At 32.6% G+C, this 72,089-nt stretch overlaps 2 protein-coding genes and 1 long non-coding RNA gene across 7 annotated transcripts; 2 read left to right on the plus strand and 1 right to left on the minus strand.

The window, feature by feature from the left end:
- Positions 1 to 13,038: 13,038 nt before the first annotated feature.
- Positions 13,039 to 13,983, minus strand: LOC113760598. The gene is made up of 2 exons (XR_003467079.1): positions 13,924 to 13,983; positions 13,039 to 13,236 (listed from the first exon to the last, which is right to left on the minus strand). It is a non-coding gene; the product is annotated as an uncharacterized LOC113760598 (long non-coding RNA).
- A 15,692-nt stretch (positions 13,984 to 29,675) lies between these two features.
- LOC113761268 (cysteine synthase-like) lies at positions 29,676 to 38,008 on the plus strand. Of its 5 annotated transcripts, none has more exons than XM_027304171.1 (12): positions 29,676 to 29,883; positions 30,905 to 30,990; positions 31,387 to 31,442; positions 31,540 to 31,649; positions 31,800 to 31,857; positions 32,175 to 32,438; positions 32,508 to 32,645; positions 32,736 to 32,787; positions 34,075 to 34,154; positions 36,124 to 36,183; positions 36,289 to 36,369; positions 37,534 to 38,008. In XM_027304171.1, exons 3-12 carry the CDS (start codon positions 31,404 to 31,406, stop codon positions 37,621 to 37,623), a joined length of 972 nt encoding a protein of 323 aa, XP_027159972.1. In that variant the 5' UTR covers positions 29,676 to 29,883; positions 30,905 to 30,990; positions 31,387 to 31,403; the 3' UTR covers positions 37,624 to 38,008. The 5 variants fall into 5 exon arrangements, with proteins under 5 accessions (XP_027159972.1, XP_027159975.1, XP_027159974.1 ...); XM_027304174.1 differs by lacking the exon at positions 29,676 to 29,883 and adding an exon at positions 30,094 to 30,149; XM_027304173.1 differs by lacking the exon at positions 29,676 to 29,883 and adding an exon at positions 30,529 to 30,595.
- A 17,471-nt stretch (positions 38,009 to 55,479) lies between these two features.
- Positions 55,480 to 63,520, plus strand: LOC113761264 (cysteine synthase-like). The gene is made up of 12 exons (XM_027304164.1): positions 55,480 to 55,524; positions 56,534 to 56,619; positions 57,015 to 57,070; positions 57,168 to 57,277; positions 57,428 to 57,485; positions 57,803 to 58,066; positions 58,136 to 58,273; positions 58,364 to 58,415; positions 59,770 to 59,849; positions 61,817 to 61,876; positions 61,982 to 62,062; positions 63,227 to 63,520. Exons 3-12 carry the CDS (start codon positions 57,032 to 57,034, stop codon positions 63,314 to 63,316), a joined length of 972 nt encoding a protein of 323 aa, XP_027159965.1. The 5' UTR covers positions 55,480 to 55,524; positions 56,534 to 56,619; positions 57,015 to 57,031; the 3' UTR covers positions 63,317 to 63,520.
- Positions 63,521 to 72,089: the final 8,569 nt, after the last annotated feature.

Here is a 72,089-nt window from a genome sequence, read left to right on the forward strand (position 1 = left end):
ATAACATTAAAACTACACGTAAACCATTAAAAAGTTCATTAAAAGCAGTCAACAATTTTTCAACAACAATTGTATCTAATTCTTTTAAAATACATGAAAAATAATAACAAAACATGATCAACTGCCAATTATTCATTACATGTTTAACGAACCTAATTCTTTTTTTGCTAATTACTAATCGTCTAATTATACATTACATATTTAAAAATAATACATTTATAGTTATATATATTAGGGTGCATATATATAGATTAATATAAATCAAAATATAAATATTACATATGTATATAATAATGGGTTGAACTTTAATTGGACTGGGCCAATGGAGGTCCAAGTTCGGTCCACATTTTAATTGAGTTTCAAATCTACACCCAAACTCTACCTGACTCAAAATTACAATAGCCTCGGCTCATTTTCTTTCAAACATAATGAGTCAAACTCGTGCCAGTCCAACTCTATTGATAGCCCTATGTCTTCCTTAAGCACCATCCACTTATAACATTCATTTTTGTATAAAAATGAAAATAATAAATTTTTGTTGAACAAAGTGAGAGACCCATTTAACTTGTCGAAGAAGTGCTATGTGAGGAAAAACACTACTAAATCTCTCTATCTAATTGAAGCAACAAAGATTTAGTTAAGTGGAGAACCTAAAGATTTAGTTTTCCTTATCGAAAAACTTGTTTTTATATGAGAATAACTACGTTCCAATTGAAAGTAATAAGACGTCTTTTTTTTTTAAAACCTTTTTATTTGTGTAAGTGAAAGGATTTGGACCAACATTTACTTATAACCCTTTCCACCATATTACCCAACTCAACCTTCGCCCAATAAAGCACCATTTTTTTAAAATTTTTTTTAAGAGGTCTTGGGCATTTGGGAACCCAAAACCTTTTATTTACAATCCGTCTCATCTTACCACCCAATCCAACCTTTCCTAATAAGATACCTAGAACAAGCATATCTCTTCAACGTTAAGATTATAGTGCTAGACAAAGAATGGACAAATCAGATATGAAAAAGGTGTGCACTTTTGTTTTTTGACATAACTTTGTAATCCTTAAATATATTTGGATAGTAGATTATTTGAGATAATTTTTGAAAAAAATAGTGTAGCACTTTTATGATGTGTTGTATAACAATGTGGTTGGAAAAAGTATTGATGATGCAAGTAAATAAATTTTGACAAATAATTCACTATCCAAACAACTTGTTCCTTAGTACAATTTCTAATTCTAATTCTTTGGTATAACTTCCAATTAGAAACTCCAGTTAAATAACATTTCTCTTACAATCTAACTATAGACACCGATGTTGTGTCATTTTAATTTTGTTAGAAAAGGGAGGGTAAGCGACTAATCTTAAATTACAAAAAATTCACCTTTTTATTTTATATTTTGGGCACCAAGTTTCAATTTTCCAATTTTGAGAAAAAATGAAAAAAGAATAGAATAATAATAGTGAGTTTTTAGGAAATTTCCTAGCACCTACTTCGCTATAGATCCATTTTCCACCCTAATCACTCAATGATAAATCTATATTCCGCCCTAATCACTCAAGGTTGAGTACTTGATCAAAACTAGCATAATTCCAAAACCTTCACAATCAATCAAACTCTACTAGACCATTATAGACAAGAACCCACCCCACTTCTTTATCCTAATCACTCAATGATAGATCATATTCCACCATAATCACTCATTTTTGAGTACTTGATCAAAGCTAGCATGATTTCAAAACCTTCCCAATCCACAGATTAGATCATAGTCTATACTTGACCCTTGCACACTAATGCACCTCACTCTCACTTATTTATCCTTCACCACCAATCAATGGGATTAGATTGTAGTCTTCCACACCAATGCAAGAACACACTAGACCCTTACACACATTAATACACGTAGCTTTGAGAGAACTAGGAAGCTTCGAGTGTGTTGGGATAGAATATCATTCGAAATAATTATTATAATACTTTTTATGATATGATATATGTGAAATAAAAAGATATGTAATAATATAAAAAGTGAGTTGAGAAATGTATTTATGGTACAAACGAAATACTATTTATTTATTTTTTTACTTTTCTAGACCCAAGAGAACTAGAACTTTAGTCTCTGCTTTTAAACTAAGCATTCAAGAATCAAGAACGAGAACCCACCGCCTCTCGATGATCATCTCCAAATCATTATTGCTTTTCTTCATGAGCTCCTAAAATTTTCTTCAAAATCTTTCCAATGCCTTAGTTCTAGGATTCCAAGCCCTATGCAAACGAAGAAAAAGCAGGGAAAAAGAAAAGGGTGCAAAAACAGAGAAGAAAAAGGAGGGAAAAAAGAGGACAGTAAGAAACAGCTAAGGTGCCGAGGAGCAGGGGAGTTAGCCTCCGGTACCGTTTCCTCTGCCGCCGCTGGAGCCCACCACCATTGAAGTTCACCGAGATTAGCACTGTAAGCTCTCTTTTTCTTCCTTAATTTTCGAGTTTCAGCTTCAGATTTTTGAAGCTCTTATTGCTCATTTTTCTGATATTGTTCTTTCTTAGTTGCCTATAGCTTTATATGTGATTTCGTGATTGTGTATGCTTTTAATGTTGATTGGACTGAAAATTGTTGAGATAAAAAAAAAAATTCTGGGCCCTTATCTAACAAAAAGAAGGAGGAATTTCCTTCAACTTTCGGATGCGTATCACCTGTTTGACAAAATGCCCAAACAAAATTTGAAAAAAAAAGGACAAATGATCTACGTTTGTGCGTGTGAGGAAAGTGAAATCCCAGCAAGTACAATGCTTGCCGGAAGATAATCGTTAATTTTCCGGGTAGAAGGGAGACTTTTGAGAGATTTTGACGCGCGGGTTTTCTTTTTTGTACTTTTTCTGTTTGTATGAATTCGAGTTTTATTATGTGAAAGAAGCAGCAGCTGTCTGGAGTTCTCATCGATTGGGGAAGACGACCCAATTCCGGAAATCGCAATTCTAGTCCTTCAATTTTTATTTTGTAATTTATTCCCCAAAGTTTTAAGACTTTGTAATTTGACCCCGAAAACCTTGCTTTTATACCTTCTATTAGGTCCTAGGAGATTAGTTCAATTAGCTTTTTCATTTGTCAAGTTAAGTTGTAATTAATTTTATTTTCTTTTTTTAGAAGTGATGTAACCCATATGGGACATAGGAGCATTCCAATTTTGTAATGTTTTTCATTTTTATTTTCCTAATTAATTTTTATTTTGTCTCGTGAGATCGAGTGAGCCTTGAGCACGTTGTTTCATGGCTTTTCCAACGGAAAGCCTTGGAATTAATCATTTTATTTTATTTCACTCTTTATGTGTTATGTATAATTCTTATTTGTTTAGATAATTTGTGTTAATTAATTACATGTTATGTGTTTAGCAATAGATTAACTCATTTTAACCTTAAAATTAAGAGAATAAATTAAACTCGCAATCTGTTTTATTGAGGGTGGTGGGTGCTTGAGAGTAAAAGCTTGACCTTTCCCTTTCATAATTGTAGCTTCCTAATTCATTTCTGTAATTTTAAAAGACCTGGAGTTATATAGTTAAGGGTTTTAATTTGTGTTTCGAAAATAAAAATTACTCTTTTTGGGTGACTCAGTATATCTAAATTCTAACAAGTGGTGATTCCAAAATTTTCAAAAATCCTTTTTTTAGATTCTAGTGGGTTCAAATCCGTCGCTTTTGTCAAGTTCTATTGTAGGCTCTTTGTACTTTTCTTTTTATATTTTGGCAAAAACCCAATAACAACAAACTTCATTTTTTATTTTTATTATTATTTCTATTTTGAAAAAATGGGGTGCAACACTAATAGTAGCTATCCCTAACTTAATTTGTGCAGTGAGAATTAAAACAAATCTCAATATTTTCATGCATGAAGAGAGATATCTTTTGACGTAAAATTTTTCTTTAGCGTAAATAAATCGTTTGTTCTAACTAAATCAAAATGGCTATATAGCTTAACCTATTAAATAAGAAATACCGCCAAATCAAATTATATAGGGAAATATTATTTGCACTCGCTTGACTCCAGTTTCATCTTGATGAGATCATATTATTCTTGTTCTAATTTCTTTTCATATCCTATCTTGTGTTCACATGCAGGGAAGTTGGATACAATTGTCATACGCATCCAAAAGGTAAAAAAAAAAAAAAAAAAAACTTTTACTTCTCTTTTTCTAAATCTATATAACTATTTTTAATTAATTTTTTATATTCTTATTTCAATTTCAATTTTGCAAATTTTTTATTTCAATTGAGGTTCTATTGCATTATCTGGATACTAGATATTGTTATAATTTTGTTGAAATATACTACTCCCTCCATCCCATATATTTAGTTATGTTTGAGGATACATATTTTTTATGTATAATACATTCTACCAAAGAGTTTTTCCTTTTGTTTCACTTTTGCACTTAATTATGTGCTGGTCAAAGTAAAAAGTACAAAGCAATTCCATTATATTTGTCTTTATGCATCATTAATGAAAGGCATAAAGGAAATTTTAGAGTATAAAGTAGTTAGAAATGTCAAACATGACAAATATTTTGGGACAGCCAAAAAAAGAAAATATGGCACTTTCAATGGGGTAGGGGGAGTAAAAGTTTCACTCCCTCTATGGTGGCTATATGAGTTATTCTTAGTAGATTTTTTGAAGTATTAGTGTCCTATATATGAGACATTGTAGTTATACTCAGTTTTGGTTATCTTTGATGCTGGGGATTTATTTATTTATTTTGGTCTTGAAATTTGGAGTTTGCTTATATTACATTGTTAGATTGATCGTGAAATTTTGTAGAAAAAACAAACATATTAGTGACAATTTTAAATTAATTATTTTAATGTGTAATGGAATGATTAATTGGTTTTAGAATGTAAGAGAAAATCTAATAAAGTTAACTCATAAGCAAAGAGATGAAATTAGGGAGGGGGTAATATGGTCTCATCAAAATAAAATAGGATAGTGGGAGTGCAAATAATATATGAGGAATGTAAATAACATTACCCATTATATATTACATTAAGATTTTGACATTACTAGTTTGCCACTATTACCAACTATTCATTCCATCCTAAATTCATAATCATACACAAAAATACACCTAAATTTTTGCAAATGAGCACTAATGAATAATTTGTGAATTTCATTCAGAGTGCAAACTCATTCTCTTGATTTACAACTATTCACTAGCAATGTTTTACTCAAAACTTTCAATACTTACATCTGCTTATTAGAATTTTTTTGTTATCTTTTAAATCTTTAAGGGCCTTGTTTGGCGGACAAGTTTGTTTACTACAAGTTTTTTAAAAACTTTAGTTACAGTAATTTCAAAAAAAATTTTAAAGTTTTTAAACTATACACTTCAAAATATTCAAAAAAAAAAAAAACACACACTTCAAAAAGTTTGATTGTTAGATAAAAGGTAGTTTTCTTATTGCTAGTGGCATTAGCCTATTGTACCAAGGGGTTTGATCCCATTCCCAATGACACCGATTTTATCTTCTTTGGAAGAGGCTTAGTCAACATACATAATAATGATGGTGCCATCAATCAATATTTGTTTATATTTTGGGGATAGAATTCAATATTTTTTTAGGGTGCGTTTGGTTCAACAGAATTGGAATTGAATTGGAATTGAAATTCTATAGAATTAGAATTCTATGAATTGGAATTCCAAAACATTGAAATTCTTTTGTTTGGGAAATACATAGAATTGATATAGAATTCATTTGGAATTCCAAATTCTTTGTTTGGATGGGAGAAGAATTTATTAAGAATTAGAATTGTTTCCAACTAACATTTCCTTACATAAAAAAATTCTTCTTTTTTACTATATAATAATTTTTTAACATTTAGCTAATTGTTACTAAAGCTTTAAGGAAAAAGCCAATTAGTGCCTTTAATAATTTATTTTTTTTCTTGCATTTAACTAATTGTTACTAATGCTTTAGAGAAAAAAAAACAAATTAGTTCCTTTTCTACAAAAAAAAAAAAAAAATTGATCAGAAAGCCAGCAAATCAGCAATAAACAGCCAATCTAGCACTAATCAATATTCAGAGTGCCAATTTCTTATCGCACAGGTACAAATATACCAATATGATTGTGCTGGTAGTAAGATTTCCATAATAACCAAAAAGGACTGGGCAAGTACATGATCCAAACAACAGGCATCATTTGGTTTAGGTAGCTTTATACCTTGTGAAACTGAAAACCATGAACTGAGCCAATTCCAGTCTGGAGAGTGAACGTCAATGAGCAATACAAAGAGACCTCCTAATTCCTTTCCCACCTAATATGCTTCCAAACCCAAACACAAACCCACCCCCCCAAACAACAACAAAAAAAAAACCCACACCACTTCCCACCCAATGCACGGCATCCATCTGACCTTGTTTGGCCATGCTGAGATGCATAAAGAACAGTAGAATTTTAAAACTTCCACCCCCTGCATGCTAGTCAAAAGGCCCCTCTAATACCATCCAGGCTCTCTACTAAAGATACTCTGCCAAAAAAAGAAACAAACTTCTGATAAACAGCAGCAACATTGCTATGAATAGACAAAATATCCAATGTTCCATTCTTATAATCTCAAAAATCAGATAGAAAATAGCTGAAATACTCCCTAGAATCTTTCTATAATCTTGTTTTGATCCATTACATAAAAAACAAAGAACTCATCAGAATTTAAAAAGTCATGGATACACGATGGAGTAGTAACAACTTCTACTTTCTCTACTTGGGCGTCCAGCAATCAGCTCAACTTCTTCTACAAAAACAACTTCAACTGAAGCTTACCAAAAAAAAAAAAAAATCAATTACCAATGTGCATCAATAGCCAATCCTTTTTTAAGTCATCTCCGAGACCAGAAAAAGTGTCATACTTTGTCCTGTCATTCATAAGTAAGTCAATACCCTTCAACAATTGAAATCTATCCAATTCAATTTTAGATAACTCATCTTCCACCATTTTTGTTGTAACTTTTGAGCATTCTGAATTTAAGTACTTATCCAGTGAATCTGCCATTCGTCCCAACACTTTGTAAAGTACTTGAGAGCTCGTTAGTTTTCTCTTTGTGCCACGATCATTTGTTGAAGATGAAGCTTTTGATTTTGACCGTTGTCGAGCTAGCAGTGCATTCATAACTTCATCTTCTAAAGATCGTGAATCAGTCTCAAATGATTCCTCTACATTAGCAGACTCTTCAACTTCAGTTTCAACATTAGCCTCAAAAACAGTTTGGGCACCCTCTCCATTTGCACGATCTTGTGAAAACAGTGTACAGATATCCTCCCAATTTTCGACCACAATTTTTGAATGAGATAATTTTTCTGCCTGTAATGTGAATGTAGATCCTATAAATTATCTCTTGAATATTCAATCTACAAAGAACCATGAACAATGTATTACAAAGCCACAAACAAAAGGGGGAAAAAAACTGGATACTAGTAGTGTTTTTTTTTATGTCAAATTCAGGAAATGTTATGTAAATACAGCATCAGGAGCAAGCTTAAAAGTTCAAATACAGAGGCAAATAACTACTTTAATCATTCAGAGCCCCCTGTATGCAGAATGTCTGTAAATAATGCAATCCAGGATCAGAATCATCAGAATCCCAAAACACTCACTTTTTGCAATTGAAAGCAAGAGAAGCCTTCGCAAGCTTCTGTTTCTACCGTGAGAGTAAGCGGTAAGCCACTCACTCAATCCTCATCAACTCATCCTTCAAAAAGCCTCTACTATTCCATTTGCTATTATTATTATTTAATTAATTTCACGAATATTAGGGGAGCAAATGCGATTCATAAGTAGCAGCAGTAAATTTATTTTTTCTTTAAATAAAAAAACAAATATCGATCATAATCCAAATCCCACAACACAATTCAAATCGTCGGATGTCCAGAACCATCATGTGACTCTGTCTGCTCACCAGCCGCCGAAAACTGACTCTTAAAACATATCCAATCCTCTTACTTCACTCACCCTGTTGCCCCTGAAAATCCCCTAAGATGTCCAATTCCCTATTAATTAACCAAACTCTCTTGAAGAAAGACATCAAATCACTCTCTTGTACAAAGATTTTGCCAGTCAAAGAAATTCAGAATTCAATATTCAATGCTGCAAAGTTAAAAATCGAAGGCAAAGGAGAGCTTTTAGTTGTTACCTTCCGGACTGAAGAACCCAGTTCGGAGCAGTCTTGCGATTGCTGAAGTGATGGGTAGATGCGTGGCAGAGCGATGCCGGAGACGGTGGTGGAAGAGACAAAATGTTAGGGTGGCGGTGAAGGGGATGACGCACAGAAGAAGCACTTGCAGTTGAGGAAAAGTGACTAATTAGATCGCGAGAGAGGGCTGCTCACATAGTTGACCCGATTTTAATTTTTTACCCATTAGGATCCGCGTACTAACCCGAATAGAAGGTGAAATTATGGAATTGGAATTGTAATTCTTAGGTCTTACCAAAGAATTGAATTTGTGGAATTGATGGCTCGTAGAATTCAAATTGAATTCTAATTCTCTGGCATTGCCGGTGTCCAAACTGAAGAATTGGAATTGGGACCCCAATTCCAATTCTAAACCCCAATTCTATGGGGAACCAAACGAACCCTTAGTGTATTCATATTTTAGGCTTATATATTGAATTTATCATTATAAACTTTGTTCAATGCTCTAAAACATAATAGCTTCCCTATGGAATGCAAAGAACGGGTTGTAGCTACCACGACTGGATATCAAACAACAAAGGCCTTCTATCATTCTGCTTCATTCAGAGCTGCAAGTTAAGCTGCTATAAGTTTACCTTCCATGGTAAAATGAGCAACGAAAAAGATTCCATTTAAGAACTTCTCTTTCCCGTTATGTAGGCCTGATACCTCGTTTTCAAAAAAAAAAAAAAAAGGATTTGTAATTTGATTTAAATCAGTTAAAGTCCAATTTTCTTATAATTGACTTTTTCATATATTTCATTTGGTATCCTTCTTTAGAAAGGCGATCACTAAAGTACAATTTAAAAAGATCGAATTCCCGATCCATGGAAATAGAATGAGTACATTAACATTTTTATAATTTGAACGGAAAAAATCAATGGAGGTAGAGCTTCAGTTCCTCTCAATTCCATCCATCAAGATTTAAAAGAAAATAATATCACTGGAATGGACTAGGGGCAGGTACATTGGAATTTTGATGCAGCTGTCTAATTGTTATACTTTTTACATAATGTGATGTACTGTTGTTACATTCACAAATTATGTTGTATGTATTTATTTGGAAGAATTGTGAGGAGAGGGATGAGTTGAGTGGTATTGGAAAAGAATATAAGTGAAAAGTGTCGAGTTCAAAACATACCACTTACGCCAAAAAAAAAAAACTGGAAGAATTGAAAATAAACAAGTGGGAGGTATCTAAAATTTTGGAAACTCTAAGCCCATAAAATAGTTTTGATGGACCCAAATTGATAATCAATCACAAACCCATAGAAAAATATTCAAGATAAATGATCAAACAGGCAAGGGAAATTTTTTTTTTAATCAAGCAAGACTCTTGACTACACACAATGAAAAGTACGACGGAAATTACTACTTACAAAAAGTCAAAACACAAATAGAGATGCCACTGATTTGTACTACTTCAACTCATGTATTGCGACTCTCAGCCCTTACACACACACACACATATATCATGACCTGACTACGAGTAGTACTAGTACAACTTGGAATTGAATTCTACTTGGCCCCACCATATTAACCAAACAAAATTCCTAATACTAGTAACCAATTGCACTAGATTGGTTTAAAATTTCCTACATAGCTTTTTTTAAAACAAGTTCCTCTAATTTAGACATATTCAACATCTTTTTTAACTTGACAAAAGTTTCCGTCTTCAATGCCTTAGTGAAAATGTCAGCCACTTGCTTTTCAGTTCTGCAATAATCAATTTCAATCTCCCTCCCTTGAACCAACTCACGTATGAAGTAAAATTTAATATCAATATGTTTGCTACGCCCATGGAGTACTGGATTCTTGGATAATTCAATCGTTGACTTACTATCACAATAAATTTTCGTAAGATCAATCTGCTTGCGTTGTAAAACACCAAATATGCGATGCAACCACAAAACTTGAGTAGCACTATTAACCGCTGTAATATACTCCGCTTTTTGCAGTAGACAATGCAATCACGTGCTACTTCTTAGAACTCCAAGAAAATACTTCTGAACCAATGAAAAATGCATAACCTAATGTACCCATCTTTTCAACTGTATCACCTATCCAATCACTATCTGTGTAGGCAAATAACTCAATTGGATCATTTCTTAAATAAAAATGTCATCACTGTGAGTACATTTGACTGACGGAAATTTTAACCGCCTGCAGCAAATATGAAATTTTTAACCGCCTGCATCAAATATGAAATGACGTAAATAACTCAAAATCCTTTTAACCGCCTGCAAATGTGACTGACGTAAATTTTTCATGAACTTGCTAATCAAACCAATAGCAAAATTGATATCTGGTCTCGTAGGCATCAAATATCTCAAATTCACTATCAAACTTTTAAAGTAGTTGTGCTCATATAGACACCTCTGAAAATCATGAGCCAGAAATTTAAATCAATTCAGGTATACCAGGCTCTCGGGGCTCGTTTCAATCCATATAAAAGCTCTCTTTAATCTATACACTTTATTTTTTTGACCTCTTCTAATATATACTGCAACCAGCTCTACATATGCTTCTTTATTAAGAACACCATTTACAAAAGTTGACTTGATATCCATTTGATAAATTCTCTTGTTATTTTGGATAGTTAAAAAAATTATCATATAGACTGTGTCAAACCTGGCAACGGGTGCAAATATTTCAAAATAGTCAATCCCAAGTTTCTGCTTGTATCCCTTTACCACTAATTTCACCTTGTATCTATCAACTTTTTCACTGAATTTAAATTTTGTCTTGTATACCTACTTCACTCCAATGAAATTTTTTATTAGTTGGAAGAGAAGTATGCTCCTAGGTGCTATTCTTCTCTATTGCACGAATTTCTTCCTCCATTGCTTTCACCCAACGATCATTACCAGCTGCTCCTCATACACAATAGGGTCACAATCTACAAACAAAAGCTAAATTAATAATATTTTTGTCAGAAAAAACATCATCCACTATAATAATATAATCCTGAAGATGAGTTGGCATCTGTCGCTGACGCTATGGACATCCAGTTAACCCAGTCTGTGGATCCTGAGTAACTGATGATGGCTGACTATAATAATTATCCTCATTTTGCTGATAATTTAGAGTCACCTCTACTATTTTAGGATTTTCAGTAGACCAATCCCAAACACCTCTTTCATCAAAGGTCATATCTCTACTCATTATCACTTTCTCTGTCACAAGATTATACAATCTCTAAATTTGAAAAACTTCACTATAACCAATAAATATACACTTCTCACCCTTATCATCAAGTTTTTTTCTTAACCGAACAGGAATATGGGAATAGGTAATGCACCTAAAAACTTTGAGATGCCCAATAAATGGTCTTCTACCACTCCAAATTTTTTCAAAAGTTTTTTCAGGAACACTTCTAATGAGACACCTGTTCAACAAATAAATTGCAGAGAAAATTGTCACCGTCTAAAAAGATTTTGGCATATTTTTTAATTTTAACATACAGCTTACCATATCCATAACTGCCCTATTCTTCCTCTCTGTCACTCCATTTTATTGTGGAGTGTACCTAGTAGTCAACTGATACTATATTTCATTTTTCTTAAGAAAATAATCACAAATCAAACATTTCTGACCCCTATTCGTTCTCAAAATTTTAATCTGACAGCCATTTTGTCTCTCAACAAAAATTTTAAAAGTGTCACAAGTATCGAATTTTTGCTTCAAAAAATTCACCAAGGCTTTTTTACTAAAGTTATCAATAAAGGTACCTGTAACCGCCATTAGAAGGAACTTTCATAGTGCATAAATTTGAATAAATAATTTCTAATGGCATTCCGACCCTCCATGATTTATCAGTTTGAAAAACATCAGCATCCCTGTGTTGCTTTTTCAAAATACACATATTACAGATTCTACCAAAATTTCTAATACTGGGCAGCCCACCAACCATTCTTTTACTGGCCAAAAAACTCAAATTATCAAAATTCAAATCATCAAATCACATATACCATAACCAAGTACTGTCATCTATCATCATACTCAAATAGAAAAAATTGGCAGTACTCAAATTCAATGTAAATAAGTGATTTGAAATCATTGACACACTAGCAATCATTCCAACATTTTTATAAATAATGGTACCAATATAATTAGAGATACGAATATTATATTTTTTCGCAAACAACTGTCGCATACTCAACAAATTATGATGCAGCCCAAGAACATAGAAAACATCAGAAATAAAATCAGTAAATCCACATCTGTCATCAGGTTAATGAAAAATTTTTTTCTTGCCAAATATTGATAAAACAGTGTTATTTTCAAATTTAATTTCACCCCGGATAGATTCATCAAATTCAATAAATAATTCTTTTTTGTCAAACATATGATTACTGCAACCCGTATCCAAGCACTACTTATTTTTATTAACCACATCAATAGCATTATAGGCTAATAATAAAGTCTCAAAATTTTTATTATTATCCTGCACTAGATTGTCAGCAATATTAGGCTGAAAATTCCTTTCTACATTTTTTTCAAATCTACATTCAAATTGTCTATGACTCAATTTTCACAAATATAACTATAAATTCTCTGTTCAAAATTATTCTGAAAATTATTTTGATTAAAATTATTTTCTCTACCAAAATTACAATTTCTGCCTCCATCAGGACCACCTCTAAAATTAAAATTATTACCTCTATCACATCCAGGATTTGATCTGACGACCCTACCTTCTCCTAGGGCCTACCCTAGAAGTTAGCGGATCGCCTGCCTGGCTCTCGCCAGGACTCACTCACTTGCATTAACTTCAGAGATAACATTATCATTGAACAACTAAACATTCACTCTTAAGTACCACTCCAATCAGCTTGAAACATAGATTTGTCCACTAAAAGAAACAAAATACACGTTCTAAACATCCATTCTTAATATTACATCAACTCAAAACAGAAGATTCAACCATCTTAAAATACAAAAGAAAACGTGACTCCAATATATACACATAGTGATGAAATTTCCCAAAACAACTTTCCAATTCCATCCAATCACTTTTCAATCTCCAACTCCTGTAAGGAAAACAGAGCTAAAAGGGTGAGCTTACGCCCGTGAGGTTTCCATGCAAGCAACAATCAATAAGCACTTAAATCAGTACAATTAAGCAAGTAGTGCACATTTCATTGTACAATCACTTTCATTAAGCAATTGAGGAAACACATCACCAAACAATCACTTTTAAAAGGATACGGTGCTCGCATTAGAGCCACTTCAATGCACTACACGCTCCACCGAACTCTTCCTTATAACCTCCAAAATAATAAACACTTCTCTCACTTGGATGGCCATATCAATATCAGTAATCTGCTACTCCGTGGTAATACTCGAGCATATCGAAACACTTACCCAAAGCTACCGTCCTACCCGACCAAGCCCTTTGCTGGCTCGAATAGTCCGTTGAACAGAGGGTTTTGGGGCCCAGTTCAGCCGGTGTGACAAAGTACACACACGGCTTACAGTCATGCACACTTACAAGATCACTTGATCAATTATCAACCTTCAATCTCAACTAAGCCAAGTGCGATAAAGTACATCCTCGACTTAGAAGACGAGGGACAATTGAGATACACTTTCCAATGAATCACTTAGCAATATATCATAATAAACACATTTGTCACATATTCATAATAAGCACATTTTGTCACATATTCATAATAAGTACACATAAAAAGTTAACACATAATTCGAAAAACACTCACCAAAGATTCAAATGACTACTCTTGAGTCTCAAATTGGTTTCCTGGTTCACGGCTACTTCCTGGTACAAGTTAATAATTTTAAAGTGAATATTCATTTTATATACAACCACTCATCTTACATAATTTAAGGTTTAAGTAACTAAAACCCAAGTTCCTAAGCTTATAAAACGAATCACCAAAATCTACCAACCTTCCTTACGTTTGTCTTCAAGATTATTAAGTTTGGTAGCTTTAAAACAAGGTTAATGTACATATACACCAAATTTTAATATCATATAAAACACTTGAGCTAAGATTAACTCATTTCCAATCTAATGTGCAAGGATTAAGACAAGCAAACGTTTCATTTCTTCCGTCTAGGCTAAAACAGATTCTAGTTTGACCTTAAAGTACAAATATAATATATTCAATATTCATTTATCATTTTATTTTGAAACTCATTGACTTTATTGTTTTAATCAAGAATTATACCTGTTTTCCCAAGTTAATAATTTATAAGATATTTGTTTTAGGATTAAATCATTTTCCACTCAAGATTCTAAGATTACGGTTTAGGAGTACTTCATTGGTCCCCTTTTTAATTAATTAAACTCTAGGTTATTTGTAAGTTAAATTTTATTCCACTACACCAGTCCCTCAAATTTTATAGTCTTTAAAATATTTGTGAAGACACTATTAAGTAATTAGAAGCCAATTTAGGTACATAATTATCATGAGTTTTCCTCTCATTTGCTTTAGTTTAACTCTACTTGTGGAGCTGTATATAGCCATTAAATCTCAGGGTAACCGTAGCTATCATTTATGAAAGCTTACAAAGTTGGAAATTAGAGGAAATGCTGGTTCAAAGTTGGTTCCTCACGGCCATTATCAAAGCAAAGTGCATCCGGGAACAAAAGGAAAGCAACAAGAAAGGCAGTTTTGCCACCCTCTGATGTTTTGATCACAACTGGAGTTACGCTTATCGGATTGAGGCGAATTTTATAGCGTTTCGAAGCTAAGACATAGACCTACATTTCTTCTGAAGACATCAACATCCAGTTATCGCGTTTTCAAGGCCAAAAAGGGATGGTCAGAAGCACAATCTGTTTCATTTTCTCGGTCAGCAACCAAAACTAGTAACGTTACTTTAAGATTTCGACGAAAACTCTATTCTTTCACTTGCTTAAAGCTCTAAATATTTAAAGTACATTCAGTCCAGCATATACCAAGGCAAATAACATCTAGTTTCAACAAATTATTCAACCCAAAAGCTCCGCACAACAATCTGTCATCAACTAATTACAATTTGCAGCAGTAGTTTAACATGTGGTGTTTTCTCATAATTTTCTTTTCAGTTTCATGCTCCAACTAGACATGCAGGGGATGATCATTCAACTACAGACCATCTTAAGCAAAACATAGAAATTTATAGCCAAAAATCCAAGAGAAAAGCTGAACCAAGATTTATATCCTCTCTCGGCTATAAAGCTGGTTCGTAGCAGCAAGTAATGCCTAAAGACGAGTTTCTTCTACTAGATCCCTCCATTTTATGCTCAAACCTCTCATGCATGAAGAAATAAAGATGTTATACAACATATTACAGATTAACACAGAATTTTAGAGTCATTATTCACCAAAGACAGCTGAAACTTTTCCATTTCCCCCCCACTTGGATGAAGCTGGAAAAATTCCAGCAAGGATCTTCCATCGGTCCTCCAAATTTCCAACTTTTTCCAAATTTCTTCAACTAAACTTCTTATAATACCTGAGATAACCATATTACATGCTTTTCTTATATTATATTTTCCATTTTTACACTGCTAATGAGCTGAAATTCATGTAATTAACTCCCGGTTGCTACAACTTCAGTCGAGCAACAATTTTAATCCTAACCAGAACTTTTCTTTAGTCAAAACTCATTTTCCCTTGCTAAAACTTAACATGCAACTTATATATTCGTTTATACTCAATAAATAAGGGATGATTACCGAAAATCTTACCTCTTTCCTTTAAGATTTCAACAGTTGCAAACTGGTCCAGATTTCTTAGCTTCGGTTCCTCAAGGTTTGCACCAGCCCTCCCTTTTCTCACAATTGCAGCTGATAAGTGAAGAAACTAACAGAGTTCCTCTTCCTATCTGTCACTTTAGCTCTCAGTTTTTTAGTGTTTGGAAAAGAAAAGAGTTGTTGGTCAGTTCCATTTCCTCACTCGGTGGCAGCTTCTCTTAATTTCCTCTCGGTTCTTATTCTGGAAAGTCGTTCAGCTCTTAGTTGCATGGTGATTAGATCAAATACTAGGGTTATAAGGGTCTTTTGGCTTTGGTTTATTTACTAGTTAAGGAGTTGTAGTTTTTATTACCTTCTTGTATTACCTCAAACTTTATTTGTTCAAATTTGTATATCCCTTTAAGAATTTTTTCTTACATTAACTTAGGATATTTCCATGCTCCTAATTTATAAGAAATCAATTAGACATTTAATTTAATCAATTTTATGGTATATGCAATGTTTTTAGTAACACAAGAAAATAAGATAAATTCAAAATATATATAATTTCTCGAGTTCTCACATTTGATGTACCTCCTTTGTCTCTATTATTGTTACCACGACTGCCTCTGTTATTGTAGTCACCTCTATTATTGTAGCTTGGGTTTCTCTGACTGGATTCACCTTGTTCCTTGACATCACTGTTACTTACACCTCTATTATTGTAGCTTGGATTTCTCTGACTGGATTCACCTTGTTCCTTGACATCGCTGTTACTTCTCAAATTTAATTGCGTCTGCAGTGCCTTCTCTACTGTATCTTTTTCCGGAGTATCTTCCAACTTTCCAATAATTCTTTGTTCATGTAGAATTAATAATCCATGCAAATCTTCAAGACTCAAATGCTCCAAATCTTTTGTTTGTTGGATAATAGCAATCACATGATCAAATTTTATGGGTGGGGTATTGAGAATTTTCTCAACAAATGTTCTGTCAGGAAAGCCATACTGATTGAGTTTCATCTTGTTTTTAATATCTCACAAATGTGAAAAATATGAAGAAATATGATTCAATAGATTCCGACTTCTCCATCGTAACAAGTTCAAATTTTCACTTCAATATCATCAAATTATTTCGCAAGACCCTTTCAATTCCTTTGTATGTTTTATCCAATATAATCCAAACCTCGTTTGCCATATTAGCCGTAACAATTTTTTCAAAAATTGATATGTCAATTGCCTGATGAATCTGTGACAAAGCTAAGTTATCTTTCGCCTTATCATCCTCATTAACATCCTGAGCAAGTGTAGATTCAATATGTCGATGTAATTTACATGTCTTAAGATGAGTTATTAACTCAATCTGTGGATCTTGAGTAACTGATGATGGCTGAATATAATAATTATCCTCATTCTGCTGATAATTTAGAGTCACCTCTACTATTTTAGGATTTTCAGTAGACCAGTCCCAAACACCTCTTTCATCGAAGGTCACATCTCTACTCATTATCACTTTCTCTGTCACAAGATTATACAACCTCTAAATTTGAAAATTTTCACTATAACCAATAAATATACACTTCTCTCCCTTATCATCAAGTTTTTTTCTTAACCGAACAGGAATATGGGAATAGGCAATGCACCTAGAAACTTTGAGATGCCCAATAAACGGTCTTCTACCACTCCAAATTTTTTCAAAAGTTTTTTCAGGAACACTTCTAATGGGACCCCTGTTCAACAAGGAAATTGCACAGAAAATTGTCTCTGTCCAAAAAGATTTTGGCATACTTTTTAATTTTAACATACAGATTACCATATCCATAACTGTCTTATTCTTCCTCTCCGTCACTCAATTTTATTGTGGAGTATAGCTAGTAGTCAACTGATGCTATATTTCATTTTTCTTGGGAAAATAAACACAAATCAAATATTTCTGACCCCTATCTGTTCTCAAAATTTTAATCTGACAGCCATTTTGTCTCTCAACAAAAATTTTAAAAGTGTCACAAGTATCGAATTTTTGCTTCAAAAAATTCACCAAGGCTTTTCTATTAAAATTATCAATAAAGGTACCTGTAACCACCATTAGTTGGAACTTTCATAGTGCATAAATGCGAATAAATAATTTCTAATGGCATTCCGACCCTCCATGATATATCAGTTTGAAAAACATAAGTATCCCTGTGTTGCTTTTTCAAAATACACATATCACAGATTCTACCAAAATTTTTAATACTGGGCAGCCCACCAACCATTCTTTTACTGGACAAAAAACTCAAATTATCAAAATTCAAATCATCAAATTGCATATACCATAACCAAGTACTGTTATCTATCATCATACTCAAATAGAAAAAAATTGGCAGTACTCAAATTCAATGTAAATAAGTGATTTGAAGTCATTGACGAACTAGCAATCATTCGAACATTTTTATAAAAAATGGTACAAATATAATTAGAGATACGAATATTATACTTTTTCGCAAACAACTGTCTCATACTCAACAAATTATGATGCAGCCCAAGAACGTAGAAAACATCGGAAATAAAATCAGTAAATCCACATCTATCATCAGGTTAATGGAAATTTTTTTCTTGCCAAATATTGATAAAACAGTGTTATTTTCAAATTTAATTTCACCTCGGATAGATTCATCAAATTCAATAAATAATTCTTTTTTGTCAGACATATGATTACTGCAACCTGTATCCAAGCACTACTTATTTTTATTAACCACATCAATAGCATTACAGGCTAATAATAAAGTCTCAAATTTTTTATTATTATCCTGCACTAGATTGTCAGCAATATTAGGCTGAAAATTCCTTTCTACATTTTTTTTCAAATCTACATTCAAATTGTCTATGACCCAATTTTCGTAAATATAACATTAAATTCTCTGTTCAAAATTATTCTGAAAATTATTTTGATTAAAATTACTTTCTCTACCAAAATTACCATTGTTGCCTCTATCAGGATCACCTCTGAAATTAAAATTATTACCTCTATCACATCCAGGATTTGATGTACCTCCTTTGTCTCTATTATTGTTACCACGACTACCACTGTTATTGCAGTCACCTCTATTATTGTAGTTTGGGTTTCTCTGATTGGATTCACCTTGTTCCTTGACATCGCCGTTGCTTCTCAAAATTAATTGCGTCTGCACTGCCTTCTCTACTGTATCTTTTTTCGGAGTATCTTCCAACTTTCCAATAATTCTTTGTTCATGTAGAATTAATAATCCATGCAAATCTTCAATACTCAAATGCTCCAAATCTTTTGTTTGTTGGATAATAGCTATCACATGATCAAATTTTATGGGTGGGGTATTGAGAATTTTCTCCACAAATGTTCTGTCAGGAAAGCCATACGGATTGAGTTTCATCTTGTTTTTAATATCTCACAAATGGGAAAAATATGAAAAAATATGATTCAATAGATTCCGACATCTCCATCGTAACAAGTTCAAATTTTCTCTTCAATATCATCAAATTATTTTGCAAGACCCTTTCAATTCATTTGTATGTTTTATCCAATAAATTCCAAACCTCGTTTGCCGTATTAGCCGTAACAATTTTTTCAAAAATTGATATGTCAATTGCCTGATGAATCTGTGACAAAGCTAAGTTATCTTTCGCCTTATCGTCCTCATTAGCATCCTGAGCAAGTGTAGATTCAATATATCGATGTAATTTACATGTCTTAAGATGAGTTATTAACTCAGTCTGTGGATCCTGAGTAACTGATGATGGCTGAATATAATAATTATCCTCATTTTAATGACAATTTACAGTCAGCTCTACTGTTTTAGGATTTTCAGCAAACCAGTTCCAAACACCTCTTTCAACGAAGGTCGTATCTCTACTCATTATCACTTTCTCTGTCACAAGATCATACAGCCTCTAAATTTGAAAAATTTCACTATAACCAATAAGTATACACTTCTCTCCCTTATCGTCAAGTTTTTTTCTTAATTGAACAGGAATATGGAAATAGGCAATGCACCTAAAAACTTTGAGATGCCCAATGAACGGTCTTCTACCACTCCAAATTTTTTCAGGAACACTTCTAATTGAACACCTGTTCAACAAGTAAACTGCACAGAAAATTGTCTCAATCCAAAAAGATTTTGGCATACTTTTTAATTTTAACATACAGCTTACCATATCCATAACTATCCTATTCTTCCTCTCCGTCACTCCATTTTATTGTGGAGTGTACCTAGTAGTTAACTGATGCTATATTTCATTTTTCTTGGAAAAATAATCACAAATCAAACATTTCTGAACCTTATCTGTTCTCAAAATTTTAATCTGACAGCCATTTTGTCTCTCAACAAAAATTTTAAAAGTGTCACAAGTATCGAATTTTTGCTTCAAAAAATTTACCAAGGCTTTTCTACTAAAATTATCAATGAAGGTACCTGTAACCACCATTAGAAGGAACTTTCATAGTGCATAAATTTGAATAAATAATTTCTAATGGCATTCCGACCCTCCATGATTTATCAGTTTGAAAAACATAAGCATCCCTGTGTTGTTTTTTCAAAATACACATATCACAGATTCTACCAAAATTTCTAATACTGGGCACCCACCAACCTTTCTTTTACTGGCCGAAAAACTCAAATTATCAAAATTCAAATGATCAAATCGCATATACCATAACCAAGTACTGTCATCTATCATCATACTCAAATAGAAAAAATTGGCAGTACTCAAATTCAATGTAAATAAGTGATTTGAAGTCATTGACACACTAGCAATCATTCCAACATTTTTATAAAAAATGGTACAAATGTAATTAGAGATTCGAAATTATACTTTTTCGCAAACAACTGTCTCATACTCAACAAATTATGATGCAGCCCAAGAACATAGAAAACATCAGAAATAAAATCAATAAATCCACATCTATCATCAGGTTAATTGAAATTTTTTTCTTGCCAAATATTGATAAAACATTGCTATTTTCAAATTTAATTTCACCCCGGATAGATTCATCAAATTCAATAAATAATTCTTTTTTGTCAGACACATGATTACTGCAACCCGTATCCAAGCAATACTTATTTTTGTTAACCACATCAATAGCATTACAGGCTAATAATAAAGTCTCAACTTTTTTATTATTATCCTGCACTAGATTGTCTGCAATATTAGGCTGAAAATTCCTTTCTACATTTTTTTCAAATCTACATTCAAATTGTCTATGACCCAATTTTCGCAAATATAACATTAAATTCTCTGTTCAAAATTATTCTGAAAATTATTTTGATTAAAATTACTTGCTCTACCAAAATTACCATTGCTGCCTCTATCAGGATCACCTCTAAAATTAAAATTATTACCTCTATCACATCCAGGATTTGATGTACCTCCTTTGTCTCTATTATTGTTACCACGATTACCTCTGTTATTGTAGTCACCTCTATTATTGCAGCTTGGGTTTCTCTGACTGGATTCACCTTGTTCCTTGACATCGCTGTTGCATCTCAAATTTAATTGCGTCTGCAGTTCCTTCTCTACTGTATCTTTTTTCGGAGTATCTTCCAACTTTCCAATAATTCTTTGTTCATGTAGAATTAATAATCCATGCAAATCTTCAATACTCAAATGCTCCAAATCTTTTGTTTGTTGGATAATAGCTATCACATGATCAAATTTTATGGGTGGGGTATTTATAATTTTCTCCTCAAATGTTCTGTCAGGAGAACCATACGGATTGAGTTTCATCTTGTTTTTAATATCTCACAATTGGGAAAAATATGAAAAAATATGATTCAATAGATTCCGACTTCTCCATCGTAACAAGTTCAAATTTTCTCTTCAATATCATCAAATTATTTTGCAAGACCCTTTCAATTCCTTTGTATGTTTTATCCAATAAATTCCAAACCTCGTTTGCCGTATTAGCCGTAACAATTTTTTCAAAAATTGATATGTCAATTGCCTGATGAATCTGTGACTAAGCTAAGTTATCTTTCGCCTTATCATCCTCATTAGCATCCTGAGCAAGTGTAGATTCAATATATCGATGTAATTTACATGTCTTAAGATGAGTTATTAATTCAGTCTGTGGATCCTAAGTAACTGATGATGGATGAATATAATAATTATCCTCATTTTAATGACAATTTAGAGTCAGCTCTACTGTTTAAGGATTTTCAGCAAACCAATTCCAAACACCTCTTTCAACGAAGGTGTATCTCTACTCATTATCACTTTCTCTGTCACAAGATCATACAGCCTCTAAATTTGAAAAATTTCGCTATAACCAATAAGTATACACTTCTCTCCCTTATCGTCAAGTTTTTTTCTTAATTGAACAGGAATATGGGAATAGGCAATGCACCTAAAAACTTTGAGATGCCCAATAAACGGTCTTCTACCACTCCAAATTTTTTCAGGAACACTTCAAATTGGACACCTGTTCAACAAGTAAACTGCACAGAAAATTGTCTCAGTCCAAAAAGATTTTTGCAAACTTTTTAATTTTAATATACAGCTTACCATATCCATAACTGTCCTATTCTTCCTCTCCGTCACTCCATTTTATTGTGGAGTGTACCTAGTAGTCAACTGATGCTATATTTCATTTTTCTTGGGAAAATAATCACAAATCAAACATTTCTGACCCCTATCTGTTCTCAGAATTTTAATCTGACAGCCATTTTGTCTCTCAACAAAAATTTTAAAAGTGTCACAAGTATCGAATTTTTGCTTCAAAAAATTCACCAAGGCTTTTCTACTAAAATTATCAATGAAGGTACCTGTAACCACCAATAGAAGGAACTTTCATAGTGCATAAATTTGAATAAATAATTTTCAATGGCATTCCGAACCTCCATGATTTATCAGTTTGAACGTGTTGTTTTTTCAAAATACACATATCACAGATTCTACAAAAATTTCTAATACTGGGCAGCCCACCAACCTTTCTTTTACTGGCCAAAAAACTCAAATTATCAAAATTCAAATGATCAAATCGCATATACCATAACCAAGTACTGTCATCTATCATCATACTCAAATAGAAAAAATTGACAGTACTCAAATTCAATGTAAATAAGTGATTTGAAGTCATTGACACACTAGCAATCATTCCAACATTTTTATAAAAAATGGTACAAATATAATTAGAGATACGAATATTATACTTTTTCGCAAACAACTGTCTCATACTCAACAAATTATGATGCAGCCCAAGAACATAGAAAACATCAGAAATAAAATCAATAAATCCACATCTATCATCAGGTTAATGGAAATTTTTTTCTTGCCAAATATTGATAAAACAATGCTATTTTCAAATTTAATTTCACCCCGGATAGATTCATCAAATTCAATAAATAATTCTTTTTTGTCAGACACATGATTACTGCAACCCGTATCCAAGCACTACTTATTTTTGTTAACCACATCAATAGCATTACAGGCTAATAATAAAGTCTCAAATTTTTTATTATTATCCTGCACTAGATTGTCAGCAATATTAGGCTGAAAATTCCTTTCTACATTTTTTTCAAATCTACATTCAAATTGTCTATGACCTAATTTTCGCAAATATAACATTAAATTCTATGTTCAAAATTATTCTGAAAATTATTTTGATTAAAATTACTTTCTCTACCAAAATTACCATTGCTGCCTCTATCAGGATCACCTCTAAAATTAAAATTATTACCTCTATCACATCCAGGATTTGATGTACCTCCTTTGTCTCTATTATTGTTATCACGACTACCTCTGTTATTGTAGTCACATCTATTATTGCAGCTTGGGTTTCTCTGACTAGATTCACCTTGTTCCTTGACATCGCTGTTGCTTCTCAAATTTAATTGCGTCTGCAGTGCCTTCTCTACTGTATCTTTTTCCGGAGTATCTTCCAACTTTCCAATAATTATTTGTTCATGTAGAATTAATAATCCATGCAAATCTTCAATACTCAAATGCTCCAAATCTTTTGTTTGTTGGATAATAGTTATCACATAATCAAATTTTATGGGTGAGGTATTGAGAATTTTCTCCACAAATGTTCTGTCAGGATAGCCATGCTGATTGAGTTTCTTCTTGTTTTTAATATCTCACAATTGAGAAAAATATGAAAAAATATGATTAAATAGATTCCGACTTCTCCATCGTAACAAGTTCAAATTTTCTCTTCAATATCATCAAATTATTTTGCAAGACCTTTTCAATTCCTTTGTATGTTTTATTCAGTATAATCCAAACCTCGTTTGCCATATTAGACGTAACAATTTTTTCAAAAATTGATATGTCAATTGCCTGATGAATCTGTGACAAAGCTAAGTTATCTTTCGCCTTATCATCCTCATTAGCATAACTGATGATGGCTGAATATAATAATTATCCTCATTTTAATGATAATTTGAAGTCACATCTACTGTTTTAGGATTTTCAGTAGACCAGTCCCAAACACCTCTTTCATCGAAGGTCATGTCTCTACTCATTATCACTTTCTCTGTTACAAGATTATACAACCTGTAAATTTGAAAAATTTCACTATAACCAATAAATATACACTTCTCTCCCTTATCATGAAGTTTTTTTTCTTAATTGAACAGGAATATAGGAATAGGCAATGCACCTAAAAACTTTGAGATGCCCAATAAAAGGTCTTCTACCACTCCAAATTTTTTCAAAAGTTTTTTCAGGAACATTTCTAATGGGACCCCTGTTCAACAAATAAATTGCACAGAAAATTGTCTCTGTCCAAAAAGATTTTGGCATACTTTTTAATTTTAACATACAGCTTATCTTATCCATAACTGTCCTATTCTTCCTCTCCGTCACTCCATTTTATTGTGGAGTGTACCTAGTAGTCAACTGATACTATATTTCATTTTTCTTAAGAAAATAATCACAAATCAAACATTTTTGACCCCTATCTGTTCTCAAAATTTTAATCTGACAGCCATTTTGTCTCTCAACAAAAATTTTAAAAGTGTGACAAGTATCAAATTTTTGCTTCAAAAAATTCTCCAAGGCTTTTCTACTAAAATTATCAATAAAGGTACCTGTAACCACCATTAGAAAGAACTTTCATAGTGCATAAATGTGAATAAATAATTTCTAATGGCATTCCGACCCTCCATGATTTGTCAGTTTGAAAAACATAAGTATCCCTGTTTTGCTTTTTCAAAATACACATATCACAGATTCTACCAAAATTTCTAATACTGGGCAGCCCACCAACCATTCTTTTACTGGCCAAAAAACTCAAATTATCAAAATTCAAATGATCAAATCACATATACCATAACCAAGTATTGTCATCTATCATCATACTCAAATAGAAAAAATTGGCAGTATTCCAATTCGATGTAAATAAGTGATTTGAAGTCATTGACACACCAGCAATCATTCGAACATTTTTATAAAAAATGGTACAAATATAATTAGAGATACGAATATTATACTTTTTCGCAAACAACTGTCTCATACTCAACAAATTATGATTCAGCCGAAGAACATAGAAAACATCAGAAATAAAATCAGTAAATCCACATCTATCATCAGGTTAATGGAAATTTTTTTTCTTGCCAAATATTGATAAAACAGTGTTATTTTCAAATTTAATTTCACCCCGGATAGATTCATCAAATTCAATAAATAATTCTTTTTTGTTAGACATATGATTACTGCAACCCGTATCCAAGCACTACTTATTTTTATTAACCACATCAATAGCATTACAGGCTAATAATAAAGTCTCAAATTTTTTATTATTATCATGCACTAGATTGTCAGTAATATTAGGCTGAAAATTCCTTTCTACATTTTTTTCAAATCTACATTCAAATTGTCTATGACCCAATTTTCACAAATATAACATTAAATTCTCTGTTCAAAATTATTCTAAAAATTATTTTGATTAAAATTATTTTCTCTACCAAAATTACCATTTCTGCCTCTATCAGGACCACCTCTAAAATTAAAATTATTACCTCTATCACATCCAGGATTTGATGTACCTCCTTTGTCTCTATTATTGTTACCACGACTACCTCTGTTATTGTAATCACCTCTATTATTGTAGCTTGGGTTTCTCTGACTGGATTCACCTTGTTTCTTGACATCGCTGTTGCTTCTCAAATTTAATTGCGTCTGCAGTGCCTTCTCTACTATATCTTTTTCCAGAGTATCTTCCAACTTTCCAATAATTCTTTGTTCATGTAGAATTAATAATCCATGCAAATCTTCAATACTCAAATGCTCCAAATCTTTTGTTTGTTGGATAATAGCTATCACATGATCAAATTTTATGGGCGGGGTATTGAGAATTTTCTCCACAAATGTTCTGTCAGGAAAGCCATACTGATTGAGTTTCATCTTGTTTTTAATATCTAACAAATGAGAAAAATATGAAAAAATATGATTCAATAGATTCCGACTTTTCCATCGTAACAAGTTCAAATTTTCACTTCAATATCATCAAATTATTTTGCAAGACCCTTTCAATTGCTTTGTATGTTTTATGCAATATATTTCAAACATCGTTTGCAGTATTAGCCGTAACAATTTTTTCAAAAATTGATATGTTAATTGGGTCCGTTTGGATTAGCTGTTTTTGGGGTTGTTTTTCAAAAACAGTACTGTAGCATTTCGTTTTTCAAATACAAGTCCGTTTGGATTAGTTGTTTTTGGGTTGTTTTTCAAAAACTATATGAAAAACTTTTACTGTAGATGTTTTATGGATTATTTTTAGATGTATTTTTAAAACATATTTTCGATTATTTTTATAATTTATAATTTTTATATTTTTATAACAATATATATTTATACATTTATAAATATTTATAAATAAATATATTTATATATTTATATAAAATATATAAATGTATTATAAATGTGTTATATTATATATAATACATAATATAAATATATTTATAAATGTATAAATGTATATTATTATAAATGTATAAATTATAAATGAATATTATATAAATGTATATTATAATTTTTAATTTTTAATTTTTATATTTGTATACATTTATGCATTTATAATACATTTATAAATATTTAAAAATAAATATATTTACATATTTAAAAATAAATATATTTACATATTTATAAATAAATATATTTATATATTTATATATTTATAATATAAATATATTTATAAATGCATATTATTATAAATGTGTATAAATTATAAATGAATATTATATAAATGTATAAATTAATATATTATAAATATATATTAATATTATGTATAAATGTATTAATATAATAAATATAAATGTATTAATGTATTAATATTATGTATAAATGTATAATTAATATTATGTATATTAATATAAATGTATTAATGTATTATATTATATATAATACATAATATAAATGTATATTATAAATATACATAAATATATATATATTATGTATATATTAAATATATAATATATAATATATAATATTTATAAAAATATATTTTATATAAAATAAAATATTTATAATATTTATAAATAAATATATTTAAATAATATAATATATATATATCCTATACATAATTGAGATATACAAATTTATTAATATTATGTATAAATGTATAATTAATATTATGTATATTAATATAAATGTATAAATGTATTATATTATATATAATACATAATATAAATGTATATTATAAATATACATAAATATATATATATTATGTATAAATGTACATTTATAGAAATGTATAATAAATATAATATATATTATGTATATATTAAATATATAATATATAATATTTATAAAAATATATTTTATATAAAATAAAATATTTATAATATGTATAAATAAATATATTTAAATTAATATAATATATATATATCCTATACATAATTGAGATATACAAATTGAAACAAACATATTAAATATATATTTGGAGTTGTTTTTGATATATTGTTTGGATATGGTGTTTTTAGAGTTGTTTTTGAAATACACATTTACTGTAGCATTTGGAATGTGAAAAACAGTTTTTCAAAAACAGGTCCAAAAACAAGGAATCCAAACGGACCTTATCTTTCACCTTATCATCCTCATTAGCATCCTGAGCAAGTGTAGATTCAATATATCGATGTAATTTACATGTCTTAAGATGAGTTATTATCTATTTCTGTCAAAAATTGAATTTCACCTTTATTTTGAGTGTTTAGATAGAAAAAATAATATTAGGGTTAGGATTTGTCATACTTTAATCCATAGTAATTAAACCCGGCCCGGCCCGGCGGTTCGACTGGTCAACCCGATGAACCCGCCATTAAACCGGACCGGTTCTCTAATTAGATCGTTTCTGCAAGTGAACCGTTGATTTTTCAACGGACCGACGGTTCAACCGGATTAAACCGAAAACCCGGCCGATTTTGTGGGCAAACCGGTTTTGAGGGAAAAAAGCTTTTCCAAGCCTCTGCTTGGATTCGAACCCAAGACCAAAGGTCTTGTTTTTGCGTCACTCACCACCAAGCCACTTTGTCACTTGTTAAGTAATGGCCACTCTTACGCTATATGAATGTTTTGTTAATTTTATCTTTATTTTTTTGTAATTCTCCAAAACAAATTTATTTGGAATCTTTTAATAAAGACTTATGACCCCTATATTCTATAAATTATAAAATAGATTTCAAAAATAACATATTACATAATTTATTTTAAAGACAAATATTGTTTTTAATATTTTTTTGCACTTAAAATTTGTAAATAACCTAGATAATTACAGTAAACATATACACTTGAAGTTTGGTAGATTACTAATTAAATTTATGTTTTGCTGATTCTTAGATGAATTAAATATTCTATAGCAAATTAAATTAAATGAATATTTGTTATGACATTATTTATTACAATTTATATCATATATCCTATATCAAAATTTATAAGATATAATATTTAAATATATTTAGTGACCCACTGGTTCAACCACTCACCCACCGGTTGAACCAGTGACCCGTTGACCCACCTCCTTCACCGGTCTCCTCTCTGGGCCGAGTTTAATAACTATACTTTAATCTACTATAGATTTGGTACCACTCTGATGGATCCAAATTGATAATCAATCACAAACCCATAGAAAAATATTCAAGTTAAGCGATCAAAGAGGCAAAGGGATTTTTCTATTAATCAAACGAAACTCTGACTACACACAATGAAAAGTACGAAGGAAATTACTACTTACAAAAGGTCAAAACACAAATAGAGATGCGACTCTCGGCCATTACACACACACATATATATCATGATCGGAAGAGGGGCAGGAACGGTTGTGGCAGTTCATGGCCAAGATTTGGTCAAAAAAATTGTACGGTCCAGATTTCATCTTGTATCTCGATTTTAACAACATATGTGGGACTCACAAAATTTTGTTCTAAAGTTACACGTTGTTGAGAGTAAGTTACATTATGTGCAAACAAAGTTACGCTGTGTACAAAATGCACATAAGTCATGACCTAACTACTACTAGTACTAGTACAACTTGAAATTGAACTCTACTTGGCCTCACCGTATTAACCAAACAAAATTCCTAATACTAGAAACCAATTGTACTAGCTTGGTTTAATAATTTCCTAAAAGTTTTCTCAAAAACTAGTGGAACGGAAAAAGGATTGAAAAAAACAAAATCAGAAGTCTTTTCAACGCGAACTTCAACTAACTTCATATGAGAGACCAAATGTCCATTCAATTCCCAAGTATTGAACTGCATTAATAAACCACAAAGACAACAATCCATCTAAAAAACATCAAAAAACAGCAATAAATAAAAGTAAATGGCTGCCCATCTTCGCCCTTTTGTGGATACAATCTTCTTCATCTTCTTTTTGTCTTCATACTTTCTTATGGTTATTTTTTTTGGTCTTCTTTCTTGGTCAAAGGCACAATATCCACTAGCAAATGTATATTATATTTGTAAGCATGCATTAGAAAAGTCAAATTCATCATCTCAAGGACTCATAAGAGACCAACGGCATGTGGAGACTGGAGACTTTAGAGCAGGTATTGCTATAAATTTCAAGATTTTGTTTATGGCATTGGGAAAATATTCTGCTCTATTGGGTTTTTCCGCATAAAGGGGGCTCTTGGATTATTGACGTTAATAGCAGATACAGATTCAAAACCTGAGGCAAGTTTATCTTTCATTCAGTTTTGCTTATTTATTTTGTATCTGGAGAAGTTAGTAATGATATGTTGCTGTTATCTATAGAATCCCAAGCTTGCAATGAGCTGTTATATTGGTTCATCTACAAACTTGATTTTAACTAGTAAGAACCAAAGGATGAACACTTTTCTCTTATACTGTGTTCTCAATGTAGTGCCATTTCCTTGCAATTTTCTACCTTGCGGATTGTGAATTGGATTTAGGTGTTCTGTTCGTTCAATTTAAAAGTACTTGAGCTTTTGTTTTTTAAATTAAAGTCTGGTTGGAATGTTGTGAAATGCGGTAAAGTTTCCCTTGTGTAATTTTAAAGAAAAATGTATTACTTTAGGTATTAAATCTTCATTATATTCAAACTTTGCTGACTTTCTTGATTTCATTATTTTGGGCTTAGGAGAGTTGGGAGGGGGTAGGCAAATTTTTCTTTGAGAAAATATTCTCAACTAGCTTATTTCTTTACAATTCTTGCATTTTCTACTACACAGGTAGGTTTCCCTTTAATTCTGTTTGGTTTTGATTTTCACTCCCAATTCTGCAAATCACATTCGAGAGGTAAGCCTTAGGAGGACTATTTTGTAAGATAAATGCTGCTCCTTGGTTTGGCCTTAATATTTTGGGCTCTGAAAACTGGACACTGTGGGTGTTGGAGAGGCAGCTATGAAGAAGTGGGTTTGTAATTCTATTTTGGACTAGTTGGGTTTAGCAAGAGGGATAACTTTCATTAAGCGGAAGCCATTAAAGAAGCTTTAGGCTGAGCTTTGCTTTGATTGATTTGGTATGTTCTTGTTGACATCCATAGTCACTGTTCTCAATATATGCTTGATTGATTTCCTGAAGTTTTTTTTGTTTTCTTTATGACAGAACATTTACAGATTATTGAAGCTGATATAGATTGTCAGTCCTGTGAAAAAGGCAAAGGGTCTCCTGGAAATCTCCCTTGTAATTTGGTATGTGTTATTCTTGGCTTTTCTCACAAACGGAATGGTCTAACAAATTATTTTGCATTAAAGTTGCATGTTTTACATCTGTGGCTTATATTGAAACTTATCAATGACTTGGGACTTTTTATTTACCTTCTTAGTTAAATGAGTCGCATCTAATTTGCATGTGTAGCTGCACACATCTGCACTGAACTTAACTTTTTGGTGGCATCATCGTCATTTTTCTGGGAATATTTTTTTTAGATGTTTTTCTTTCTAGTTTTGCAATATTTACATACTTTTGCATCTAGTTTTGCAATATGTAATACATATTTTTGCATCTCTGAAAGCTAATTTTACTCTCTTCTTTGTAATTACTTTATTTTTCTTATCTTTGTGCAATATTTTCTTATCTTTGTGCAGTGACTCCTGACTTATCAATGGAAGAGAAGTGTGGAATTGCGAATGACATCACTGAAGTAATTATTTTTCTTGTAAACCTTTGTTATTGATTGGTTATTTTCTGAAGGCAGATAAGAAAGCATGATTGTTGTTTGCTATATTTACTGTTTACAGCTCATAGGGAATACCCCAATGGTATATCTCAAGAATGTTGTGGATGGTTGTGCTGCACGTATTGCTGCCAAATTGGAGACTATGAATCCCTGCTCAAGTGTAAAAGACAGGTAAAAATGTTCCACTTATAACTGGTTCTTCTTCAGAAAAATTTTTCTCACTGTATTGTCCCGGTGGTTCCACGTCTTGTTTCCTGCATGCTGAGTATAGATGTCAATAGACCAAGTGAATGTGTTGTATCTCTCCTTACCTAAATGTAGGATCGCATACAGTATGATAAAAGATGCAGAAGAGAAGGGTCTAATTACCCCTGGCAAGGTTAGTTAAGTTTTTCCTACTCTCTTCTTTTAAGTTCACGTTTTACTTCTTGAAGACCATGAGTATAAATTTGCACTTGTATCCATCTTTATACTTTTCCACCAAAATTATATACTTTGTATGATGGATCTTTAAATGATGAAACAATTACTGCGGAAGCTTTTTGTTTGTATTGTGTTACTGATGACAAAAAATTGGTCCTCTTTTCAAGAAAAACTACAAAGGTTATGGGCCCCATTTTTGGTCGTCCAACTTCACTAAAATTTTGTACTAACGATGTACTCTTAGTTTTGGATATGGACATTTGGTGGCTGAAGACGGTCCTTCTCGAGGTGACCGGCGGTAATACTGGCATTGGTCTTGCATCCATTGCGGCAACTAGGGGCTACAAACTTATCACAGTTATGCCACACACGTATAGTCTCGAAAGAAGGATTATCCTCCTTGCTTTTGGAGCTGAGTTATACATCACCGATGCAGCAAAAGGTATTGATGGAGTTCTCAAGAAAGCCGAGGAAATACTGGAGGCAACACCAAATTGTTTTTTTCTCAAGCAATTTGAGAACCCTGCTAATCCGAAGGTACATTACATCCAGATAAAGTGCATACAGATGATCGCAATATGCCACTTAGCATTTCTCAATGTGTAGATACACTACGAAACCACTGGACCAGAGATATGGAAAAACACTGAAGGGAAAGTTGACGCCCTGGTTGCAGGGATTGGAACTGGGGGTACAGTTACTGGTGCCGGAAAGTTTCTTAAGGAGAAAAATGCGGACATCAAAGTCAGATTCTTCTTCTTATTATTCTGATGCCTCTTTTGTCTATTTAATTAGTCATTGTCGTCATTGTCTTGAGTAAACTATTGTTGACAGGTATATGGAATTGAACCTGCTGAAAGTGCAATACTGAGTGGAGAAAAACCAGGTGATTATAATCTAGATCTAGCTTTTCTCATCTTTTATGGTCTTTATTATGTTCAAGATTGTTTGTTCTTAGGCTTGTTTTACTGTTAGGTTAGGTGCATAATACACTTGAATAAATGACTTGGTGATAACATGTCCTTGTCGATCAAATCCTCTCTACTAGATCACATTTTTCACTCTTTTTACCTATAATTAAATATAATCTTGTTATACAATTTGTTAATTGTGAAATGTCTCATTTTGCATCTAGTTCATAACTTTTTGATTATCCTAAGGCTGCTTCACAAATATTAGTTTTATCTCAAATTAGTGTCTTGAATGTGTTTTAGAGTCCATGACTTGGATTTGAAAACTCACAAGCCCTTATGAGGTTCTCATCTCTTAAACTCAATTACAAGTATAATTGCAGACTATATATGGAAATCGATAGTTCCCTTAAATTGAATTTTCCTTAGGAGAATTGGAAAAAAATAGGCTGCAGTTTTCATATTTTTTGAGTCATGTAAAATGAGAAATTTAATCTTAGTTCTTGAGCCACTTAATAGTAACAAGTTAATTTCATGATTGAATGTGTACGTTTTTCATTCAAATTTGCTCAGCACTGAGAAAAACCTTTAATGATACCATATTTCATATTCATCTAGTTTTGAATTGTTTTCTACTGTCATTTTTGTTGTTCTGGAAGTAGGATTCAGAAACATTTTGATTTTTCTGCTACTCTGGCTTTATTTTCAAGTAGGTCTGGTTAAAAGCTTATATTGATTTGATGGCTATGGCCTCGAGCTGTTCAAGCATATGAGTGTATGTCTCTCATATTTAACTAAATTTTTGACTGGTAATGATCATATCACCCAGAACACAGAATAGATAAAGGGAGGCAACCTTAACTTTGTGCTGCATCTTTTTCTTACACACCTGATTGATCTTGGATCTAACTTGGAACAGTTTTTTATTCTTAACGTCCTGTTACTTGATCCTCGATAAAGAGTCGGTTTAATATGCATAAAATCATTAATGGATGTCTAGAGTACTAATAAAGGCTACTCAAGCACATAGTGAAAAGCTTTTTGTTTCACTATCTCTTCTTCCTATGATATGTGCCTGTTGAATCTGTATACATTTCAGTCATCACTTCTTCAAGTGCTTCCTTTTGTTGTGTTGTAATCACACAATATAAGTGTTCTGTTTTGATGAATTGCTTTATCCTGTAATCACAATCCTTTTGTTGTGATGTTTACCTTTACACAATAAGTGTTCCAGTTACAAATTTTTTGTATTGATCTGAAAGGTCCTCATAAAATTCAAGGAATTGGTGCTGGCTTCATCCCTCCAGTTTTAGACATCAATATACTTGATGAAGTTATTCAAGTAAGTAATTTGTATCTTTTTGTATCTCATGTTCGTGAAAGAAATTATGCATGAAAGTGAAATAGAATCATGTATGAAATTTTATTTACTATATCCTTTCATCCATTTGTATTTTTGTCACAAAAGCACATTATACTTGCACTTTAGGAAGAAAAAGAACTGTGCATAAAACAGTCTAATGAAGATGGATAATAAAGAGAAGACTTCCTTATCCAGATCTTGCTTTTTTATTCTAATGTATATCCTTGGTTCTGACCATCATGTTGACATTGTCTACTAGATTGAACAAGTAGCATCGCTGTTAAGTGTATAAAGATCTAGGATTCCTCATTGATTGATTAAGCTGCTGTGTCTACTAATACATCTAACCTAGGATTATTTCCTTGATACATAATAACAATGAGACACCAGAAGAAACTTTGTATGTTAATATCTTGCACAGGTCATTGTATTTATATATTTATGGGCACTCTATTCTCTTCATAATTTCTTGGATGTTCAACCTGGATTTAATGGTGGACTCTGCTATGTTAAGAAATTAATTCTGTATTATGAAAATTAAATAGAATACTCGGCATCTGGTGTGTTGTAGATAATGGTGTGGACAAATTTTTTTTTTTTATTTGAATCAAAATTGCACTAAATCGTCATAAATAGAACCATATTTTTAATGGAAGATAAAGTGCCAAGAGATGGTTAATCCACATTCTTTTCTTTTTCCATATTTTAATGAGAGTAGAGTGTAGAAAATGCTTTAGAAGTCATTATAAGTCTTTTCGTACAAATTCTCCTTGTTCACTATTTTTTGATCTTTTAGGCTCATTAAATGGTTGTTTAGCAGAAATTAGAGTTTTTTCAAATTGATTCTTGATATTTTATGCACTAATGTAGTAAAATTTAGATGTTCTAGTGCTATATATGGAAAACAAGAATAAAATATCTGAAGATTGTGCTTAAAGAAAGCTTTTGAGGCATGTCTATAACGCATTGGCCTCAAGTATGTACTATTCTGTTTAGTTAATCTGCTCAAATGATTCTCCTTACAGTTTACCTTGTTTTGGAGTCCATCAAATGCATTTTTAAGTATTTATTTTGGACTCATGAAACTGGTTGAATGACTGTGGTATCCAGAATGGCTTTGAGGAGTCATACCTTTGATCAAGTTCCTGGTTCATCCAGAATGAGTGTGGAAATCCCCCAATATCTGCTATCTTTTGTGCATTGAAAAAGTTAGATTATATAGTTAGTTCCTTTTGAGTTCAACATTTACCTAGACATTCGGCCCTTCTGACAAGATTCCTTGTCAGCTTTTGCTTTAAACTTTTGGTGCCATAGAATGAGAACATATGCTCAAATTCTGTTTGCTTTTCTGGTTTTTCTTTTACTATTTACATATATTGGGACCTTGAAGGATCATACATCAGTTCATCAAGTCTTGCTTATTTTTATCATGTATAATCAGGTTATATAACAGTTGATGTTCTCCAACAGCATTTATTCTCACTTGGTAGCACATGCTATAACAGGACAAAAAGTCTAGAACCAACAAAAAAGTAGACATCTTATATTGGACTAGTACAGAGCACTTTTGGCCCTCTAAATATTTTTCCTCAAGTTCTAGCAAACCTTCTCTTTTTCATTGTAGAAGTTTTGCTTCGAGGAATGGTATCATCTCTTTTGATTATTTCAGTACATTGGTTCTAAATCTATCTTGTTGATATTTTTCTTGAAAAGTATTTACTTGAGTCATTATCTGTTGAAAGACCGTCTTTGTTTTCAAAAGCTTAAAAATGCATTGGTGTGTCAAAGTAAAATGTAGTCTAGGAAATATGTTTTCTGGGTGCATATGCTGGGATATTTTAGAGGCACATAAACATTTTCATTCCAATTTCCATTTAATGATTTCCTGCAACCTAATTTTCTATTTGATGTCATATTTTGCTTCTTCTTTTCTCTTGGCCCCTTTTAGATATCAAGTGATGAAGCTATTGAAACAACAAAACTTCTTGCACTCAAGGAAGGTTTGCTGGTAAGTTGAAAGTTTCGAAGGCATCTATAACCCTTTCTTCTCTGGCCAACCACTACTGACATGTTTTTGCTTCAATATATATCACGTTGACTCTGGGGTTTGTAGGTGGGCATTTCTTCAGGTGCTGCTGCAGCTGCTGCAATAAAGTTAGGAAGAAGGCCTGAATATGCTGGAAAACTCATAGTAGTAAGTTGAACTTTTTCTTAGCTGACGCTGATGTTGCAGTTAATTTTTAACTGCTCAACTTCTTGAAAAGCTTTCCAAGTCAGCATATCAATTATTACCCTGGTCATTCTATTGACTACTTGAACACCCTTATGTCACAAAAATTAAGTTTATAGTTTTCCTTGTTCTCCTGTTTTGGGTCTCATGACCAATCCATTATACTAAGGATACTTCATCTCATTTTCCTAACGACTGCTCATGCCTAAGATACTTAATTGTGATTCAAGCTGGAATTTTCACTTTAGGTAAATCTGCAACAATATTATGGATGTTTTTCCTTATTTTTATCATTTATTATTTTTTTGGGGCGATAGGCTGAAAATTGTGGACAAGCTACAGATCTCTTATTTCATTGACGTGTTTTTTGAAATGTGATATCACCTATCGGTTCAGGTTCAGGTTATGTCTTTGTTATTAGAGGGTTGCGCCCATCTACTTATTTCTCTTGCTTTCAAGATTTTATTTTTCTGTGCTTCCTATTGCTAAAGCAGACAGGATATGTCAAATATAAAAAGGCAAGTGAAGAACAGCAGAATTACAGCCAAGGCCTAAACAGATATATGATGTTTTGGCTTTGGGGATAAACTTGAGCATGTATGGATTTCCAATGTCATCTGTCAACCCCAAACCCCCTATTAGACCCAATTCTCTCTGATACCTTCAAATGCTCCAAGCTATATCCATAAAAGAGTTGCAAATATATCAGTCCTTTTATTTCTGTTTCACATCCAGGTATGACAACGAACACAAGATGCTTTAAGTCAGACTGAAGTGAGCGTTAGCTATCAAAGCGATGATCAGGAATTGAGAAAAAAATTCCAAATAAAAAGACCAACAAGTTTTCCCTTTGGCTTGTATTCTGTTGCCCCTTAAAGGCTTTCACCTTATGCTGGAAATTATAATCCACTTTAAGTTTACTAAAGTGTATCCCACATTGAAAGTTTTATATTTTCTTGTAAACGGCAGATACAATCTATTTCAGGCATTACTCAGGTTGCGGTCCTTGACATTTTAGATTAGTCTAGGCAGCTTATCATAATAGTAGGCGTTTTCTTGGTCTATACAGATGAATCTGACTTCCATCAGTTCCCCTTTTAATGCCATCTGTTTGTTCTTTCTTTTTAGGTAATCTTTGCCAGTGCTGGGGAGCGTTATATCTCTACAGTACTGTTTGACTCATTGCGGATAGAAGCAGCAAACCTGAATTTCGAGTAGGTGCTCCACACTCGCACCTGCATTTTCAGAAACAGTTCAGAGGACTTTTGAGTGGTTTAAGGTGGCATTGTGATACATCTTTTTATTTATCTTTTTTGAAGCTCAGCCACAACTGTAGCTGTTGAGTACTTCTTTGATTAGTGGAAAGTGGCCCTCTCTATACATGATATAGATACATTTCCTCTTGTTGCAGAATTCTCTTCCACCTAGTTTGTCCTTTGTCATCATACTTTTGTGTTGTATTCTGAAGTTTTCCCTGAAGCCCTGTTCAACACCACTTTTGTTGAACATGTTAAATGACTTGCAAGCATCCTGATTCTTGAAAACAGTAATATTACTTGGTTATAAAGTTTGAGCCGACTGGAGATCGACACTTTCTCGTTCATTTACTGCTCGTTTTGACATGACTAGGATCGCGCGGTGTAATTTTCAGGTTTGCCCAGAAATGTTCAATTATTCAATTTGGGATATTCAATATAAAGAGTTACATGAAGGTGCACCCAAAGCTTTGTGATTATTTTTTGTAATTTTATTAAGCAATGAAGAGAGCCACAATTTCAGTCTGGTTGCCAAATGACAGTCATTTTTTGTTATGCTGACTTATTGGACAGCAATGGCAATGTCATTAGTTTGAAAATAATATATCACTGTGAAATGCTGCCTTATATTTTTTATGTACACCAAAATCTATGGCTTTCTAGCTCAAAAAAAACTTAAAAAGTGAGCAGTGTAGTATTGCGGCAAGGCTTGGCCTTATTTTTAGGCTCTGATACAACCAATCCACTGTTTTTGTAATTGCATCAAATTAACCCAAAGACCGCAAAGAAAGACACATTACTTTGTAGTACAATAACCAAAATGGCTTCATCAGCTTGTAACTTCAAGAAATCTACGGAAAAGAAACTGTGCTTACATATCAACCTTAGTGAGATAAACTGCATTTGACCAAAAAACGGAGAAGGATTACTAATGGAGGTGTATCTTCTCAATACATCAATAGCATACGACCTATGTATTTACAATAGAAGATAATTAAGATTTATTACTTTCACATACAATCTTCATCACCTTTGATCACAAGATGAATCTTCTTTAGCCTTGGATTTGAACAAGTGTGTTTTGATTAAACTTTATTTTTGCTCTATCAAGTGTTTTGACTCATCTTATCATTTTTTGCAAAACAGAAGTTTAAATTGAAAAGTACATTTGCAAAATCATAATCCAACTTAGAAGTTTAATTATATTGTAACTTGTTAGGATTTTGTCTATCTTGAGCCCAATGGTATCTGTTAGCACACCTAATTAACACTAAGTTATTTTGTACACACACATTTATACATCCCTGTACTTATACATCTTTTCATTTTTTCCCCTCATTTTAGGCAACAAGGGATGTCAGTGATTTTGGTTAAACCTCAAAGTTTACTTGGGCAATTAAGGTTTTCTCTAACCTGCCTATGGGGTTCTCTTTAGAGGTTAGAATTGGATTGGGGCCAATCCGATTGATTTTGATGTATAAAAAAAGGAAAAAACTTTAATGGGGAATTCCGTAATTTCTAAATGATTTAGAGAAATTTTTTTGAAAAGTAGTGCTTGAGAGTATAAAAAAATAAAGAAGATGAAGAACATTATTTATCTATATATTGTTAAAAGCATCAAATATGAAATATGTACTACTTCACGTGTAAAATATCTATAATTTACATAGAATACGTTTACTAGATATACAACTAGAGATAAATGTGCAAAAATTTGCACTTTCTTATCACTTTTTAGCTAAAGTGTGACCTTTTTTATAAAGGTTTTCACTGAAAAACAACCTTTATATCCATAAAAGCAAAAATTGCAGTAGGGCAGGAGTGCTTTAACCCATCTTGTCTGTACTCCAAGCTCCCTTAGAGTTGCAATTGGGCCATCTGAGTTGGAATTTAACAAATTCAAACTCGGTTCATCTAGTTAGTAAGATATTCGAATTTTGGATTATGAGTTTCGAGCTAATATATGCGAAACTCGTACTTAACTCACAATACATTCGAGTTTTTAGCCTAATTCGAGTTCAACCCAAATTCACTTATCACTCCTTAATTTCCATAACATAATTACTATGAACATTAAGCAGTAAAACTAATTTTAAATCTATATTAAAACTACACATAAACCATTAAAAAAGTTCATTAAAAGTATATAAACCAAAAAATTTTCAACAACAATTGTATCTAATTCTTTTAAAATACATGAAAAATAATAACAAAACATGATCAACTGTCAATTATTCATTACATGTTTAACGGACCTAATTCTTTTTTTGCTAATTACTAATCGTCTAATTATACATTACATATTTAAAAATAATACATTTATAGTTATATATATTAGGGTGCATGTATATATATTAATATGTATCAAATTATAAATATTATATATGCATATAATAATGGGTTGAACTTTAATTGGACTGGGTCTATGGAGGCCCAAGTTCGGTCCACATTTTAATTGAGTTTTAAATTTACACCCAAACTCTACCTGATCCAAAATTACAATAACTTCGGCTCATTTTCTTTCAAATATAATGGATCGATCTCGTGGTGGTTCAACTCTATTGATAGCCCTATGTCTCCCTTAAGCACCATCCACTTATAACATTCATTTTTGTATAAAAATGAAAATAATAAATTTTTGTTAAACAAATTGAGAGACCTATTTAACTTGGCGAAGAAGTGCTATGTGAGGAAAAATACTACTAAATTCCTCTATCTAATTGAAGCAACAAAGATTTAGTTGAGTGGAGAACCTAAAGAGAACAACTTGTTTAAATTTCCCTAATTGAAGCAACAAAGATTTAGTTTTCCTTGTCGAACAACTTGTTTTTATAGGAGAATAACTACGTTCCAATTGAAAGTAATAAGACGTCTTTTTTTTAAACTTTTTTATTTGTGTAAGTGAGAGGGTTTGAACCAACATTTGCTTATAACCCTTTCTACCTTATTACCCAACCCAACCTTCGCCCAATAAAGCACCATTTTTTTTAAATTTTTTAAAGAGGTCTTGGGCATTTGGGAATCCAAAACCTTTTGTTTACAATCTGTCCCATCTTACCATCCAATCCAACCCTTTCCTAATAAGATAACTAGAACAAGCATATCTCTTTAACATTAAGATCATAGTGCTAGACAAAGAATGGACAAATCAGACATGAAAAAGGTGTGCACTTTTGTTTTTTGATATACCTTTGTAATCCTTAAATATATTTGGATAGTAGATTATTTAGGATAATTTTTGAAAAAAATAGTGTAGCACTTTTATGATGTGTTATATGTGAGATAATAAGGTGGTTGGAAAAAGTATTGATGATGCAAGTAAATAAATTTTGACAAATAATTCACTATCCAAACAACTTGTTCCTTAGTACAATTTCTAATTCCAATTCTTTGGTATAACTTCCAATTAGAAACTCCAGTTAAATAACATTTCTCTTACAATCTAGCTATAGACATCGATGTTTTGTCATTTTAATTTTGTTAGAAAGGGAGGGTAAATGAATAATCTTAAATTACAAAAAATTCACCTTTTTATTTTATATTTTGGGCACCAAGTTTCAATTTTCCAATTTTGAGAAAAAAAATGAAAAGAGAATAGAATAATAATAGTGAGTTTTTAGGAAATTTCCTAGCACCTACTTCGCTATAGATCCATAGTCCACCCTAATCACTCAATGATAAATCTATATTCCGCCCTAATCACTCAAGGTTGCGTACTTGATCAAAACTTGCATAATTCCAAAACCTTCACAATCAACGGATTATATCAAACTCTACTAGACCATTATAGACAAGAACCCACCCCACTTACTTATTCTTTACCACCTAACTCACTTTATCACCTCACTTCCCAATCAGCGGATTAGCTTATATGGACAGAAGAATCCACCCCACTTCTTTATCCTAATCACTCAATGATTGATCATATTCTACCATAATCACTCATTTTTGAGTACTTAATCAAAGCTAGCATGATTTCAAAACCTTCCCAATCCACAGATTAGATCATAGTCTATACTTGACCCTTGCACACTAATGCACCTCACTCTCACTTATTTATCCTTCACCACCAATCAGTGGGATTAGATTGTAGTCTTCCACACTAATGCAAGAACACACTAGACCCTTACACACATTAATACACGTAGCTTTGAGAGAACTAGGAAGCTTCGAGTGTGTTGGGATAGAATATCATTCGAAATAATTATGATAATACTTTTCATGATATGATATATGTGAAATAAAAAGATATGTAATAATATAAAAAGTGAGTTGAGAAATGTATTCATGGTACAAACGAAATACTATTTATTTTTTTTTTCACTTTTCACCCCCACCGAAGGCCTGGCTCTGATACCACAAGTAGCCTGGGCAGGGATCCAGCCGCAATGCTTAAGCTTTTAGGAGCATTGAGCTTTTAAGAGGATTGTGGCTGGATCCCTGGGAACTTTAGTCTCTGCTTTTAAACTAAGCATTCAAGAATCAAGAACGAGAACCCACCGCCTCTCGATGATCATCTCCAAATCATTATTGCTTTTCTTCATGAGCTCCTAAAATTTTCTTCAAAATCTTTCCAATGCCTTAGTTCTAGGATTCCAAGCCCTATGAAAACGAAGAAAAAGCAGGGAAAAAGAAAAGGGTGCAAAAACAGAGAAGAAAAAGGAGGGAAAAAAGAGGACAGTAAGAAACAGCTAAGGTGCCGAGGAGCAGGGGAGTTAGCCTCCGGTACCGTTTCCTCTGCCGCCGCTGGAGCCCACCACCATTGAAGTTCACCGAGATTAGCACTGTAAGCTCTCTTTTTCTTCCTTAATTTTCGAGTTTCGGCTTCAGATTTTTGAAGCTCTTATTGCTCATTTTTCTGATATTGTTCTTTCTTAGTTGCCTATAGCTTTATATGTGATTTCGTGATTGTGTATGCTTTTAATGTTGGTTGGACTGAAAATTGTTGAGATAAAAAAAAAATTCTGGGCCCTTATCTAACAAAAAAGGAGGAGGAATTTCCTTCAACTTTCAGATGCATATCACCTGTTTGAAAAAATGCCCAAACAAAATTTGAACAAAAAGGACAAATGATCTACGTTTGTGCGTTTGAGGAAGGTGAAATTCCAGCAAGTACAATGCTTGCCGTAAGATAATCGTTAATTTTCCGGGCAGAAGGGAAACTTTTGAGAGATTTTGACGCGCGGGTTTTCTTTTTTTTTTTTTGTACTTCTTCTGTTTGTATGAATTCGAGTTTTATTATGTGAAAGAAGCAGCAGCCGTCTGCAGTTCTCATCGATTGGAGAAGACGACCCAATTCCAGAAATCGCAATTTTAGTCCTTCAATTTTTATTTTGTAATTTATTCCCCAAAGTTTTAAGACTTTGTAATTTGACCCCAAAAACCTTGCTTTTATACCTTCTATTAGGTCCTAGGAGATTAGTTCAATTAGCTTTTTCATTTGTCAAGTTGTAATTAATTTTATTTTCTTTGTTTAGAAGTGATGTGACTCATATTGGACATAGGAGCATTCCAATTTTGTAATGTTTTTCTTTTTTATTTTCCTAGTTACTTTTTATTTTGTCGTGTGAGATCGAGTGGGCCTCGAGCATGTTGTTTCATGGCTTTTCCAACGGAAAGCCTTGGAAATAGTCATTTTATTTTTTTCACTCTTTATGTGTTATGTATAATTCTTATTTGTTTAGATAATTTGTGTTAATTACTTACATGTTATGTGTTTAGCAATAGATTAACTCATTTTAACCTTAAAATTAAGAGAATTAAATTAAACTCGCAATCTGTTTTATTGAGGGTGGTGGGTGCTTGAGAGTAAAAGCTTGACCTTTCCCATTCATAAATGTAGCTTCCTAATTCATTTCTGTAATTTTAAAAGACCTGGAGTTATATAACTAAAGGGTTTTAATTTGTATTTCGAAAATAAAAATTTTTTAGGTGACTCAATATATCTAAATTCTAACAAGTGGTGATTCCAAAATTTTCAAAAATTCTTTTTTAAGATTCTAGTGGGTTCAATTCCGTCGTTTTTGTCAAGTCATATTGTAGGCTCTTTGTACTTTTCTTTTTATATTTTTGAAAAACCCCAATAACAACAAACTTATTTTCTTTTTATATTTTTGAAAAACCCCAATAACAATATTTTTCATTTTTATTTTTATTCCTATTTTAAAAAAATGGGGTGCAACACTAATAGTAGCTATCCCTAACTTAATTTGTGCAGTGAGAATTAAAGCAAATCTCAATATTATCACGCATGAAGAGAAATATCTTTTGACGTAAAATTTTTCTCTAGCGTAAATAAATCGCTTGTTCTAACTAAATCAAAATGGCTCTATAGCTTAACCTATTAAATAAGAAATATCACCAAATCAAATTATATAGGAAAATATTATTTACACTCCCATTACTTCAGTTTCATCTTGATGAGGCCATATTATTCCTGTCCTAATTTCTTTTCATATCCTATCTTGTGTTCACATGCAAGGAAGTTAGATACAATTGTTATATGCGTCCAAAAGGTAAAAAAAGAAAAATTAACTTTTACTTCTCTTTTTCTAAATCTATATAACTATTTTTAATTTATTTTTTATATTCTTATTTCAATTTCAATTTTGTAAATTTTTTATTACAATTGAGGTTCTATTGCATTATCTGGATACTAGATGCTGTTATAATTTTGTTGAAACATACTACTCCCTCCATCCCATATATTTAGTTTGTTTGAGGATACATATTTTTTATGTATAATACATTCCACCAAAGAGTTTTTCCTTTTGTTTCACTTTTGCCCTTAATTATGTGTCGGTCAAAGTAAAAAGTAGAAAGCAATTTCATTACATTTGTCTTTATACATCATTAATGAAGGGCATAACGGAAATTTCAAAGTATAAAGTAGTTAGAAATGTCAAATATGACAAATATTTTGGGACAGCCAAAAAAGGAAAGTATGACACTTTTAAGGAAAGTTTCACTCCCTCTATGGTGGCTATATGAGCTATTCTTAGTAGATTTTTTGAAATATTAGTGTCCTATATATGAGACTAGGGATGGCAATGCGGGCACCCGCCCCGCGGGGGGCTCTCGGGGCGGGGGGTGGGGCGGGGGCGGGGGCGGGGGGGAATTTTTTTCCCCCGTTTAGAAACGGGGCGGGGGGCAGGGGAGTATACCCCCGCCCCATCCCCCGCCCCGCCACCCGCAAAAAAAAAAAAAAAAATATATATATATATAATATGTAATTTAATTAGTTATAAACTTATGATAATGATATTATTAGTTAGATGTATTATATAATGTATATTAGTGTATGTAATATAATTGATATTATCAATTATACGAATAATTAGACATGTCTACTAATAGAATTTATTAATTAGTTATACTAAATTTACTAATACATTTATACTAAATTTCTAATTACACTTAATAGAATAACACTTTTTTCTCAAAAAAAAAGCACAAACACAATAATGAATTAGTGATTGTATTTGTACCAAAAGTGAAAACTTAACTATTTTAGTTGTATTTATTTCATCATGTTGGATTGTATTCAAATAACTTTTGTTTGATTGTTTTTATGAGTTTTATTGTAAAATTAAAATGAATAATAACTTGATGATGTGTTGATATTTTAGTACTTGATTATTTATTAAAATTTAACTCTAATAAAATTTTATTAACCCCGCGGGTGCCCCCGCGGGGGAAGCGGGGCCGGGCGGGGGGAGTGGGAGGCGGGGGACGGGGCGGGGGCGGGGGGAGTTTGTAGGCAGCGGGGCGGGGGATGGGGGAGGGGTCCCCCGCCCCAACCCCGCCCCGTTGCCATCCCTATATGAGACATTGTAGTTATACTCAATTTTGGTTATCTTTGATGCTTGGGATTTATTTATTTATTTTCGGCTTGAAGTTTGGAGTTTGCTCATTTTACATTGTTAGATTGATCGTGAAGTTTTGTAGAAAAAAAATACATATTAGTGACAATTTTAAATTAATTATTTTAATGTGTAATGGAATGATTAATTGGTTTTAGAATGTAAAAGAAAATCTAATAAAGTTAACTCATTGGCAAAGAGATGAAATTAGGGAGGCGTAGTGGGGTCTCATCAAAATAAAATAGGATAGTGGGAGTGCAAATAATATATGAGGAATGTAAATAACATTACCCATTATATATTACATTAAGATTTTGACATTACTAGTTTGCCACTATTACCAACTATTCATTCCATCCTAAATTCATAATCATACACCTAAATTTTTGCAAATGAGCACTAAAGAATAATTTGTGAATTTCATTCAGAGTGCAAACTCATTCTCTTGATTTACAACTATTCACTAGCAATGTTTTACTCAAAACTTTCAATACTTACATCTGCTTATTAGAATTTTTTTGTTATCTTTTAAATCTTTAAGGGCCTTGTTTGGCGGACAAGTTTGTTTACTACAAGTTTTTTAAAAACTTTAGTTACAGTAATTCCAAAAAAATTTTAAAGTTTTTAAACTATACACTTCAAAATATTCAAAAAAAAAAAAACACACTTCAAAAAAGTTTGATTGTTGGATAAAAGGTAGTTTTCTTATTGCTAGTGGCATTAGCCTATTGTACCAAGGGGTTTGATCCCATTCCCAAGGACATCGATTTTATCTTCTTTGGAAGAGGCTTAGTCAACATACACAATAATGATGGTGCCATCAATCAATATTTGTTTATTTTTTGGGGATAGAATTCAATATTTTTTTAGTGTATTCATATTTTAGACTTATATATTGAATTTATCATTATAAACTTTGTTCAATGCTCTAAACATAATAGCTTCCCTATGGAATGCAAAGAACGGATTGTAGCTACCACGACTTGATATCAAACAATAAAGGCCTTCTATCATTCTGCTTCATTCAGAGCTGCAAGTTAAGCTGCTATAAGTTTACCTTCCATGGTAAAATGAGCAACGAAAAAGATTCCATTTAAGAACTTCTCTTTCCCTTTATGTAGGCCTGATACCTCGTTTTCAAAAAAAAAAAAAAAAGGATTTGTAATTTGATTTAAATCAGTTAAAGTCCAATTTTCTTATAATTGACTTTTTCATATATTTCATTTGGTGTCCTTCTTTAGAAAGGCGATCACTAAAGTACAATTTAAAAAGATCGAATTCCCGATCCATGGAAATAGAATGAGTACATTAACATTTTTATAATTTGAACGGAAAAAATCAATGGAGGTAGAGCTTCAGTTCCTCTCAATTCCATCCATCAAGATTTAAAAGAAAATAATAATATCACTGGAATGGACTAGGGGCAGGTACATTGGAATTTTGATGCAGTTGTCTAATTGTTATACTTTTTACATAATGTGATGTACTGTTGTTACATTCACAAATTATAGGTAAAAAAAAAGTACAATAACTGTACCTAATTGTACCTAACTCAACCATATTTGTCCCCCACCTCCCTACCCCGTAAAATTGGGTCGTGTATTTCATACTTTTAGATCCGGTCCAACTCACCAAAAAAAAAACTATGCTATTTGTATTTATTTGGAAGAATTGTGAGGGGAGGAATGAATTGATTGCTATTGGGAAGGAATATAAGTAAAAAGTCTCGAGTTCAAGACACACCACTTCCGCAAACAAAAAAAAATTGGAAGAATTGAAAATAAACAAGTAGGAGGTATCTAAAATTTTGGAAACTCCAAGCCCATAAAATAGTTTTGATGGACCAAATTGATAATCAATCACAAACCCATAGAAAAATATTCAAGGTAAATGGTCAAAGAGGCAAAGGAATTCTTTTATTCAAGCGAGACTCTGACCATACACAACTTATGTACAACGGAAATTACTACTTACAAAAAGTCAAAACACAAACAGAGAGGACACTGACTTGTACTACTTCAACTTATGTCTTGCGGCTCTCAGCTCTTACGCGCGCAGACATATATCATGCCGTGACTACTACTAGTACTAGTACAACTGGGAATTGAACTCTACTTGGCCCCATCATATTAACCAAACAAAATTCCTAATACTAGTAACCAATTGCACTAGATTGGTTTAAAATTTCCTACATAGCTTTTTTTTAAAACCAAGTTCCTCTAATTTAGACATATCCAACATCTTTTTTAACTTGACAAAAGTTTCCGTCTTCAATGCCTTAGTGAAAATGTCAACCACTTGCTTTTCAGTTCTGCAATAATCTATTTCAATCTCCCTCCCTTGAACCAACTCACGTATGAAGTAAATTTTAATATCAATATGTTTGCTACGCCCATGGAGAACTGGATTCTTGGATAATTCAATCGTTGACTTACTATCACAATAAATTTTCGTAAGATCAATCTGCTTGTGTTGTAAAACACCAAATATGCGATGCAACCACAAAACTTGAGTAGCACTATTAACCGTTGTAATATACTCCGCTTTTTGCAGTAGACAATGCAATCACCTGCTACTTCTTAGAGCTCCAAGAAAATACTTCTGAACCAATGAAAAATGCATAACCTAATGTACCCATCTTTTCAACTGTATCACCTATCCAATCACTATCTGTGTAGGCAAATAACTCAATTGAATCATTTCTTAAATAAAAATGTCATCATTGCGAGTACATTTGACTGACGTAAATTTTAACTGCCTACATCAAATATGAAATGACATAAATAACTCAAAATCCTTTTAACCGCCTGCAAATGTGACTGACGTAAATTTTTCATGAACTTGCTAATCAAACCAATAGCAAAATTGATATCTGGTCTCGTAGGCATCAAATATTTCAAATTCACTATCAAACTTTTAAAGTAGTCGTGCTCATATAGACACATCTGAAAATCATGAGCCAGAAAATTAAAATCAATTCAGGTATACCATGCTCTCGGGCTCGTTTTAATCCATATAAAAGTTCTCTTTAATCTATACACTTTATTTTTTTGACCTCTTCTGATATATACTGCAAACAGCTCTACATATGCTTCTTTATTAAGAACAACATTTAGAAAAGTTGACTTGATATCCATTTGATAAATTCTCTAGTTATTTTGGATAGTTCAAAAAATTATCATATAGACTGTGTCAAACCTGGCAACGGGTGCAAATACTTCAAAATAGTCAATCCCAAGTTTCTGCTTGTATCCTTTTACCACTAATTTCACCTTGTATCTATCAACTTTTTCACTGAATTTAAATTTTGTCTTGTATACCTACTTCACTCCAATGAAATTTTTCATTAGTTGGAAGAGAAGTATGCTCTTAGGTGCTATTCTTCTCTATTGCACGAATTTCTTCCTCCATTGCTTTCACCCAACGATCATCACTGGTTGCTCCTCATACACAATAGGGTCACAATCTACAACCAAAAGCAAAATTAATAATATTTTCGTCAGAAAAACATCATCTACCATAATAATATAATCCTGAAGACGAGTTGGCATTTGTCGCTGACGCTGTGGATATCCAGTTAACCCAGTCTGTGGATCCTGAGTAACTGATGATGGTTGAATATAATAATTATCCTCATTTTGCTGATAATTTAGAGTCACCTCTTCTATTTTAGGATTTTCAATAAACCAGTCCCAAACATCTCTTTCATCAAAGGTCATATCTCTACTCATTATCACTTTCTCTGTCACAAGATTATACAACCTCTAAATTTGAAAAACTTCACTATAACCAATAAATATACACTTCTCTCCCTTATCATCAAGTTTTTTTCTTAATTGAACAGGAATATGGGAATAGGCAATGCACCTAAAAACTTTGAGATGCCCAATAAACGGTCTTCTACCACTCCAAATTTTTTCAAAAGTTTTTTCAGGAACACTTCTAATGGGACACCTGCTCAACAAATAAATTGCACAGAAAATTGTCTCTGTCTAAAAAGATTTTGGCATATTTTTTAATTTTAACATACAGCTTACCATATCCATAACTGTCCTATTCTTCCTCTCTATCACTCCATTTAATTGTGGAGTGTGCCTAGTTGTCAACTGATGCTATATTTCATTTTTCTTAAGAAAATAATCACAAATCAAACATTTCTGACCCCTATCCGTTCTCAAAATTTTAATCTGACAGCCATTTTGTCTCTCAACAAAAATTTTAAAAGTGTCACGAGTATCGAATTTTTGCTTCAAAAAATTCACCAAGGCTTTTCTACTAAAATTATCAATAAAGGTACCTGTAACCACCATTAGAAGGAACTTTCATAGTGCATAAATTTGAATAAATAATTTCTAATGGCATTCCGATCCTCCATGATTTATCAGTTTGAAAAACATAAGCATCCCTGTGTTGCTTTTTCAAAATACACATATCACACATTCTACCAATATTTCTAATACTAGGCAGCCCACCAACCATTCTTTTACTGGCCAAAAAAATGAAATTATCAAAATTCAAATGATCAAATCGCATATACCATAACCAAGTACTGTCATCTATCATCATACTCAAATAGAAAAAATTGGCAATACTCAAATTCAATGTAAATAGGTGATTTGAAGTCATTGACACACTAGCAATCATTCCAACATTTTTTATAAAAAATGGTACAAATATAATTAGAGATACGAATATTATATTTTTTCTCAAACAACTGTCTCATACTCAACAAATTATGATGCAGCCCAAGAACATAAAAAACATCAGAAATAAAATCAGTAAATCCACATCTATCATCAGGTTAATGGACATTTTTTTTCTTGCCAAATATTGATAAAACAGTGTTATTTTCAAATTTAATTTCACCTCGGATAGATTCATCAAATTCAATAAATAATTCTTTTTTGTCAGACATATGATTACTGCAACCCGTATCCAAACACTACTTATTTTTATTAACCACATCAATAGCATTACAGGCTAATAATAAAGTCTCAAATTTTTTATTATCATCCTGCACTTGATTGTTAGCAATATTAGGCTGAAAATTCCTTTCTACATTTTTTTTCAAATCTACATTCAAATTGTCTATGACCCAATTTTTCACAAATATAACATTAAATTCTCTGCTCAAAATTATTCTGAAATTATTTTGATTAAAGTTATTTTCTCTACCAAAATTACCATTTCTGCCTCTATCAGGACCACCTCTAAAATTAAAATTATTACCTCTATCACATCCAGGATTTGATGTACCTCCTTTGTCTCTATTATTGTTACCACGACTACCTTTGTTATTGTAGTCACCTCTATTATTGTAGCTTGGGTTTCTCTGACTTGATTCACCTTGTTCCTTGACATCGCTGTTGCTTCTCAAATTTAATTGCGTCTGCAGTGCCTTCTCTACTGTATCTTTTTCCGGAGTATCTTCCAACTTTCCAATAATTCTTTGTTCATGTAGAATTAATAATCCATGCAAATCTTCAATACTCAAATGCTTCAAATTTTTTGTTTGTTGGATAATAGCTATCACATGATCAAATTTTATGGGTGTGGTATTGAGAATTTTCTTCACAAATGTTCTGTCAGGAAAGCCATACTGATTGAGTTTCATCTTGTTTTTAATAGCTCACAAATGAGAAAAATAAGAAAAAATAAGATTCAATATATTCCGACTTCTCCATCGTAACAATTTCAAATTTTCTCTTCAATATCAACAAATTATTTTGCAAGACCCTTTCAATTCCTTTGTATGTTTTCTCCAATATATTTCAAACCTCGTTTGCCGTATTAGCTGTAACAATTTTTTCAAAAATTGATATGTCAATTGCCTGATGAATTTGTGACAAAGCTAAGTTATCTTTCGCCTTATCATCCTCATTAGCATCCTGAGCAAGTGTAGATTCAATAGATCGATGTAATTTACATGTCTAAAGATGAGTTATTAACGCATTCTGTGGATCCTGAGTAACTGATGATGGTTGGATATAATAATTTTGCTGATAATTTAGAGTCACCTCTACTGTTTTAGAATTTTCAGTTGACCAGTCCCAAACATCTCTTTCATCGAAGGTCATATCTCTACTCATTATCACTTTCTCTGTCACAAGATTATACAATCTCTAAATTTGAAAACTTCACTATAACCAATAAATATACACTTCTCTCCCTTATCATCAAGTTTTTTTCTTAATTGAACAGGAATATGGGAATAGGCAATGCACCTAAAAACTTTGAGATGCCCAATAAACGGTCTTCTACCACCCCAAATTTTTTCAAAAGTTTTTTCTGGAACACTTCTAATGGGACACCTGTTCAACAAATAAATTGCACAGAAAATTGTCTTTGTCCAAAAAGATTTTGGCATACTTTTTAATTTTAACATACAGTTTATCATATCCATAAATGTTCTATTCTTCCTCTCCGTCACTCCATTTTATTGCGGAGTGTACCTTGTAGTCAACTGATGCTATATTTAATTTTTCTTAAGAAAATAATCACAAATCAAATATTTCTGACCCCTATCTGTTCTCAAAATTTTAATCCGATAGCCGTTTGTCTCTCAACAAAATTTTTTAAAGTGTAACAAGTATTGAATTTTTGCTTCAAAAAATTCACCAAGGCTTTTTTACTAAAGTTGTCAATAAAGGTACCTGTAACCGCCATTAGAAGGAACTTTCATAGTGCATAAATTTGAATAAATAATTTCTAATGGCATTCCGATCCTCCATGATTTATCAGTTTGAAAAACATAAGTATCCCTGTGTTGCTTTTTCAAAATACACATATCACATATTCTACCAAAATTTCTAATACTAGGCAGCCCACCAACCATTCTTTTATTGGCCAAAAAACTCAAATTATCAAAATTCAAATGATGAAATCGCATATACCATAACCAAGTACTGTCATCTATCATCATACTCAAATAGAAAAAATTGGCAGTACTCAAATTCAATGTAAATAGGTGATTTGAAGTCATTGACACCCTAGCAATCATTCCAACATTTTCATACAAAATGGTACAAATATAATTAGAGATACGAATATTATATTTTTTCTCAAACAACTGTCTCATACTCAACAAATTATGATGTAGCCCAAGAACATAGAAAACATCAGAAACAAAATCAGTAAATCCACATCTATCATCAAGTTAATGGAAATTTTTTTTCTTGCCAAATATTGATAAAACAGTGTTATTTTCGAATTTAATTTCACCCCGGATAGATTCATCAAATTCAATAAATAATTCTTTTTTGTCAGACATATGATTACTGCAACCCGTATCCAAACACTACTTATTTTTATTAACCACATCAATAGCGTTACAGGCTAATAATAAAGTCTCAAATTTTTTATTATTATCCTGCACTTGATTGTCAGCAATATTTGGTTGAAAATTGCTTTCTACATTTTTTTTCAAATCTACATTCAAATTGTCTATGACCCAATTTTTCACAAATATAACATTAAATTCTCTGTTCAAAATTATTCTGAAATTATTTTGATTAAAATTATTTTCTCTACCAAAATTACCATTTTTGCCTCTATCAGGACCACCTCTAAAATTAAAATTATTACCTCTATCACATCCAGGATTTGATGTACCTCCTTTGTCTCTATTATTGTTACCACGACTACCTCTGTTATTGTAGTCACCTCTATTATTGTAGCTTGGGTTTCTCTGACTTGATTCACCTTGTTCCTTGACATCGCTGTTGCTTCTCAAATTTAATTGCGTCTGCAGTGCCTTCTCTACTGTATCTTTTTCCGGAGTATCTTCCAACTTTCCAATAATTCTTTGTTCATGTAGAATTAATAATCCATGCAAATCTTCAATACTCAAATGCTTCAAATTTTTTGTTTGTTGGATAATAGCTATCACATGATCAAATTTTATGGGTGGGGTATTGAGAATTTTCTCCACAAATGTTCTGTCAGGAAAGCCATACTGATTGAGTTTCATCTTGTTTTTAATAGCTCACAAATGAGAAAAATATGATTCAATAGATTCCGACTTCTCCTTGGTAATAAGTTCAAATTTTCTCTTCAATATCATCAAATTATTTTGCAAGACCCTTTCAATTCCTTTGTATGTTTTATCCAATATATTCCAAATCTCGTTTGCCGTATTAGCCGTAACAATTTTTTCAAAAATTGATATGTCAATTGCCTGATGAATTTGTGACAAAACTAAGTTATCTTTCGCCTTATCATCCTCATTAGCATCCTGAGCAAGTATAGATTCAATATCCTTGATGAATTTCACCTTTATTTTGAGTGTTTAGAAAGAAAAAATAATATTAGGGTTAGGATTTGTCATACTTTAATCTACCATAGATTTGGTACCACTTTGATGGACCCAAATTAATAATCAATCACAAACCCATAGAAAAATATTCAAGGTAAACGATCAAAGAGGCAAAGGGATTTTTCTATTGATCAAACGAAACTCTGACCACACACAATGCAAAGTACGACGGAAATTACTACTTACAAAGGGTCAAAACACAAATAGAGATGCGACTCTTGGCCATTACACACACACATATATATCATGACCGGAAGAGGGGTAGGAACGGTTGTGGCAGTTCATGGCCAAGATTTAGCCAAAAAAAATTGTACGGTCCAGATTTCATCTTGTATCTCGATTTTAACATGTGTGGAACTTACAAAATTTTGTTCTAAAGTTACACGTTGTTGAAAGTAAGTTACACTATGTGCAAATAAAGTTACGCTGTGGGCAAAATGCACATAAGTCATGACCTGACTACTACTAGTACTAGTACAACCTGAAATTGAACTCTACTTGGCCTCTCCATATTAACCAAACAAAATTCCTAATACTAGAAACCAATTGTACTAGCTTGGTTTAATAATTTCCTACAAGTTTTCTCAAAAACTAGTGGAACGGAAAAAGGATTGAAAAAAACAAAAAATACAAAATCAGAAGTCTTTTCCTGCGAACTTCAACTAACTTCATATGAGAGACCAAATGTCCATTCAATTCCCATGTATTGAACTGCATTAATAAACCACAAAGACAACAATCCATCTAAAAAACATCAAAAAACAGCAATAAATAAAAGTAAATGGCTGCCCATCTTCTCCCTTTTGTGGATACAAAGGGATGGCAATGGGGGCGGGTGCCCGCACGGGGGGCTAATGGGGCGGGGAAGTGTACTCCCGCCCCATCCCCCGCCCCGCCACCCGCTTTAAAAAAATAAATATATAAAATATATATGCATATAATTATATATATAATATATAATTTAATTAGTTACAAACTTATGATAATGATATTATTAGTTATATGTATTATATAATGTCTATTAATATATATAATATAATTGATATTATTAATTATACTAATAATTATATATGTGTAATAATACAAATTATTAATTGGTTATACTAAATTTACTAATACATTTATACTAAATCCCTAATTACACTTAATACAATAACATTTTTTTCTTAAAAAAAGCACAAGCACAATAATGAATTAGTGATTGTATTTGTGCCAAAAGTGAAAACTTGACTACTTTAGTTATATTTATTTCATCATATTGGATTGTATTCAAATAATTTTTATTTGATTGTTTTTATAAGTTTCAATTGTAAAATTACAATTAATAATAATTTGATGATGTGTTGATATTTTAGTACTTGATTATTTGCTAAAATTTAACCATAATAAAATTATATAACAAATTTTTATTGCCCCGCAGGGGGAACGCGGCGGGGGGGCACGGGGGGCGGGGGGCAGGGGGAGTTTGTAGGCAGCGGGCGGGGGATGACATACAATTTTCTTCATCTTCTTTTTGTCTTGATACTTTCTTATGGTTATTTTTTTGGTCTTCTTTCTTGGTCAAAGGCACAATATCCACTAGCAAATGTACATTATATTTGTAAGCATGCATTAGAAAAGTCAAATTCATCATCTCAAGGACTCATAAGAGACCGACGGCATGTGGAGACCGGAGACTTTAGAGCAGGTATTGCTATCAATTTCAAGATTTTGTTTATGGCATTGGGAAAACATTCTGCTCTATTGGGTTTTTCCGCATAAAGGGGGCTCTTGGATTATTGACGTTAATAGCAGATACAGATTCAAAACCTGAGGCAAGTTTATCTTTCATTCAGTTTTGCTTATTTATTTTGTATCTGGAGAAGTTAGTAATGATATGTTGCTGTTATCTATAGAATCCCAAGTTTGCAATGAGCTGTTATATTGGTTCATCTACAAACTTGATTTTAACTAGTAAGAACCAAAGGATGAACACTTTTCTCTTATACTGTGTTCTCAATGTAGTGCCATTTCCTTGCAATTTTCTACCTTGCGGATTGTGAATTGGATTTAAGTGTTCTATTCGTTCAATTTAAAAGTACTTGAGCTTTTGTTTTTTAAATTAAAGTCTGGTTGGAATGTTGTGAAATGCGGAAAAGTTTCCCTTGTGTAATTTTAAAGAAAAATGTCATACTTTAGGTATTAAATCTTCATTATATTCAAACTTTGCTGACTTTCTTGATTTCATTATTTTGGGCTTGGGAGAGTTGGGAGGGGGTAGGCAAATTTTTCTTTGAGAAAATATTCTCAACTAGCTTATTTCTTTACAATTCTTGCATTTTCTACTACACAGATAGGTTTCCCTTTAATTCTGGTTGGTTTTGATTTTCACTTCCAATTCTGCAAGTCACATTCGAGAGGTAAGCCTTAGGAGGACTATTTTGTGAGATAAATGCTGCTCCTTGGTTTGGCCTTAATATTTTGGGCTCTGAAAACTGGACACTGTGGGTGTTAAGTGGGTTTGTATTTCTATTTTGGACTAGTTGGGTTTAGCAACTCAAGAGGGATAACTTTCATTAAGCGGAAGCCATTAAAGAAGCTTTAGGCTGAGCTTTGCTTTGATTGATTTGGTATGTTCTTGTTGACATCCATAGTCACTGTTCTCAATATATGCTTGATTGATTTCCTGAAGTTTTTTTTTGTTTTCTTGATGACAGAGCATTTACAGATTATTGAAGCTGATATAGATTGTCAGTCCTGTGAAAAAGGCAAAGGGTCTCCTGGAAATCTCCCTTGTAATTTGGTATGTGTTATTCTTGGCTTTTCTCAGAAACGGAATGGTCTAACAAATTATTTTGCATTAAAGTTGCATGTTTTACATCTGTGGCTTACATTGAAACTTATCAATGACTTGGGACTTTTTATTTACCTTCTTAGTTAAATGAGCTGCATCTAATTTGCATGTGTAGCTGCACACATCTGCACTGAACACAACCTTTTGGTGGCATCATCGTCATTTTTCTGGGAATATTTTTTTAGATGTTTTTCTTTCCAGTTTTGCAATATTTACATACTTTTGCATCTAGTTTTGCAATATGTAATACATACTTTTGCATCTCTGAAAGCTAATTTTACTCTCTTCTTTGTAATTACTTTATTTTTCTTATCTTTGTGCAATATTTTCTTATCTTTGTGCAGTGACTCCTGACTTATCAATGGAAGAGAAGTGTGGAATTGCGAATGACATCACTGAAGTAATTATTTTTCTTGTAAACCTTTGTTATTGATTGGTTATTTTCTGAAGGCAGATAAGAAAGCATGATTGTTGTTTGCTATATTTACTGTTTACAGCTCATAGGGAATACCCCAATGGTATATCTCAAGAATGTTGTGGATGGTTGTGCTGCACGTATTGCTGCCAAATTGGAGACTATGAATCCCTGCTCAAGTGTAAAAGACAGGTAAAAATGTTCCACTTATAACTGGTTCTTCTTCAGAAAAATTTTTCTCACTGTATTGTCCCGGTGGTTCCACGTCTTGTTTCCTGCATGCTGAGTATAGATGTCAATAGACCAAGTGAATGTGTTGTATCTCTCCTTACCTAAATGTAGGATCGCATACAGTATGATAAAAGATGCAGAAGAGAAGGGTCTAATTACCCCTGGCAAGGTTAGTTAAGTTTTTCCTACTCTCTTCTTTTAAGTTCACGTTTTACTTCTTGAAGACCATGAGTATAAATTTGCACTTGTATCCATCTTTATACTTTTCCACCAAAATTATATACTTTGCATGTTGGATCTTTAAAAGATGAAACAATTACTGCGGAAGATTTTTCTTTGTATTGTGTTACTGATGACAAAAAATTGGTCCTCTTTTCAAGAAAAACTACACAGGTTATGGGCCCCATTTTTGGTCGTCCAACTTCACTAAAATTTTGTACTAACGATGTACTCTTGGTTTTGGATATGGACATTTGGTGGCTGAAGACGGTCCTTCTCGAGGTGACCAGCGGTAACACTGGCATTGGTCTTGCATTCATTGCTGCAACTAGGGGCTACAAACTTATCACAGTTATGCCACACACGTATAGTCTCGAAAGAAGGATTATCCTCCTTGCTTTTGGAGCTGAGTTATACATCACCGATGCAGCAAAAGGTATTGATGGAGTTCTCAAGAAAGCCGAGGAAATAATGGAGGCAACACCAAATTGTTTTTTTCTCAAGCAATTTGAGAACCGTGCTAATCCAAAGGTACATTACATCCAGATAAAGTGCATACAGATGATCACAATATGCCACTTAGCATTTCTCAATGTGTAGATACACTACGAAACCACTGGACCAGAGATATGGAAAAACACTGAAGGGAAAGTTGACGCCCTGGTTGCAGGGATTGGAACTGGGGGTACAGTTACTGGTGCCGGAAAGTTTCTTAAGGAGAAAAATGCGGACATCAAAGTCAGATTCTTCTTCTTATTATTCTGATGCCTCTTTTGTCTATTTAATTATTCATTGTCGTCATTGTCTTGAGTAAACTATTGTTGACAGGTATATGGAATTGAACCTGCTGAAAGTGCAATACTGAGTGGAGAAAAACCGGGTGATTATAATCTAGATCTAGCCTTTCTCATCTTTTATGGTCTTTATTATGTTCAAGATTGTTTGTTCTTAGGCTTGTTTTACTGTTAGGTTAGGTGCATAATACACTCGAATAAATGACTTGGTGATAACATGTCCTTGTCGATCAAATCCTCTCTACTAAATCACATTTTTCACTCTTTTTACCTATAATTAAATATAATCTTGTTATACAATTTGTTAATTGTGAAATGTCTCATTTTGCATCTAGTTCATAACTTTTTGATTATCCTAAGGCTGCTTGACAAATATTAGTTTTATCTCAAATTAGTGTCTTGAATGTGTTTTAGAGTCCATGACTTGGATTTGAAAACTCATAAGCCCTCATGAGGTTCTCATCTCTTAAACTCAATTACAAGTATAATTGCAGACTATATATGGAAGTCGATAGTTCCCTTAAATTGAATTTTTCTTATGAGAATTGGAAAAAAATAGGCTGCAGTTTTCATATTTTTTGAGTCATGTAAAATGAGAAATTTAATCTTAGTTCTTGAGCCACTTAATAGTAACAAGTTAATTTCATGATTGAATGTGTACGTTTTTCATTCAAATTTGCTCAGCACTGAGAAAAACCTTTAGTGATACCATATTTCATATTCAGCTAGTTTTGAATTGTTTTCTACTGTCATTTTTGTTGTTCTGGAAGTAGGATTCAGAAACATTTTGATTTTTCTGCTACTCTGGCTTTATTTTCAAGTAGGTCTGGTTAAAAGCTTATATTGATTTGATGGCTATGGCCTCGAGCTGTTCAAGCATATGAGTGTATGTCTCTCATAATTAACTAAATTTTTGACTGGTAATGATCATATCACCCAGAACACAGAATAGATAAAGGGAGGGCAACCTTAACTTTGTGCTGCATCTTTTTCTTACACACCTGATTGATCTTGGATCTAACTTGGAACAGTTTTTTATTCTTAACGTCCTGTTACTTGATCCTCGATAAAGAGTCGGTTTAATATGCATAAAATCATTAATGGATGTCTAGAGTACTAATAAAGGCTACTCAAGCACCTAGTGAAAAGCTTTTTGTTTCACTATCTCTTCTTCCTATGATATGTGCCTGTTGATCTTTCTACATTTCAGTCATCACTTCTTCAATTGCTTCCTTTTGTTGTGATAAGTGTTCTGTTTTGATGAATTGATGTTTACCTTTTTTATTGGTAATGCTGCTTTATCCTACTTTTCATTCTTTTTGGTTCTGATAATATTGTAAATAACAATTGTTGATTTGCAATGAGTCTAATGAAGCTCTTATCCTATTTTTGAGATAACTCATGTTTTCCAGTTACAAATTTTTTGTATTGATCTGAAAGGTCCTCATAAAATTCAAGGAATTGGTGCTGGCTTCATCCCTCCAGTTTTAGACATCAATATACTTGATGAAGTTATTCAAGTAAGTAATTTGTATCTTTTTGTATCTCATGTTCGTGAAAGAAAATTATGCATGAAAGTGAAATAGAATCATGTATGAAATTTTATTTACTATATCCTTTCATCCATTTGTATTTTTGTCACAAAAGCACATTATACTTGCACTTTAGGAAGAAAAAGAAATGTGCATAAAACAGTCTAATGAAGCTGGATAATAAAGAGAAGACTTCCTTATCCAGATCTTCCTTTTTTATTCTAATGTATATCCTTGGTTCTGACCGTCATGATGACATTGTCTACTAGATTGAACAAGTAGCATCGCTGCTAAGTGTATAAAGATCTAGGATTCCTCCTTGATTGATTAAGCTGCTCTGTCTACTAATACATCTAACCTAGGATTATTTCCTTGATACATAATAACAATGAGACACCAGAAGAAACTTTGTATGTTAATATCTTGCACAGGTCATTGTATTTATATATTTATGGGCACTCTATTCTCTTCATAATTTCTTGGATGTTCTACCTGGATTTAATGGTGGACTCCGCTATGTTAGCAAATTAAATCTGTATTATGAAAGTTAAATAGAATACTCGGCATCTGGTGTGTTGTAGATAATGCTGTGGACAAATTTTTTTTTATTTGAATCAAAATTGCACTAAATCGGCATAAATAGAACCATATTTTTAATGGAAGATAAAGTGCCAAGAGATGGTTAATCCACATTCTTTTCTTTTTCCATATTTTAATGAGAGTAGAGTGTAGAAAATGCTTTAGAAGTCATTATAAGTCTTTTCGTACAAATTCTCCTTGTTCACTATTTTTTGGTCTTTTAGGCTCATTAAATGGTTGTTTAGCAGAAATTAGAGTTTTTTCAAATTGATTCTTGATATTTTATGCACTAATGTAGTAAAATTTGGATGTTCTAGTGCTATATATGGAAAACAAGGATAAAATATCTGAAGATTGTGCTTAAAGAAAGCTTTTGAGGCATGTCTATAATGCATTGGCCTCAAGTATGTACTATTCTGTGTAGTTAATCTGCTCAAATGATTCTCCTTACAGTTTACCTTGTTTTGGAGTCCATCAAATGCATTTTTAAGTATTTATTTTGGACTCATGAAACTGGTTGAATGACTGTGGTATCCAGAATGGCTTTGAGGAGTCATACCTTTGATCAAGTTCCTGGTTCATCCAGAATGAGTGTGGAAATCCCCCAATATCTGCTATCTTTTGTACATTGAAAAAGTTAGATTATATAGTTAGTTCCTTTTGAGTTCAACATTTACCTAGACATTCGGCCCTTCTGACAAGATTCCTTGTCAGCTTTTGCTTTAAACTTTTGGTGCCATAGAATGAGAACATATGCTCAAATTCTGTTTGCTTTTCTGGTTTTTCTTTTACTATTTACATATATTGGGACCTTGAAGGATCATACATCAGTTCATCAAGTCTTGCTTATTTTTATCATGTATAATCAGGTTATATAACAGTTGATGTTCTCCAACAGCATTTATTCTCACTTGGTAGCACATGCTATAACAGGACAAAAAGTCTAGAACCAACATAAAAGTAGACATCTTATATTGGACTAGTACAGAGCACTTTTGGCCCTCTAAATATTTTTCCTCAAGTTCTAGCAAACCTTCTCTTTTTCATTGTAGAAGTTTTGCTTCGAGGAATGGTATCATCTCTTTTGATTATTTCAGTACATTGGTTCTAAATCTATCTTGTTGATATTTTTCTTGAAAAGTATTTACTTGAGTCATTATCTGTTGAAAGACCGTCTTTGTTTTCAAAAGCTTAAAAATGCATTGGTGTGTCAAAGTAAAATGTAGTCTAGGAAATATGTTTTCTGGGTGCATATGCTGGGATATTTTAGAGGCACATAAACATTTTCATTCCAATTTCCATTTAATGATTTCCTGCAACCTAATTTTCTATTTGATGTCATATTTTGCTTCTTCTTTTCTCTTGGCCCGTTTTAGATATCAAGTGATGAAGCTATTGAAACAACAAAACTTCTTGCACTCAAGGAAGGTTTGCTGGTAAGTTGAAAGTTTCAAAGGCATCTCTAACCCTTTCTTCTCTGGCCAACCACTACTGACATGTTTTTGCTTCAATATATATCACGTTGACTCTCGGGTTTGTAGGTGGGCATTTCTTCAGGTGCTGCTGCAGCTGCTGCGATAAAGTTAGGAAGAAGGCCTGAATATGCTGGAAAACTCATAGTAGTAAGTTGAACTTTTTCTTAGCTGATGCAGATGTTGCAGTTAATTTTTAACTGCTCAACTTCTTGAAAAGCTTTCCAAGTCAGCATATCAATTATTACCCTGGTCATTCTATTGACTACTTGAACACCCTTATGTCACAAAAATTAAGTTTCTAGTTTTCCTTGTTCTCCTGTTTTGGGTCTCATGACCAATCCATTATACTAAGGATACTTCATTTCATTTTCCTAACGACTGCTCATGCCTAAGATGCTTAATTGTGATTCAAGCTGGAATTTTCACTTTAGGTAAATCTGCAACAATATTATGGATGTTTTTCCTTATTTTTATCCTTTATTATTTTTTTGGGGCGATAGGCTGAAAATTGTGGACAAGCTACAGCTCTCTTATTTCATTGACGTGTTTTTTGAAATGTGATATCACCTATCAGTTCAGGTTCAGGTTATGTCTTTGTTATTAGAGGGTTGCGCCCATCTACTTATTTCTCTTGCTTTCAAGATTTTATTTTTCTGTGCTTCCTATTGCTAAAGCAGACAGGATATGTCAAATATAAAAAGGCAAGTGAAGAACAGCAGAATTACAGCCAAGGCCTAAACAGATATATGATGTTTTGGCTTTGGGGATAAACTTGAGCATGTATGGATTTCCATTGTCATCTGTCAACCCCAAACCCCCTATTAGACCCAATTCTCTCTGATACCTTCAAATGCTCCAAGCTATATCCATAAAAGAGTTGCAAATATATCAGTCCTTTTATTTCTGTTTCAAATCCAGGTATGACAAGGAACACAAGATCCTTTAAGTCAGACTGAAGTGAGCGTTAGCTATCAAAGCGATGATCAGAAATTGAGAAAAAAATTCCAAATAAAAAGACCAACAAGTTTTCCCTTTGGCTTGTATTCTGTTGCCCCTTGAAGGTTTTCACCTTATGCTGGAAATTATAATCCACTTTAAGTTTACTAAAGTGTATCCCACATTGAAAGTTTTATATTTTCATGTAAACTGCAGATACAATCTTTTTCAGGCATTACTCAGGTTGCGGTCCTTGACATTTTAGATTAGTCTAGGCAGCTTATCATAATAGTAGGCATTTCCTTGGTCTATACAGATGAATCTGACTTCCATCAGTTCCCCTTTTAATGCCAACTGTTTGTTCTTTCTTTTTAGGTAATCTTTGCCAGTGCTGGGGAGCGTTATATCTCTACAGTACTGTTTGACTCATTGCGGATAGAAGCAGCAAACCTGAATTTCGACTAGGTGCTCCACACTCGCACCTGCATTTTCAGAAACAGTTCAGAGGACTTTTGAGTGGTTTAAGGTGGCATTGTGATACATCTTTTTATTTACCTTTTTTGAAGCTCAGCCACAACTGTAGCTGTTGAGTACTTCTTTGATTAGTGGAAAGTGGCCTCTCTATACATGATATAGACACAGTTCCTCTTGTTGCAGAATTCTCTTCCACCTAGTTTGTCCTTTGTCATCATACTTTTGTGTTGTATTCTGAAGTTTTCCCTGAAGCCCTGTTCAACACCACTTTTGTTGTGTTAGGAGAATATAAGTATTCTTGTAGATAATAAATTAGTAAGGGTATTCTTGTAAATAGTTTGTTTGGTTTTTACTCCTACAAATACTAGTTGATCACTAATAATACAGTGACTAAATGTTTTCCCTCCAAGATACCTGTTCTTATGGTATCAGAGCTAAAGTCCTAGGGTTAGGGTTAAACATCTAGCAAGAGTCTTGTTCACGCGATATTGTTCATCGTGTACTGTTCACGCGACTGTTCCAAAAAGTACTGTTTACGGATACTGTTCATCGAGTACTGTTTGCTCATACTGTTCACACGCATTGTTCACGCGCACTGTTCACCTCGAGTTTTGACCCCTTTTTTTTTGGTTTGAATTGTTATTCACTATGGTTGAAAGTTTTGCTCATGCGGTTACCACTGACCAAGTTGAATCAAGTTCTTCAGCACATGGGTCCCAGAAGACTTTTACTATATCCGAGGAAGATTATGTTAAATTCCTACAGTACCAAGCTACAAATCACGCATCTCTTCCCTCTGCTTCTTTAGCACAAAAAGGTAATGACTCATGGATTATTGACTCCGGGGCTACTGATTATATGTCAGGTACTTCTAAAAATTTTGATAATTTTCATGAGTCTACTTCCTTTCCTCATGTTACTTTAGCTGATGGATCTACCACTAAAGTTAAAGGACTAAGCACTGTAGAAGTTAACCCATCTCTTCCGCTGTCTTCTGTTCTTTACGTACCCAATTTGCCCTTTAATCTAATGTCTGTTAGTAAACTCACTAAATCTCTACAGTGTTCAGTTACTTTTTCTCCTGATTTTGTTGTCATTCAGGATTTGAAGACAAAGAGAACGATTGGTGGAGGGCATGAGCATAATGGTCTTTATTTTCTCAACTTCAATGATCCGATTGCATGTCCTGCTACTGTTTCTCCTCTTGAAATTCACTGTCGTTTGGGTCATCCGTCTTTACAAAATTTGAAAAAGTTGGTTCCTATTTTGAGTCAGTTGTCTTTGTTAGAATGTGAGTCTTGTCAGTTAGAAAAGCATCATCGTGTTTTTTTTGCTCCTAGAGTCAATAAACAGGTTTCTGAACCCTTTATACTAGTTCATTCTGATGTTTGGGGTTCTAGTCAAGTCGCTTCAAAGTTAGGTTTTAAATATTTTGTAATCTTTATTGATGATTTTTCAAGAGTTACATGGCTTTATTTAATGAAAGATCGTTCAGAACTATATTCAATTTTTTGTGCATTTGTTACAGAAATAAAGAATCAATTTAGTGTGCCTGTACGTATACTTCGCAGTGATAATGCGAAAGAATATTTTTCCACTCCTTTTAATACCTTTATGACTAAGTCCGGTATTATTCATCAGTCCTCTTGTCCTCACACTCCACAACAGAATGGAGTTGTTGAAAGAAAAATTGGACATTTAATCGAGGTTGCTCGGACACTTTTGTTGCACATGAATGTGCCCAAACAATTTTGGAGTGATGCAGTTCTAACTGCATGTTATTTAATTAATCGCATGCCATCTAATATTCTTGGAGGCCAATTACCTCACTCCGTTCTTTTTTCTCATGAATCTGTGTTTAAATTACCTCCTCGTATTTTTGGATGTGTGTGTTTTGTTCATCAGCTTGCTTCCGGTGTGGATAAATTAGATTCTCGTGCTATTAAGTGTGTTTTCTTAGGATACGCATCAGCGCAAAAAGGGTATAGATGTCACAGTCCAGTTTTAAATCGATTTTTTACTTGTGCTGATGTTATTTTCTTTGAATCCACTCCATATTTTATGAAACACGGTATGCCTTGTGAGTTAGACCAGTGTCCCTCTTTTTCCTCTCCTGTTTTAACAGTCCCTTCCTCCTTATTACCTGAGTTATCTAGTCCACCAGATTCTATAGCTAGATTATCTCGTCCTAATCTTCAAGTTTATTCTCGTCGTTCCATGGTTGAGCAAGTTCCTGATATGCCACGCACTTCACCAATTAACTCTCAATCTTCAAATCCCGGTATGACGCCCTTCTCTGAGTTAGATCTTCCTATTGCTTTACGCAAAGGTAAGAGGCATTGTACTTCTCATCCTATTTCTAATTTTGTTTCTTATTCTCGTCTCTCTATGTCATATTCTTCTTTTGTTACTTCCTTTGATTCTATCTCCATTCCTAAGTCTATTACACATGCTCTTAATCATCCTAGTTAGAGATTAGCTATGCAAGAAGAGATGTCTGCTTTGGAACAAAATGGTACTTGGGATCTTGTCCCTCTTTCTTCTGGTAAGCCTGTTGTTGGTTGTAAATGGGTGTACACTATAAAAGTGCAGCCTAACGGTTCTATTGATAGATTGAAGGCTCGTCTGGTAACTAGGGGATTTACTCAGGTGTATGGAACAGACTACTTAGAAACATTTTCTCCTGTTGCAAAGATTACCTCGGTTCGTCTTCTTATCTCTTTGGCAACAACTTATAATTGGCCATTGCATCAGTTGGATGTAAAAAATACATTTCTACATGGAGATTTGGAAGAAGTGGTATATATGGTACAACTTCCTGGCTTTGTTGTTCAAGGGGAGAATTCGCGGTTGGTTTGTCGTTTGAAAAAAATCCTTATATGGATTGAAACAGTGTTCGAGAACTTGGTTCGGCCGGTTTAGTAGTGTTGTTATAGAATTCGGTCTGACAAGATGTGGAGTAGATCACTCTGTATTATATCGGCATTCTAATGCTGGTAAAATCTTATTAGTTGTTTATGTGGATGATATTGTGATTACAGGTGATGATGTTGTGGGGATCCAGAAACTTAAATCCAATATGCAGGTAAACTTTCAGACAAAAGATTTAAGTCATCTACAGTGTTTTCTGGGTATTGAGGTTGTTCGGTCTAAATATGGGATTTATTTATGTCAAAGGAAATATGTACTCGATATGCTGAGTGAAATTGGGATGTTAGGTTGTCGACCTGTGGATACTCCTATGGATCCTAATGTGAAATTAGTAGGAGATCAAGGTATATTACTAGATGATCCTAAGCAATATCGAAGACTTGTGAGTAAATTAAATTATCTCACTGTAACGAGACCTAGTATTTCGTTTGCAGTGAGTGTTGTGAGTCAATTTCTTGATACCACTCGTACTAGTCATTGGGATGCTGTTATACGGATTCTCAAGTATTTTAAGAGTGTTCTTGGAAAAGGATTGCTGTATCAAAATCATGGACACACTGATGTTGAAGGATATAGTGATGCAGATTGGGCTGGTTCTACTTCAGATCGAAAATCGACCACAGGATATTGTGTGTTTGTTGGTGGTAATTTAGTGTCGTGGAAGAGTACGAAGCAAACAGTTGTCTCCAGATCAAGTACAGAATCTGAATACCGTACTATGGCTCACACTGTGTGTGAGTTGGTTTGGTTGAAGAGCATGTTATTTGAAATTGGGTTTGAGCATAAAACAACCTATGAATTTAGTGTGTGATAATTGGGCGGCTGTTCATATTGCGTCTAATCCAGTGTTTCATGAAAGGACAAAACATATTGAAGTTGATTGTCATTTCATTCGAGAGAAATTGCTTGACGGAATTATCAAGAGGTCTGTAGATAAATTGGCTGATTTGTTTACTAAGAGTTTAGGGGGTTCTAGGGTGAAATACATTTGTAACAAGTTGGGTGCTTATGATATATATGCTCCAACTTGAGTGGGTGTTAGAAGAATATAAGTATTATTGTAGATAATAAATTAGTAAGGGTATTCTTGTAAATAGTTTATTAGGTTTTTACTCCTACAAATACTAGTTGGTCACTAATAATACAGTGACTAAATATTTTCCCTCCAAGATACCTGTTCTCATGTTGAACATGTTAAATGACTTGCAAGCATCTTGATTCTTGAAAACAGTAATATTACTTGGTTATAAAGTTTGAGCCAACTGGAGATCGACACTTTCTCATTCATTTACTGCTTGTTTTGACATGACTAGGAGGAGAACACCTCGTGCGGTGTAATTTTCAGGTTTGCCCAGAAATATTCAATTATTCAATTTGGGATATTCAATATAAAGAGTTACATGAAGGTGCACCCAAAGCTTTGTGATTATTTTTTGTGATTTTATTAAGCAATGAAGAGAGCCACAATTTCAGCCTGGTTGCCAAATGACAGTCATTTTTTGTTATGCTGACTAATTAGACAGCAATGGCAATGTCATTAGTTAGAAAATAATATATCACTGTGAAATGTTGCCTTATATTTTTTATGTACACCAAAATCTATGACTTTCTAGCTCAAAAAAAAATTAAAAAGAGAGCAGTGTAGTATTGCGGCAAGGCTTGGCCTTATTTTTAGGCTCTGATACAACCAATCCACTGTTTTCGTAATTGCATCAAATTAACCCAAAGACCGCAAAGAAAGACACATTACTTTGTAGTACAATAACCAAAATGGCTTCATTAGCTTGTAACTTCAAGAAATCTACGGAAAAGAAACTGTGCTTACATATCAACCTTAGTGAGATAAACTGCATTTGACCAAAAAACGGAGGAGGATTGCTAATGGAGGTTTATCTTCTCAATACATCAATAGCATACGACCTATGTATTTACAATAGAAGATAATTAAGATTTATTACTTTCACATACAATCTTCATCACCTTTGATCACAAGATGAATCTTCTTTAGTCTTGAATTTGAACAAGTGTGTTTTGATTAAACTTTATTTTTGCTCTATCAAGTGTTTTGACTCATCTTATCATTTTTTGCAAAACAGAAGTTTAAATTGAAAAGTACATTTGCAAAATCATAATCCAACTTAGAAGTTTAATTATATTGTAACTTATTAGGATTTTGTCAATCTTGAGCCCAATGGTATCCGTTAGCACACCTAATTAACAGTAAGTTATTTTGTACACATACATTTATACATCCCTGTACTTATACATCTTTTCATTTTTTTCCCCTCATTTTAGGCAACAAGGGATGTCAGTGATTTTGGTTCAACCTCAAAGTTTACTTGGGCAATTAAGGTTTTCTCTAACCTGCCTATGGGGTTCCCTTTAGAAGTTAGAATTGGATTGGGGCCAATCCGATTGATTTTGATGTATAAAAAAAAGGAAAAACTTTAATGGGGAATTCCATAATTTCTAATGATTTAGAGAAATTTTTTTGAAAAGTAGTGCTTGAGAGTATAAAAAATAAAGAAGATGAAGAACATTATTTATCTATATATTTTTAAAAGCATCAAATATGAAATGTACTACTTCACTTGTAAAATATCTATAATTTACATAGAATATGTTTACTAGATATACAACTAGAGATAAACGTGCAAAAATGTGCACTTTCTTATCACTTTTTAGCTAAAGTGTGACCTTTTTATAAAGGTTTTCAATGAAAAACCACCTTTATATCCAGAAAAGCAGAAATTGCAGTAGGGCAGGAGTGCTTTAAGCCATCTTGTCCGTAATCCAAGCTCCCTTAGAGTTGCAATTGGGCCATCTGAGTTGGAATTTAACAAATTCAAACTCGATTAATCTAGTTAGTAAGATATTCGAATTTTGGATTATGAGTTTCGAGCTAATATATGTGAAACTCGTACTTAACTCACGATACATTCGAGTTTTTAGCCTAATTCGAGTTCAACCTAAACTCACTTATCACTTCTTAATTTCCATAACATAATTACTATGAACATTAAGCAGTAAAACTAATTTAAAATCTATAACATTAAAACTACACATAAACCATTAAAAAAGTTCATTAAAAGTATATAAACCAAAAATTTTTCAACAACAATTGTATCTAATTCTTTTAAAATACATGAAAAATAATAACAAAACATAATCCACTGTCAATTATTCATTACATGTTTAACGGACCTAATTTTTTATTGCTAATTACTAATCGTCTAATTATACATTATATATTTAAAAATAATACATTTATGTTGTGAAACTAATAAAATAGACTACCAAAAGTAGGGATTGGAATAGTAGAGTGATAAGCGAAGAGAGAGAGAAGAACTATAGTATTATTATCTTTACTGATCAAAGTACTTCCGGATTACAAATGAAGTAGGATTCATCCCTATTTATAGGTGATCCAAGATCAAAGGTACATGAACCCTATTAAATACTAATACATGAATTTAGTACTTCAAGTACATCCATAAATGGGTTCATCCAATGTATCAATGAATCTATGGAGAATATAAGTATCTATCTTATTGAGAATACAAACGGACATCCACATCTTATAATTATTTCATAACACTCTCCCTTGGATGTCCATTACACAAAGAATATGCCTCATTAAAACCTTATTAGGAAAAAATTCGGTGGGATAAAAACCCTAGTGAAGGAAAAAGAGTACACTATTCTTGTGTAATAATTTCTCCTCCTGATGCAAACATTATTTGAGATCTTTTAGCCAACGCATTCCAATATTCTTCATCAGTTTCCCAAATGTAGCAGTCGGCAATGCCTTGGTAAACAAATCTGGCAAATTATTATCCGATCGAATATGTAGCACATCAATCTCACCATTCTTCTGCAAATCATGAGTAAAGAAGAATTTCGGTGAAATGTGTTTCGTCCTATCTCCTTTAATATATTCTCTTTTCAATTGAGTTATACAAGCTACATTATTTTCATATAAAATTGTTGGAAGATTTTTCTTTTTAGAGATAGCAAAAATGTGTTTGATACCATTCCAATATCGTCTTGTAGGCGAGGAACTAAATCCTGCTAATAAACTCACAGCAAATGATATATATGGTATTGTACAATTAGCAAGATACATAAGCGCACCAATTGCATTGAGATATGGTACTTCAGGACCAAGTATCTCTTCATATTCCTCTCGAGGTCTAAAGGGATCCTTATTAGGATCTAATGATCTGACGACCATTGAGATACTTAATGTATGTGCTTTATCCATACGGAATCGCTTTAATACCTTCTGGGTATAAGCAGTTTGGTGGATAAAAATTTCACTTTCTAAATGCTCAATTTGTAAATCAAGGCAGAATTTCACTTTCTAAATGCTCAATTTCTAAATTCTTTCTTCAAATATTCAACAGTCTTTTGGATCTTTTCAGGAGTTCTAATCAAATTGAGATCATGAACATATATAGCAATAATCACAAAATTTGATCCATTTTTCTTGATAAAAATACATGTACATATTGGGTCATTGGTATAACCTTCTTTAGTTAAGCATACATTGAGGCGGTTATACCACATACGTCCAGATTGCTTGAGCCCATACAAAAATTTTTGTATTCTAATAGAATACACATCTCTAGAATTTGATTTAGATACTTCAGGCATGTTGAATCCTTCAGGGATTCTCATGTAAATATCATTTTCAAGATTTTTGTACAAATAAGCAGTGACAACATCCATCAGACGCATATCAAGTTTTTCATGCACTGCAATACTCACAAGATATCTAAATGTGTCGTATCCACTACAGGTGAATACGTTTTATCATAATCAAATATAGGTCTTTGTGAAAAATCTTGGGTTACAAGTCTTGTTTTATATCTCACAATATCATTCTTTTCATTTTTTTTCCTCACAAATACCCATTTATATCCAACTGGCTTTACACTTTCAGGTGTTTGGACTACAGGTCCAAAAACTTTCCTTTTAACCAGTGAATATAAATCAGATTATATCGCATCTTTTCATTTTGGTCAATCATTTCTATGCCGACATTCATCAATCGATCTATATTCATGATCCTCATCAACTTCTATAATATCAAGTGCTACATTTGATTAGGTTCCAATTAAATTTTCTATGATTTCGTTCTCTTCAGGAGTTGGCTCTTCAGGAGCGACCTTTTCAGGAGGTTGAGTTTTGTCATGACATTTATTTAATCTCCGAAGATATTTGAAATCAATTTATACCTTATATAGGTAGGTCGACTTTTATTTGTAGCACTTGTGCATGTCCTTCAGGGACATCAATTTTAACAAAAGTATTTCCTGCAGGAATAGTTGATTTAATGACTCTTCTTTAGTCGATAAATATAACTTTCTAGTTCATGTTCACATTATTTTGTATGAGAATCGAGAAAATCCAATTTTTCAGATGATTTTCTTTCAATTGATCATTTCCTCCCCCCTAATGTCGGGAATCGTAGCCCATCAGAATAAATAAATTATTCAATAGATCACTCTTCTGGATGATGCATACCCGACATAAATTTATTTTGGAGTCATGTATAATATAAAGGGAATATGTATAAATACTTGTCGACATTCAAATATTTTCATTTTTGTCAAATCATATATTCATTGGGATGAGCAAACTTCTGATCTGCTAGGTGATGAATTTCAACAGCACTTATTTGTGCATAATATAAGTCAGAAGAATGTGAAGGTAATTTTTCTAATACACATTTTTCCCCAGAAATGGCATTTGCATAAAAATTCACTATATATCACATTCATTGTCTCGATGTGATATCCATTTTGATGGATATCTCTAAAACTCAATA

Source organism: Coffea eugenioides, chromosome 2 (genome assembly GCF_003713205.1).
Source record: "Coffea eugenioides isolate CCC68of chromosome 2, Ceug_1.0, whole genome shotgun sequence".
NCBI classification, from domain to species: domain Eukaryota; kingdom Viridiplantae; phylum Streptophyta; class Magnoliopsida; order Gentianales; family Rubiaceae; genus Coffea; species Coffea eugenioides.

What these genes read in the sequence shown, in the direction of transcription:
- LOC113761264 (XM_027304164.1), top strand. Translation starts at nt 57,032, where the DNA reads ATGGAAGAGAAGTGTGGAATTGCGAATGACATCACTGAA. An exon ending in CACTCAAGGAAGGTTTGCTG is followed by an intron (nt 61,877 to 61,981) that starts GTAAGTTGAAAG and finishes TCGGGTTTGTAG; the next exon opens with GTGGGCATTTCTTCAGGTGC. An exon ending in ATGCTGGAAAACTCATAGTA is followed by an intron (nt 62,063 to 63,226) that starts GTAAGTTGAACT and finishes CTTTCTTTTTAG; the next exon opens with GTAATCTTTGCCAGTGCTGG.
- LOC113761268 (XM_027304171.1), top strand. Translation starts at nt 31,404, where the DNA reads ATGGAAGAGAAGTGTGGAATTGCGAATGACATCACTGAA. An exon ending in TTGCGAATGACATCACTGAA is followed by an intron (nt 31,443 to 31,539) that starts GTAATTATTTTT and finishes TACTGTTTACAG; the next exon opens with CTCATAGGGAATACCCCAAT. An exon ending in ACTGAGTGGAGAAAAACCAG is followed by an intron (nt 32,788 to 34,074) that starts GTGATTATAATC and finishes TTGATCTGAAAG; the next exon opens with GTCCTCATAAAATTCAAGGA.